Genomic DNA, 66,409 nt, shown 5'->3' with positions numbered 1-66,409 from the left:
GATTAGCATTCCTAGTATCTGTGTTTATACCCAAGAAATTTTCTATACCCTCTAATACCTCTTTAGAAAAAGGGCATTCAAAAAACAAATGCTTCGAATTTTCATTGTTAGTTGTTGTTGCAGAAACAACATTGAGAGTGCTCCAGGACCTTCTTCTGTATTAGCCTATCTTGTGTTTGTAAGCTATTTGAGAATAGCTGCCATGTACAAAATAAGTGCTGAGGATGTACCAGTTTTCCCCATACAAGACTAGCCCATCTAACATGTGGTGCCTCTCTTCTCAGAGCTTGGTATGCCAAACTTGTGGTAAAATTTCCAATATGTGATGGTGTCCTCTTCTAGATTTCCATGGATCTTAGTGTCAAGAATCCGATGTTTCAAATCTTCATCATGCAGTAAATGCACAAGGTGGTTCCACTCGCCATCAGTAATAATAACATCTACTGTAGCTTCCAACCCAATGATAATAGCCCAATCAAACTTAGCTTGATGATTATGATATAGAGGGATGTCACTACACCATAGATCGTGCCAGACCTTAGTTTTCTTCCCATTTGTCAGTCTTTGTCTAATGAACCTTCCTGCAAGTACTTTTGTCTTTAAAGCATTTCTCCAAACCTATGAACAATCTCGAGGGATATCCATATACCAGAAGTGTTTATTTTTTATATGTTGGGAATACACCCATCTGACCCATAGACTATCATCCTTAGTGGCCACTTTAAATACTAAACCACAATATGCAGCCTTGCTCCACTTGTGTATATCCGTAATATTCAGCCCAGCTTGCTCCCGATCGCGAGTTAAGCATATAGTGCTCCAGCTTGCTTGATGCATCTTGTTGGAGAGTTCATGCCCACTCCACAAAAAGTTAGAACAAATATTGACAATGTGATCTAGTATAGCTTTAGGAAGCATGAAAGATCTAGACCAGTACACATGGAACAAAGAGAGAACTGAAATTATCAGATGAAGTCGACCTACATGAGAGAGGAATCTCGCCTTCCAGCTGGTGATTCTTTCAGTAGCCTTCTCCACTAAAGGAAGGTAGTTCTTAATGCCTAATTTGGATGCTACTAAAGGAACTCCCAAGTAAGTAACTGGAGGATATACCAACAGAATTTGCATAGTACTTGCCATAGCTTTTGCACCATCATCACTCATGCCTCCTACCATGATAGTAGTCTTTGTTGTATTGATCATGAGACCTGTTGCAGTAGTAAAAATCTGCAATTTCTTGTTTATAGAGTTAATAGACTCAAAATCACCCTTTGAGAATATCAACAAATCATCAGCAAAACACAGGTGTGTGAGTTGAATCTTCTTGCATTTGGGATGAGGTTTGATAGTCTTAGAATTGATACCATCATGTAAAAGTCTGCTTATAACCTCCATAACCATTACAAAGAGATAAGGGGAGAGAGGATCACCTTGTCTGAGCCTCCTCTTCCATTGAAAGAACTCTTCCAAAGAACCATTCAACAAGATGGAATAATGTGGAGTAGTTATGCAAATCGAAATAAAGTCAATCATCCTTTGAGGGATATTAAATCTCTTTAATATATGAAAAATAGCCTCCCAACTCACTGTATCGTACGCCTTCCTTATATCTACCTTAATAGAGCATCTTGGAGAGATGTGAGCTCTACCATAGCTTCTTAGCACTTCATAAGATAAGAGAAGGTTGTCTTGAATATTGAGCCCATGTATAAAAGCAATTTGGTTGGGTGCAACTAATTCTTCAATGACACTTTTAAGCCTGTTAGTAATTATCTTAGTGATGCATCTGTAGATAATAGTACAACAGGCAATAGGTTTATATTCCTCCACTCTAGTTGGATTACTAGTTTTCGGAATAAGACACAAGGTAGTAGCATTTACCCCTCTAGGAAGGTGACCAGAAGAAAAGACATTAAGAATAACATTAGTAAATGTCTCACCTATTGTTTCCCAGCAAGTCTTAAAGAAAAAAGCATTAAAGCCATCTGGGCTGGTGATTTGTCATCATCCATGGAAAAGAGAGCTTGCTTTACTTTGAGAGGAGTAACATCCACTGCAAGAGAATCAACAACACCAGATGATAGAGAAGTAGAGATATTTAATTCACTGAATAACTCATGCCCCACTGTGATAGCTGAAGAAGTGCCGATAAGATTTTTGAAATAGCCAACCACTTCATTTGTCACCAACTGATGTGTATCCAATTTGACTCCTTCATTCGAGACCAAAGACCATATAGCATGTTTATTCTTCTTTTCTTTTATGCAACTAAAGAAATATGTTGTACCTTGATCACCATCCACAAACCAGTCATTATAATTTTTATGCTTTAATTCCATGAACTCTACTTTGGCCAACTCACCATACTTCTTCATTTCAGTCCTTTCTTTTAGAATAAGAGTTATATCCAAAGGATACAGCTAAAGTTGTTGCATATCATAAAGGCATGTCCTGGTAACCTCCACTTAAGAGTGTAGACTAGAGAAATGCTTCTTTGACCATCCTTTCAACTTGAGCTTAAGAGACTTAAGTTTTTGCATAAGAATATACATAGGGTTAGAATCCACATATTGTAACCAAGAATCCTCCAAAATGTCCTTGAACTCAGTGTGAAACACCCAGTTATTGAAGAATCTAAAAGGACTTGCTTTCCTTTTATAATCAGCCCAAGATATAAGAACTGGGCTGTGGTCTGAGATCCCATGTGGTAGAAATTCAGCTTCTGAAAAACCAAATTCTACAAGCCATTTATCATTAACAACACACCTATCTATTTTAGACATGATTTTGTTCCTGCCTTCAGAGTTGTTAGACCAGGTGTAAAAGAAACCAGATCAAACTTGAGATCCACAAGACCAGTAACTTGTAAACAATGAACAAACGGAATTGTTTCCCTTGGATGAACAAGATGGCCACCAACTCTTTCATGAGCATTTGTAACATTATTAAAGTCACAAAAAGCACACCAAGGAATATGACTAACTTGTAAACTAGTTAAGTCCCTCCATAGCTCAAGCCTAGCACTACCATCATTTATAGCATAAACAGTAGTGAGTATATATGTCAAAGCCGAAGACAATTTAGTTACATGGGAATGTATAAACTGGTCACCTTCACTAATCTTAGTGATAGATACAACGGAAGGATCCCAGCAGAGCCACACTCTCCCTCTTGGATCTTTGCTGTAGTTATCAATACATATCCACCCAGGACAACTCTTCTTTTGAATATATACAACTTTCTCAATGAAAACTTTAGTTTCTACCAACCCCAAAATACAAATATTCTTATGAATCCTCACCTTATTCACCTCCTCTGCCTTGTAAGGATCGTTAATGCCCCTTACATTCCACAACACTCGTTAATTTGTTTTGGTTTGGTTTGGTATATAATTTATTTAAGCCCAACATCCACTTTAACTAAATCAATAGTTTTATAATTTATTTAAGCTAATGTCCGCTTTAATTGAATATCGTTATTCCACTAAAATTGGAAATTATATAATTCATAAATTTAATTGGAATATGTCGTAATTATTGTTGCTGGAATTGTAGTTTTTGAAGTCCTTAACTATGACTAAATGTCTAAATCCCACAGTGGATAACACATCAAATTGATCCAACTTTATTTGTTAGGCCCGTATATATAGTGCATACAATACAATTTTATTTGTTTTGGGTGTACATGACACTACCTCTTTTTGTGTGTTTAGATGGTGTATGGATGATGTAGATAGATGATGATCGTTGAACAAAAGAGAAGCGTATCAAAACCTAATTATCCCTCACTAAGTAAAGGATGAGTAGGGTATCGTTCCACTTTTTAAGTGTATGTTATGTGAAGAACGAATTTGGAAAGGGGTTTGAGGGATTAAAACTAATATTGTAGAGATTGTAGATTCTAATGCTAAACTAAGCTAAATTAACTAAACTATTGAGAATTTATAAGAGAGAGAATTCAAGAGATTAGAATCCACCAATACTTTTAATCTATGACCTTACGCTTCATGGTTGTTCTTACAAGTAGACTACAATTAGGCAATCGAGTCTGCCGATGCCCTTTGGACCTAAACATCGTTAACAATTAACTCTACTTAAGGTTGTTCCTATGTTTATGCTATTAATATCTTCTTTCCTTTTATGTAAGCTCGGGCAGCCATTCAATGTATTACCAAGAGCAACATCAAGGAGTACTTCCTAATAGGGCGCCATTCAATGAATCACCACTTAAGGCAAACACAAAGAATACTTCCCCTAGGCGACCACTCCCCGAGCTACCCCTTCTAAGGCAACACAAAGAATACTTCCCTAACTCTAAAGAACTATACTACTAGAAGAAAAGTAAAGAACACTAGCATGATATTAATATTGCAAAGCATAAACCCTATTTTATACTTCCATCCCCCCGGTGTGGGCAATGGAACTAATAACTACAAACATAAAGAACTAACCCTGGATTGAAGAACACCATGAACCAGAAGAATCATTAAACCTTAAGCACTGGCTTCATCTTCTCCCTTGAAGGAGAAGATTAGCCTTCCATAAAGAAGGAAGAACAAGAAGAAAAAGAGTTGAAGAACATAAGACTAGAAAGACTAATTTATTAAGACTCAGCTAGTTAAAACCGATCTTTTATTATTAATCTCTCTCTGCCTCAAGTTCTGGAGACAAGAATATAAGTGAATTGGAAAATTACATGAGGCACTTAGGTCCTCTATTTATAGGGGTTACAATGAGTTCTAGAAGCATTCCAAACCGTCATTTGTTTCCTAATACAAATAGGTTTCTTTCAGAGTCCGACTTTGTCTTCAAACCGGAAGGAATTGGCTACACGATTAATGTCGATTCATGCGCCTGGACGCATTATCCATGCGTCCCAGACTTAATCAATGCGTCTGGATGCTCGATCTATGCGTCCCAGACGCAATCAATCTTGTCTCGACGCTTTCGATCCATCGTCCCGACGCATAAGCCCGATTTTCTCTCTCGCTTTATCCTTCTATCCTCTTTTGCGGGCTTTGGTCCAAGCAACGAATCCTTTGGCCTTGGGCTTCCAAATAGACTTTAAAATAGGTCCAAATAGCTCCAATTCCTTGGCCTTCTCCATGATTGTCCACGGACCTCCCATGTGATTATTAATGCTCCGAATTGCTTCGTTTTACCCCATTTTCTCTAATATTCTACAAAACTCTCTTTTTCACCTGTAGAATCTTAAAACACAACTTATAAACACTATTAGTCCACTAAGATGGCTAAACAAGAGGCATAATCGAGGGTTAAATAGCACTTTTTGAGCACTTACCACAACTCCCAACTAGCCTTTTGCTAGTCTCTTAGCAAATAAGATAAAAAATAGATAAGTGATCAAAATCACATCCTAATAACAAAAATAAAATCCTAACTCATTTTCGCAGGCATCGCGATTGCATTTACCATATGCAACAAGGCTTTAAACCTTTAAGTTCCCAAAAAGGACGAGTTATAGTCTCGTGAGGGTTTTCAGGTGATATACCCACAAAATCAATCAATAGCATGTTTAAGAATGATAGTATTTTTCAGAGAGAGAAATTCCTTACCTACTTAGTGCTTACCCCAATAGACAGTCTCTATTGCTAACTACATTTCTGCAAAGACTCATAGATTATGATGGGAGATAGTAAAAATTGACAAAATTCTCAATCAAGGCTTATGTGTGTACTTAGTCAATCTCCTATACTCTCCTATCCAAGAAACGGAATCCCTAGTTTACCATAGGTAGATAATCTCGACTTTCAATCCTCACCGGTCATACTCTCAGAAAAGAATCTCTCAGAAGATGGTCTACTATTTTACCTCATGTATGTGGAGAAAAGAATAATGTATACGAACATCCCACATACTACCTTGAAAAATAGACTTCTGAATAAAATTAGTCTCATGGAAAGAATGTCAATCACATATGAAGTGTCGGGTCCTTCACTTTAGCATCCTCTCACCTATTTTAGACTTCGTACCATACTGTAATGATAAGTCATGGGTTGTAACTTGGTTTGGGTATTGGTTTATGAAGGAAAGGTAAAAAGGATTCTAAGGTTGTTTCTGAAAACACTAAGGGTTTTGCTTCTTTCTTTGGAAGATTTCTTCAAATTCTGTATTGCAGAGAAAATTCTTCCTTTATCTTAGCTTTTCCATCCATTATGTTCAACTTTTTTTTTTTTTTTTTTTTTTTTTTTTTTTTATTTTTAACTCAGTGGTATATCCTTGATTAGTACTAGATATGCTTGTTTTCCACTAGCTTCTTTCACTTTGAACAGAATGATGGGATTCATTGTATCTCTCTGGTATTTCCTTGTAATCTTCCTTTTTTTGTCTTTCTTCCTCCTTGTGCCCCTCGTATTCTCGAAACATATGGGTATGGTGATAAAGATTTTGGCTATACTTTTGTCCGGAGTTGGGTGAAGGGTGAATGGTAGAGGGTTTTATGAAAGAAAATGGCTTATTGTAAAGGCTCAAAAGAGTTTAACATGATGGTCCTACTAGGTGGGATAAAGGCTGAATGGGTTCACTACTTGACTTATCGGTATGATACTTGTTTTGAATAGACTACAAGACCTAATGGCTATCCCCCAGTTGATGTCACGTGGTTAACCAAATTAAAGAATAATAAGACTATATTACAACGACATAAAGAACTCGAAAGATGATGAGTCACTAAGACTCGGATTTTTAAGTAAGAACTCTCCAAAAAAATGAGTATAAAGCTCAAGTCTCACGGGCTAAGTCTAAAAATTCTACTTCGGTTTACTAGGGGTTTAAATCTCTCTTCTAGCAAAAGTACACACAAACCTGACCAAGTATTATGGTGGTGCCTTGATAAAAAATTCTATCAATAAGAACTATGTCCGAGCATAATAAATAGTCTAAGCGGTAATGAAATTAATAATATCAACTATCTATCAAACTCAAGACTAACAAAGATAGAATCTATATCCCGGACTCATCATTAAAATTCATTTTTCTCATGCTCTCGATATAGAAACAAAAATATTTTAGTTTTTGAAAACTAATTTTGAAATTCATTTCTCAAGTACACCCTCCCCTACTTATGCATGCATTGACCTCAATGTATAAAGAAGTAAATGAAATGGATGAGAAAAAGGTAGGATATTACCATTGATGCCGAATATCAGAATTAGTTCAAGAAACAAATTTTTAGGTCTTTTTACGTCAGATCCCCAAGACATAATGTGAGTCTTTTAAAGTCAGATCCTCAAGACTAGAATTCCCATTCCAAAACTGATCTCTCAACAACATGCTTACTTCCTATAGACATTTTATATACCGGTCTACTAGAGTTATGAGACTTTGACTCCGGCGCTTGCAACTCCTCTCAGTAAAGGACAAAGTTATGAAAATCTGAGGGCCCGGCTATCAGTGGCACTTATACTAATGAGATCCTAAGGAGTCAAGCTTACGACGCTTGGCTTCCTCATGCAAAAAACTTAAACTAGACAGAGTAACAGGTTCAGCAAGACATAGAATGTAATCTTTAAGGTGTGTAGGTAACTTTACCCCAATTTTCCGCTTCAACAATTGGTCCGATAAACCAGGATCCTTCGAGAAAAATGGCCTCCCACGCCTCCGATGTAGGGTAACTCCAGAAAAGGCTTTAGTCGATGAGCATTGACTTTGAAACGAGTCCTTCTCTTTATGTCTTCTACTTCAATAGCTCCAAAAGGTGTGACATGTCTTACTATAAACGGTCCCGTCCATCTAGATCTCAAACTTTCCAGGAAAATTTCTAGGACGAGAGTTGTAGGAGAGAACCTTCCGTCCTGGTTCAAATTCTCTCTTGAATTCTTCTATCATGTAATGCTTTAGTCTTATCCTTGTAAATCCTCGACTTATCATAAGCATCACTTCTCAATTCCTCTAATTCACCGATCCGAAGCTTCCTCCTTTCTCCTGCTTGATCTAGGTTGAAATTCATCTCTTTCAACTGCCCAATAGGCTTTATGTTCTAACTCATTGGGTAGATGACACGCTTTTCCATATACCAAGCGATAGGCGACATCCCTATGGGTGTTTTGAATGTCGTTCGTATGCCCATAGTGCATCTTGGAGTCTAAGAGACCAGTCTTTCCTAGATGGATTCTTGTTTTCTCCGAATACTCTTGATTTCCCTATTCAAACTTCGCTTGACCATTAGTCCGAGGATGATATGGTAAAGTTAGCTTGTGAATTACTCCATACTTTGCCATAAGATTCCCAAATACACGGTTACTGAAGTGAGAACCGTTATCACTAATGATGGCTCGGTGTTCCAAATCTTGGTAGAATGTTCTTCTTGAGAGAAAAGTCCACGACGACTTTATGATCGGGGTGGTCTTCGTAGGAACTGCTTCAATCCATTTTGAAACATAGTCCACAGCAAGTAGAATGTAGGTGTAACCAAAAGAAGGAGGAAATGGTCCCATGAAATCTATACCCCATACATCAAAGATTTTTGAGATAAGGATCGGTTGTTGAGGCCACTCGAACCTTTTCGAGGTTTTACCCATAAATTGGCATCTCGGACATGCTTTGCAATAAATATTTGCATCTTTAAAAAGAGTAGGCCAATAGAATCCAGCTTGTAATACCTTGTCTGCAGTACGTTGCGGGCCAAAGTGTCCTCCGCAAGGCTGATCATGACAGAATGATAGAATGGATTCCTGTTCCAATTCTGGGATGCATCTTCGAATAATTTGATCTGAACACTTCTTGAATAAGTATGGATCATCCCAAAAATAATATCTGGCCTTTGAGTAGAATAAATCTTTTTCTTGCTTGCTCCAATGTGATGGTACCTTGTCGGTCACAAGATAATTTGCAATGTGGCTGTACCATGGCACTTCTGATATACTGAACAACTGTTCATCAGGAAAAGTCTCACAGATTTGTAAATTGTCTTCCGTATTCTCCACTAGCAATCTAGAAAGGTGATCAGCAACGACATTCTCTGTTCCTTTCTTATCACGTATCTCCAAATTAAATTCTTGTAAAAGTAGTATCCATCGGATCAATCTTGGCTTGGCATCCTGCTTAGCAAGTAAATGACGCAAGGCAGCATGGTCAGTATAGACAATCACCTTTGAACCTATCAGATATTGTCGGAATTTGTCAAAGAAGAAGAGGCGACGGCTAAGAGTTCCTTCCGGTGGTAGAATAATTAATCTGAGCTCCATTTAGAGTCTTGCTAGCATAGTAGATTGCATATGGCACTTTCTTGTCTCTTTGTCCTAGAACGGCTCCTATTGCATAATCAGATGCATCACACATGATTTCAAATGGCTGGCTCCAATCGGGCGCACGAATGATTGGTGCTGAAGTTAGTGCTTCCTTTAACTTCATAAAAGCTTCAACACATGATGTATCAAAATCAAAGACAATATCTTTCCCTAACAGATGTGACAGCGGTCTTGCAATTCTGCTGAAATCTTTGATAAATTGACGGTAGAATCCCGCGTGACCTAGGAAGGCACGGATATCTTTGACAGTTCTTGGTTTGGGTAGATCCTTTATAATATCAATCTTCGCTCGATCTACTAGAATTCCTTCCTTTGAAACTTGGTGACCTAGCACTATCCCTTCCTTTACCATGAAGTGACACTTTTCCCAGTTCAGAACTAAGTTGGTATCGCAACAACGTTTAAGGACTAAGGAGAGATGGTGTAGGCAATCCTCAAAAGATGATCCAAAAACTGAAAAATCGTCCATAAAAACTTCCATGTATTTCTCCACCATGTCGCCAAAAAATACTCATCATCATGCATTTTGAAAAGTGGGCGATTGCATTGCATAGACCAAAATGCATCTGACGGTGGTTAATGTTCGAATGGACATGTGAATGTGGTCTTCTCTTGGTCCTCGTGGTGAATATGGATTTGAAAATATCCCGAGTAACCATCAAGAAAGCAAGAGTAAGCTTGTCCAAATTAATCTTTCTAACATCCGATCGATAAATGGCAATGGAAAATGGTCTTTCCTCGATGCGCTATTCACTTTCTTCATGTCGATGCAAACTCTCCATCCATCCGAATCCCGGTTGGAATCAACTCATTGTTCTCGTTCTCGATCACCGTGGTTGGGACTTCTTTGGCACAACTTGAACCGGACTAACCCATTGACTATCGAAATAGGGTAGATAATGCCGGCCAAGGAGTTTGACGACCTCTTCTCTAACTACTTCCTTCATTTTCGGATTAAGCCTCCTCTGTGGTTGCTTAGAAGTCTTGGAATCATCTTCCAGATGAATCCTATGTTGAACTATCATAGGGCTGATCCCCTTGATATCATCAATTGTCCAACCTATAGGCGACTTATGTTCCTTTTAAAAGTGCTACTAACCCTCGGATTCTTGCTCCTTAGTCAAATCTGATGCAATGACTACTGGGTAGGTTCCCAAATCTCCCAAGAAAACATACTTGAGTGTAGACGGTAAAGGCTTCAATTCTAGCTTAGGTGGCTCCTTCTTAAGCTCTTTAGGTGGTCCATCAAGCATAGGCGATTCAAGTTTTTCTTTGAACTTGATGTCATCCATGACAGGTGATGAATCCAAAATCGCATTGATTGACTCAACACTAAGTTCCTCACAATCTGTAAGTCTGTCAGAGCTTTCAATAACTCGTCAGCAAGGATATGAATGAGTCGATAATCCTGTGCTAACGCTTCAATCATGCATACCTCGTTCACAGCACATACTTCCTGTGGTTGCTGTAACATATGGAAAACATTGGTCTCAACTTTCATATTACCAAAGGATAACGTCATATTACCGTTTCGACAGTTGATGAGTGCATTTGCAGTGGGCCAAGAATGCGCCTAGAATGATTGGTATCGCCTACGGATGTAGGTTCCCTGCGGTCTAGTACTATGAAATCAACCGGATAATAGAAATCTTCGATCTTGACTATGACGTCTTCAATTAGTCCTCTAGGTATCTTCACTGATCTATCTGCCAACTGTAAAGTAACATCAGTCGGTTTTAGATCCTTCAAGCCCAACTTCTCGAGGCGAAATATGGTAGAAGATTCACACTGGCACCCAAATCTAGTAAAGCTTGTTCCTCCAAAGAATCTCCACCTCGCATGTAAGCAGTTTGACTTCCGGGATCTTCGGTTTCAACCGATAGATTACGTAGGTAACGATGAACATCTTTGGCGATAAAAGCTTCTTTCGAATGTTGGTCTTCTTCTTTACTAGATCTTTCGGGAACTTGGCATAAGAGGGAACTTGCTTGATGGGTCGAAATGGGATATTAATCTGCAAATTTCAAATACATCGCAAATCTCCTTAGACCGGTCATCTTTTCGGTATTCACTAGTTTGAAGGAAACGGTCTTTGGCGGATTCTTCAATATCGGTTCTCTTCGCTTCGAGGGCACCAGTTGGTTTTGGTAACAAATAGTGGAGTGACAGGTGGAGTCACTTTCGTGATGGCTTCTTCTTACTTAATTCCACGGTAGTTCCTTCAACTTCTTTTGCAACAGTTTTCTTGTGGGTTGCACAACACTAGATATATCCGGAATATTAGAATGGGTGGGATGGTGGGGACATAAGTTACCTTAGGCTTCGCGCAGATCTTTTCCTCGTTCATAGACAATCTTGTTATCAACTTTCTTGCCCGACCTCGAGAGTGGTGACGAATTAACTTGGGCATTCGACCGAGTAATCTCCGGGTTATCCACTGCGGGACACCTCTTCCTTTCGGATTTGGCTCCTACCGGCTTGGTAATGCTCCTTTTGATCTCTCTCTGTCAAAGCGGCGATTTGCCCTATCCGCCTTGAATGACACTCAAAGTTATTCTCCAACTTCCGGGTTCTTTGATTTGTCCGTTTTATTTCATTGACAATGGTGGTGATAACTTCTTCCGTGATGTGGGATAACCGCTTGCTTTGACCGAGGTAGTAGGGGCAATATATCCACTCATAAGATCCGTACTAACTCTCGTTTTTGTGTTGGCTTGGTATTGCCGGGTTCCGTATATTTGTTGATTTACGTATGGTTGCCGGCGGTTTTGGAACCGATCACTCTTTGGTTATTCGAACTGATTTGACCGATTTTGAAATCCACGGAGAAAAATTCCTCGATTTGTATTTTGGCTTGGCAATAAATAATTCCCCCGATTGAACCGGGTTATTTCTTCCTAAAGAGTTAATACTACATGCCTCTGCATTAGTATCGGATAATCTGAACACTCTTCGATTGGTGTGGCCTTCATCGAACATAGCTCACAAATGGTATAACAAAGGCTTGGATGGTGAGGTTTAGCTTGGAAATTGTTTGGTTTTGGAGGATTCATGGAGAACTGATCAAACTTCTTGTTCAGATTTTCAAGTCCTGATGATAGTTTGCCATAATTGATAGCATTGCTTGATTTGGGTCTTCTTGAATTTGGTTGCCAAATTTCTTGCAGACCCTCCACTCTAGCTACGTCCCGTTGCTAGTACTCCATTGTTGAGTGTCTTCACTAAATTCTCGAGAAAGTTGTAAGCTTCCTCTCCATCCAATGATGTAAACTTACCTTGATGCATTATTTGTATCATCTCGCTTGTTTATAGTAGAAAGTCCTCGAAAAGAAAAATGAGCGGTGTGCTCTTTATCATAACCATGATGTGGACATGAGACTAGCAGATTATTGAATTTCTCCAGAACTTTGATGATATTCTTTAGTCACCTTCCCTTTGAAATTGCTGATGAAAACTGGCTGCGCGATTGCACGATCCTTACGGGGTGGGTAGAACTTGTTCATAAACTTTGTTCTTAACTTCTCCCAGTTGTTGATTGAATTGATCGGTCTGCGGTTAACCATTCGGATGCTTTACCTTTGAGGGAGAGTAGAAAAAGAATTAACTTGATACTCTCATCCTTGATATTCTCGTTCTTGAAAGTTCGAGGATCGATAGAAATTTGTTCATGTGAACATAAAGGTCAACATTATGCGAACCATTGAACTTTGGAAGCATAGTAGATTCTTGATGCTCTAAGTTCAAACCGGTTAGCTAAATCTTTGGAAAAACAATCTTCGCTTTGGTGGGTCTCCAATGATTGGTTAATAGAAATCACTTCGACTTTTCTCCTGTTGTCAGCTTGCATTGGAGGAATAGCTTCAAGATTATTGGTGTCCAAAACACCTCCATCATTGCTTGCGGCCATTGTATCAATCTCGTCTAGTATTCTTGTGAGTCGGTTGTTAAACCTTGTCCACTGTTGTGTTCTTACCGGACGATGATATGGACGACGGGGCATACACTAGAAAATTCTATGCAAAAATAACAAAAACTATCCTACTATGCAACTATTCTAAATTATACTAGAATGTAAAACTACTTTCTTCAATTTGGGTTGGGCTTTTTGCCTAGTATCTCGCCCGTTGTCTAAAGTCGTCTCTTCTAGGGTTATGGTGAATCACTTGGATTGCTTTAAGTACCACTGCCTACGGGACGATAGTCCGCTTGTCAAGATTCGACAAGAAACACTAGAGTTTGATTTTTCACGTGGTTGGCTTACAACTTCAATTGTTGAAAAGATCCTAAATGCAATTATACTAGAAAGCAATAAAACTAAACTATGATGCAACTATACTAAAACAATAAAAAGAATGAAGATTTGACTAACCCGGATGGTAGATCTTGTCTTGAGATGTCCTTCAAGCTTCTTTCTTTCTTAAAAGGATGGATGATGCGGCTAAAATTACCTCAAGATCCAAAATTCTAATCTTGAAAGAAAACGTTAAACATAAACAACTTAAAACGGCAGCGGCGCCATTTGACCAAGCCTCTTTTTTGGGCTACAATTAATTATATCCCCGGCAGCGGCGCCATTTGACACTACCTCTTTTTGTGTGTTTAGATGGTGTATGGATGATGTAGATAGATGATGATGGATTGAACAAAAGAGAAATTATCAAAACCTAATTATCCCTCACTAAGTAAAGGATGAGTAGTGTATCGTTCCACTTTTAAGTGTATGTTTTTGTGAAGAACGGGCTTGGAAAGGGGATTTGGGGGATTAAAACTAATATTGTAGAGATTGTAGATTCTAATGCTAAACTAAGCTAAATTAACTAAACTATTGAGAATTTATAAGAGAGAGAATTCAAGAGATTAGAATCCACCAATACTTTTAATCTATGACCTTCTTCGCTTCATGGTTGTTCTTACAAGTAGACTACAATTAGGCAATCGGCGAGTGTCGATGCCCTCTCGAACTAAAACATCGTTAACAATTAACTCTACTTAAGGTTGTTCCTATGTTTATGCTATTAATATCTTCTTTCCTTTTATGTAAGCTCGGGCAGCCATTCAATGTATTACCAAGAGCAACATCAAGGAGTACTTCCTAATGTATGCCATTCAATGAATCACCACTTAAGGCAAACACAAAGAATACTTCCCTAGGCACCACCGAGCTACCCTTCTAAGGCAACACAAAGAATACTTCCCTAACTCTAAAGAACTATACTACTAGAAGAAAAGTAAAGAACACTAGCATGATATTAATATTGCAAAACATAAACCCTATTTTATACTTCCATCCCCTGGTGTGGGCAATGGAACTAATAACTACAAACATAAAGAACTAACCTGATTGAAGAACACCATGAACCAAAAGAATCATTAAACCTTAAGCACTGGCTTCATCTTCTCCCTTGAAGGAGAAGATTAGCCTTCCATAAAGAAGGAAGAACAAGAAGAAAAAGAGTTGAAGAACATAAGACTAGAAAGACTAATTTATTAAGACTCAAATTTAGTTAAAACCGATCTTTTATTATTAATCTCTCGCCTCAAGTTAGGAGACAATAATATAAGTGAATTGGCAAATTACATGAGGCACTTAGGTCCTCTATTTATAGGGGTTACAATGAGTTCTAGAAGTATTCCAAACCGTCATTTGTTTCCTAATACAAATAGGTTTCTTTTCGTGAGTCCGACCGTCTTCAAAACCGAGAAGGATTGGCTCTACGAAGAAATCGATTCATGCGCCCGGGCGCATTATCCATCGGCCCCGGACTTAATCAATGCGTCACGGATGCTTCGATCTATCGCCCCGTGACGCAATCAATGCGCCTAGGCGCCGATCCATCGTCCCAGGGCACGCATAAGCCGCATTTTCTCTCTCCGCTTCTATCCTTCTATCATCTTTTGCGGGCTTTGGTCCAAACAACGAATCCTTTGGCCTTGGGCTTCCAAATAGACTTTAAAATAGGTCCAAATAGCTCCAATTCCTTGGCCTTCTCCATGATTGTCCACAGACCTCCCATGTGATTATTAATGCTCCGAATTGCTTTGTTTTACCCCATTTTCTCTAATATTCTACAAAACTCTCTTTTTCACCTGTAGAATCTTAAAACACAACTTATAAACACTATTAGTCCACTAAGATGGCTAAACAAGAGGCATAATCGAGGGTTAAATAGCACTTTTTGAGCACTTATCAGTACACCCGTACTGTTACTTATTTTATGATTAGTTTAATTTTTGTTATCTTTTTTCTCATTCACATGTGTGGTTAACAAATGCATAAATTAAATGTTCAAACAACTTAATTTATTTTTTCTTTTGTTCTTTATAGTTTCATTGTCATTTTCTAGAAAAAAAACTTTGTTATGTTAAATTTCACTTGAGATTAGTGTGAAAACTATTCTTTATGGCGTAAGAGTTTTATGAAAATCATTTTTGGCTGAAACTATTGTTTTTAGCAATGGAAAAGTTGAAAGACTCTGTGAAATTCTAGATGAGATTGGTTATTTATTTATATCCTATTTGTTTGTAATTAGTAATAGAGTTTAGAAAAAAATCGGCCTAAAAAATGGATTGATGAGGGTATAACTATAATATATATATATATATACAGCCCGGCTCCTAAAAAGACCTTAAATAAGTACCAAACCTAAACACCCACAACTTCACCTACAAAATGATTTAAATCCTAATCTTTTGTGCATATGATCTACTAACCATAAAGAACATCTCTATAAAAATTCAACTCGTTTGAGATATCTAACTTAGATAAAATTGTTTTCCACTTTTGAATATATATATAAAGGTCTAGAAATGTCTAATTTTTGCATTCATCTTTTTCCAGTGTTAAAAATTGTCAAACGAGTTGAATTTTTGTAGATATGTTCTTTATAGTTAGCAGATCATATGCACAAAATATTAGGGTTTAAATCATTTTGTAGGTGAAGTTGTGGGTGTTTTAGATTTGGTACTTATTTAAGGTCCTTTAATGAGCCGGGCTATATATATATATATATTCGTAATTAGTATTAGAGTTTCCAACAAATTGGAGACTTTGTGAAGTCTTGAAAAATAGAGCTAAGAGGTATAATAATAATATATACTAGCTTGTAGGCTTGTGCATACGCACCGGCTCTTTTGAAAATATTTAGATTTTTTTTAGAAAATTAGCACTATCGTTTTAGTCATTAACCCGTTTTAATTTTATAACAAATTGTTTTAAATACAATTTTAATTAAATTTAAAAAACCCTTTTTTTCAATTGGGAGAGAGATCTTGTTTTAGTATGAGAATAATTTCCGTTTTAATTAGATATGTTAGATTTTCTCTTTTCAATAGGAGATGAATTATCATTTTAATAGGAGCTAGAATGATTCCTGCTTTAATTAGAAGTGTTAGAATTATAATAAAAAAAAAAAAAATTAGGCTTTTCAAATAGGAGAGAAATTATCGTTTTAATAGGAGATGACGTGGAATTTTAATAGAGCTCGAAAAATACCCTTGTGGGAGCTTTAATACTAAGACTAGCTTGTAGGCCCGTGCATACGCACCGACTTTAATTTTTGAAAATATTTATATTTTTTTTAGAAAATTGGGACTACCGTTTTAGTCGCTAACCCGTTTTAATTTTCTAACAAATTATTTTTAATGAAGTTTTAATGAAGTTTTAAAAACCCGTTTTTTCAATTGGGAGAGACATTCTGTTTTAATAGGAGAATGATTCCCGCTTTAATTAAAAGTGCTAAAATTTGTTTTAATAGGAGAAGAATTCACGTTATAATAGAAGAGAAATTCCGTTTTTCAAATATGAGAGAATTTTTCGTTTTAATAGGAGATGCCGTGGAATTTTAATAGAGCTCGAAAAATACCCCTTGTGGGAGCTTTAATATTAAGATACTAGAAAGTAGACATGTGCATACGCACTGGCTCTTTTAAAAATTTGCTTAACAGTCATAACAAATTGTGATTCCTGTTTTCGTCGCTAACCTATTTTAATTTCCTAACAAATTGTTTTAATCAAGTCTTAAAAATCCGTTTTAATTTCTTAACAAATTGTTTTAATTATATTTTAAAACCCCGTGTTTTTTAATTGGGGGAGGGATACCATTTTAACTAGCTTTCGAACCGTCCTATGAACGGTGCCGTTGTATTAAATTATTCTAAAAAATATTTGAACTATGAAAATCTATTTATAAGATATGAATATTATATTGGTCACTCATCAAAATTTCTTGCAACATGAAAACCACACTCAAAAAAAAAAAAATAATAATAACACACTTTTATAAAACCTTTCGACTTTTTTTTATTGTTTAATTATAAAAATTTGATAAAAGTTTTGTGAGAATGCCCAATGAAGCGAAATTCATATTGAATATACTTGAATAGCAAGTTATTTTCAATCATATATTTGTCAAGACATTCCCACTACACATAAAACAATGGTGTTTTGAGGTTAGTTCAATCTTCAATGCATTAACATTTAATTTCTGATTTTCTGTTAAATATTTTTTGAGATTAGTTTATTGTATTTGTATCCAGTTTTTGATTTCCTGTTAATTAATCTTTAAGGTTAGTTCAATGCAGTTACATCTAATTTCTGATTTCCCGTTTTCCAATTTCCATTAATTATTCTTTGAGGTTAGTTTTATGGATTTGCATTTAGTTTTGGATTGATGGTAATAACTCTATGAGGTTAGATCAATACATTTGCATCCAATTTCCAATTTCCCATTAATTATTTTTGAAGTTAGTTCAATGCAATTGCATCTAGTTTTCGATTTCCATCTAATTATTCTTTGACATTAGTTTGATGCATTCGCATCTAGTTTTCGATTACACCTTAATGATTCTTTGAGATTAGTTCCATGCATTGGCATCTTGTTTCCGATTTGTCGTTAATTATTCTTTGGGGTTAGTTCCATTTATTTGCATCCAGTTTCTGATTTCCTGTTAATTATTCTTTAAAGTTAGTTCATTGCAGTTGTATTCAGTTTCTGATTTTTCGTTAATTATTATTTAAGGTTAGTTCAATGCAATGTTGCATCCAGTTTTCAATTTCCAGTTAATTATTCTTTGAGGTTAGTTTGATACAGTTGTATCCACTTTCCGATTTCCTGTTAATTTTTCTTTGGGGTTAGTTTGATGCAGTTTGATGTTGTTTCCGATTACCCATTAATTACTCTTTGAGGTTAGTTTGATGCATTTGTATCCAGTTTCCGAGTTCCCATTAATTATTCTTTGAGGTTTGTTGAATTGCATCCAGTTTCCGATTGGCTATCAATTATTCTTTGAGGTTAGTTCAATGTACTTGCATCCAGTTTCTAGTTTCCCGTTAATTATTCTTTGAGGTTAGTTCATTGCAGTGTTACATCCACTTTTCAATTTTCTGTTAATTATTTTATGAGGTTAATTAGTTCATTGCAGTGTTGCATCTAGTTTCCGATTTATTGTTAATAATTCTTTGAGGTGGATTTACATCCGGCCAGTTTCTAATGTCATGGTAATTATTATTTGGTTCAATGCAGTTGCATCCAACTTCTAATTTCCGTTAATTATTCTTTGAGGTTAGTTAAATTTATTTGGATCCAGTTTCCAATTTCACGTCAATTATTCTTTGAGAATAGGTCGATGCATTTGCATCCAGTTTTTTATTTCCTGTTAATTATTTCTTTGAGGTTAGTTTATGCAGTTGCATCTAGTTTTTGATTTCCCGTTAATTATTCTTTGAGGTTAGTTCAATACATTTTTATCTAGTTTCTGATTTCTCGTTAACTTTTCTTTGAGGTTAGTTCAATCCATTTTTATCCAGTTTCTTATTTCTCGTTAACTTTTCTTTGACGTTAGTTCAATGCAGTTATATCCAGTTTCCGATTTTCCACTAATTATTCTTTGAGGTTAGTTCGATGCATTTGCATCAAGTTTTGATTTCCCATTAATTATTCTTTTAGGTTAGTTCAATACAATGTTGTATCCAATTTCCGATTTTCTGTTAACTATTCTTTGAAGTTTGTTCAGTGCATATCAAGTTTCTGATTTCCCATTAATATTCTTTAACGTTGGTTCAATGCGTTTGCATCCGACTTTCCGATTTTACGTTAATAACTCTTTGAGATTAGTTTGATACATTTGCATCTAATCTCATATTTCCAGTTACCCTTTAATTATTCTTTGAGGTTAGTTCAATTCATTGTAGTGTTGCATCCAGTCTCCGATTTTCTATTAATTATTCTTTGAGATTAGTTCGATGCACCTAGAAAGAAAACTTGTAGAAAGAAAACTTTTGAAATTAGCACAATACTTGTAAATTGAATAACTCGAGTGGATATTCAATAGTAGAAGTTTAAGAAAGAAGCTATAAAGAGATGAGCAATAATTAACAGGAAAATCTCTTATTATTTTTTGTTTCGAAGTGTATAGATTAGGAAACATGAAACATAATTAATTGGGACTCTTAGTTCGGCAGTTTCTTTCTCCTATTTTATCTTAATACCCCTCTTAATGCTATCCTTTCGTGATATCCAACGACACAATATGATCAGTCCTTAGTAGAGGGATCAGTCACTTGCAATCAAGAACCTTATAAAGCCTATGCTAATCACTAAAGGTATTGCTAGTCCCTCTTGTTATTTTCTGAGTTCTAACGATATCCTTAATTTCACAAACTCGATCTTGCAAAACTATCAAGAAGGTGCTGGTCAACTCATAAACAAAAGGCAAGCTACTTATGGGTGGCATAACTACGGGTTGAAGAAGAGCAATATCACTTGAGTTGGGTGTTAAAAGAGGGTAACTCTCTCTAAAGTAACTCTTTGAAGGCAAGCTAGGTTAAGGTGGAATTTGAGCAATGGAGCTCGGCTTGGGCTTGGCTTGTTAAGCTCGGCTCGAGCTCGCTCGTTTACTATATGAGCCGAGAGCTCAAGCTCAAATAAAAGCTCGTGTAACAAATGAGCTTGATGAAGCTCGGCTTGCTTAGTTCAAATAACATATTTATAGTGTAAAATATGAGGGCCTACTTCGGCTTGGGCTTGGCTCGTTTTGGCTCGAGCTCACTCGTTTAACTATATGAGCCGAGCTCGAGCTCAATTAAAGCTCGTGTAATTAGCAAGCCGAGCTTGAGCATGGTAAAGCTCGGCTTGTTTAGCTCGAATTCCACCCTTATTACCAGGGCTGGTGTTTGTGGTCTTCTTGGCAATATAATAATATAGCCTACTATCATTTCGTGGAGAAATATACTAAACAAAGTTGTATTAGTTAGTATACCTGTTCACAATCTTGCTGATTACAAATGGCCACAAAGTCTAATTGAAGAAGTAGAAGGATCCATAAGGAATTTTCTCTGGTCTGACAATAATGAAGAAATAAAGAGAACAATAGGGAGCTGTTATGAAGTCTGAAGTTTAGTAATTGCTACAAACTCTTGGACCAAATGTAGATTTAGTATATAAAGGAAACATAATTAATTGGGAGTCTTGGTTCGGCAGTTTTTTTCTCCTATTTTTTCTTAATCCCCCTGCCGATGTGGATACCCTCACAGCTCTCCAAAAGGGACTGCTATTATATATATATAAAAATTTGGAAATAAAAAGTTTTTATGATACTATTTGAGTTTTGGTTTTAAAAGGAGAGGAGATTCCCGTTTGAAGTTAGATTCTAAAAAGAAAAGAGTTTCCCGTTTTAAGTAAACTATTAAGTTGATGACATGAAATTTAATATTAAGATATAGACTAGATTTTGGACCCATGGCATACGCCCGGGATCTATTAAATATTTTGTATGCTAAAAAAGCTTTACAAAATGTCTCACACAAATTTTCGAATCAGAATATATTTTTATTGATAATAAACTGAAATACGTTAATGAACAGCGATTATGATGCATAAGTACTTAGAAACTAAGAGATCAAATTGAGATTGCCTCTTCACTTTGTGGTTTAGGATATTAATCCATAATTTTCAAATAGAATTATCTTAAACTCGATCTAGCTTGTATAATAGTTTTCTTAGATTTATGATGATTTGGAGGCAAATTTTCGAATCAGAATATATTTTTATTGAAAATAAACCGAAAATCGTTAATGAGCAAAATTATGGTGTATAAGTACTTGGAAACTAAGAGATCAAATTGAGATAGCCTCTTCACTTTGTTGTTTAGGATATTAATCTGTAATTTTCAAATGGAATTATCTTAAACTCGATCTAGCTTGTATAATAGTTTTATTAGATTTATGGTGATTTAGCGGTAAATCATCACCGCTCAGCATACGTACTAATGTGTACAAATCACTAAAACAGATTGATTGTTTCCATATCCTCAAATAATACACTACTCCCACTTGAAAAAATTTATTACATGAACGTGTCCTACAAACGGGTGTCGTTATATTAAATTATTCTAAAAAATATTAGCAACTATGCATAGCTATGAGATATGAAAATTATATTAGTTACTCATTTAAATTTCTTGCACCACTCTCTATAAAAAGGAATCATCAAACCTTGATAAAACTCATCGACTCACTTTTATTGTTAGGTTTAACAATAGAAGTTTGATTGAAGTTTTGTGAAAATGTCCAATGTGGTGAAGATAATATTGAACCTACTTGAATAGCAAGACATTCCCAATCACAATAAAAAAATTATGATAAACACTACTTAAAATGCAAAATTATATTTGTCGAGACATTTATTCCCCTTACATATAATACAAATATGTTTTAGGGTTATCAGTTCAATGCATTTGCATCAAATTTCTGATTTTTTATTAATTATTCTTTGAGGTTAGTTTAATGTAATACGTTGCATCCAGTTTCCAAATTCTCATTAATTATTCATTGAGGTTAGTTCAATGCAGTTGCATCAAGTTTCAAATTTTCCGTTCATTATTATTTGAGGTTAGTTCAGTGCAATTGCATCAACTTTATGATTTCCCGTTAGTTATTCATTAAGATTAATTCAATACAGTTACATCCAGTTTTCCATGTTTCGTTAATTAGTATTTGAGATTAGTTCATTACATTTGCATCCAGGTTTCAATCTCCCGTTAATTACTCTTTGAGGTTAGTTCAATACATTTGCATTCAATTTTTATTTTCCGTTAATTGTTTTTCTAGGTTAGTTCGATAGTTTACAATTTCTATACAATTTGCATATATGTAAGAGTCTATTTTTATAAACTCACTTTTGTTTTGGGTTCCTAATTACTCGTAATTACTCATGTGAGAAGGCTAAAAAAGCGGACATTTATGTTTTGAGGTCAGTGCGATACAGTTACATCCGACTTCCGATTTCCAGTTAACTATTTTTTTTGAGATTATTTCAATGTATTTGCATCAAATTTCTGATTTCCCGTTAATTAATCTCTGATTTTAGTTTAATACAGTTGCATCCAATTTTTGGTTTTCCATTAATTATTCTTTGAGGTTAGTTCAATGTAATTGCATCCAATTTCCGATTTTATGTTAATTGTTCTTTGAGGTTAGTTCAATGCATTTGCATCAAGCTTTCGATTTTTCATTAATTATTTTTTGAGGTTAGTTCAATGCAGTTACATCAAATTTATAATTTCCCGTCAATTATTCATTTAGGTTAGTTCAGTGTAGTTTCATCCACTTTTCAATGTTTGGCTAATTAGTCTTTGAGATTAGTTCACTGCATATGAATCCAGTTTTCGATTTCTCATTAATAACTCTTTAAGATTAGTTCAATACATTTGCATCTTGTTTCTGATTATTTATGCTTTGAGGTTAATTCGTTGCAACTATATCCGGTTTCTTATTTCCCGTTAATTATTCTTTGAGATTATTTCAATGCATTTGCATTTAATTTCTGATTTTCCACCAATTATTCTATGAGGTTATTTCAATGCAGTTGCATCGGTTTTTGATTTTATGTCAATTATTTTTTGAGTTTAGTTCAATGCATTTGCACCCAGTTTTTGGTTTCTCATTAATTATTATCTGAGGTTTGTTTGATGTATTTGCATACTGTTTTCTATTTCTCGTTAAATATTTTTCAAAGATTTGTATCCAATTTCTAATTTCCTCTTAGTTATTATCTGACGTTAGTTTAATGCAATTGCACCCGGCCAGTTTCCAATTTCTAGTTAATTACTTTTTGAGTTTAGTTTATTGCATTTGTATAAAGTTTCCGATTTCCCGTTAATTACTCTTTAAGCTCAGTTATGTATTTGAATCCAATTTCTAATTTCCTTTTAATTATCCATTGTGGTGTGTAATACCAACGTCTACTGATCCATCTGTAGTGTCCTCGCAAACATGACATAAAAAGTAAATTATGTTTGATTTACTATATGTGGGATCATCGAAGATTATCCAGTTCCCGATTTCCTATTAATTATTTTTTAAATTATGCATGACTCACTATGTGGAATCTTCAAAGATTATCTACTATACGAACGGGTGTTGTTATATTAATTATTCTGAAAAATATTTGTAAATATGCAGAACTATTATATATTAATATTATATTAATCACTCAACCAAATTTCTTATAACATGAAAACCTCACTCTCCATTAGAAAAAAAGAACTTACCTTTGATAAAACAATTCAACTTCATTTTGTTGTTTAATAATAGAAGTTTGATTGAAATTTTGTGAGATTGCCTAATAATGTGAAGTTCATATATATATATTGAAGCTACTTGAATAGCAAAGAGTTCCCAATCATACGGAAAGAGATAAGATAAACATCATTTTAAATGCAAAACTATATTTATCGAGATATACCCACAACATATAACCCAACTATATTTTGAGATTAGTTTAATGCATTTGCATCCAGTTTCTGATTTTCCGTTATTTATATTTTGAGGTTAGTTCAATGCAGTTGCATCCAATTTCCAATTCCCGTTATTTTTTTAAGATCAGTTTAATGTATTTGCATCCAGTTTCCGATTTCTCGTTTATTATTTGATAAAGTTGCATTTGCATCTAGTTTCAGATTTCCCGTTAATTATTGTTTGAAATTAGTTCAATAAATTTGCATCCAGTTTTCAATTTCCCGTTAATTATTTTTTGAGGTTAGTTCAATGCATTTGCATCCATTTTATTTTGTGAGATTAGTTCAGTACAGTTGCATCCGGTTTTCAATTTCCCGTTAATTATTTTTTAAGATTAGTTCCACGCATTTGCATCGTGTTTCCAATTTATAATTAATTTTTCTTTGAGGTTAGTTCAATGAATTTGCGTCCAGTTTCCGATTTTCCGTTAATTATTTATTGAGGTTAGTTCAATACATTTGCATCTATTTTATTTTTTGATATTAGTTTAGTGCAGTTGCATTCGGTTTTCGATCTCCCGTTAATTATTTTTTAAAATTAGTTCCACGCATTTGCATCGTGTTTCAAATTTATAATTAATTTTTCTTTGAGGTTAGCTCAATGCATTTGCATCCAGTTTCCGATTTTCCGACAATTATTTTTTTATGTTAGTTTGATGTATTTGCATCCAAGTTTAGATTTTTCATTAATTATTATTTGAGGTTAGTTTAATGCAATTGTATCCATATTCTAATTTTCTATTAATTACTTTTTAAGATTAGTTTAATGCTTGCATTTGCATCCAGTTTCTGATTTCCCGTTAAATATTATTTGAGGTTAGTTCGATGCATTTGCATCCAGTTTTCAGTTCCATATTAATTGTTTTTTGACGTTAGTTTCATTCAGTATTATATTTTTTTTAAAATATTTGTCATTATTGCTTTGCCATTATTTTTATTTTTTCATTTTCTATTATATATTTTGTGAGGTTGTTTTTTGTATAATTGTTTTTAACTATGTTTTGAGGCCGTGTTAAGGATATATTCAAAATAAGTCTGTATTTTATTATAAACACTAAAATTGTATGATTTGTAATAGGGAATTAGTTTATACAAATCACTTATTTTTTAGTATTTTTTTTTTATTTGATCAAATATATAAGAATTGGAACACTAAAAGTGTTTGATTCGTAATAGGAAATTATGTTTTATATATCACCTATTTTTTAATAATTTTTTTTATTTGATCAAATATATAAGAATTAGAAATACACTCATACTCTCTAAATATAAGAATTATAAATACACTCATACTCTCTAAATATAAGAATTAGGTTCCAGGTTATGCGTGGGATTGTAGGCTATTAGAAAATATTATCTTTTATATTATAGTGCCACATAGGAGAAAAAAAAACTAACTCATATTAGAGTGCCACATAGGAGAGAGAAAATCCTTCATTAGAGGTCTCTGTTTTAGTATATAGACTAGATTTTGGACCCGGGCATACGCCCGGAATATATTAAATATTTTGTGTGCTAAAAAGGCTTTACAAAATGTCTCACACAAAAGTGAATAGACTATCTCAATTTGATCCCTTAGTTTCCAAGTACTTATGCACCATAATCGCTGGTCATTAACGTATTTCAGTTTATTTTCAATAAAAATATATTATGATTCAAAAATTTGCCGCCGTAATTTTCAAATAAAATTATTTTCAACTCGATCTAGCTTGTACAATAGTTTTATTAGATTTATGGTGATTTAGCAACAATTTTTTAAATCAGAATATATTTTTATTGAAAATAAACCAAAATACATTAATGAGCAGCGATTATGGTGCATAAGTACTTGGAAACTAAGGGATCAAATTGAGATAGTCTCTTCACTTTGTGGTTTAGAATATTAATCCGTAATTTTCAAATGAAATTATCTTAAACTCAATCTAGCTTGTATAATAGTTTTATTAGATTTATGGTGATTTAGCGGTAAATCATCACCGTTCGGCTTACATACTAATGTGTACAAATCACTAAAATATATTGATTGTTTCCATATCCTCAAAGAATACACTACTCTCACTTAAAAAGATTTATCACATGACCGTGTCCTACGAATGGGTGTTGTTATATTAAATTATTCTAAAAAATATTAGTAACTATGCATAGCTATGAGATATGAAAATTATATTAATTACTCATTTAAATTTCTTGCACCTCTCTCTATAAAAATGAAGCATCAAACCTTGATAAAATTCATCAACTTCTTTTTATTGTTAGGTTTAATAATAGAAGTTTGATTGAAGTTTTGTGAGAATGCCCAATGTGGCAAAGATAATATTGAAGCTACTTGAATAGCAAGGCATTCCCAATCACAATAAAAGAATTATAATAAACACTACTTGAAATGCAAAACTATATTTGTCGAAACATTTATTCCCCTATATATAATACAAATATGTTTTAGGGTTATTAGTTCAATGCATTTGCATCAAGTTTCTGGATTTTTCATTAATTATTCTTTGAGGTTAGTTTAATGTATTACGTTGCATCCAGTTTCCAATTTCTCATTAATTATTCTTTGAGGTTAGTTCAATGCAGTTTCATCAAGTTTCCAATTTTCTATTAATTATCATTTGAGGTTAGTTAAGTGCAATTGCATCCACTTTATGATTTTCCGTTAGTTATTCATTAAAATGTTAATTCAGTATAGTTGCATCTAATTTTCGATGTTTCGTTAATTAGTGTTTGAGATTAGTTCATTGCATTTGCATCCAAGTTCCAATCTCCCGTTAATTGCTCTTTGAGGTTTGTTTAATACATCTGCATCCAGTTTCTGATTTCCCGTTAATTGTTTTTCGAGGTTAGTTCGATAGTTTACAATTTCTATATAGTTTGCATATATGTAAAAGTCTGTTTTTATAAACTCACTCTTGTTTTGGGTTCCTAATTACTCGTAATTACTCATGTGAGGAGGCTAAAAAAGTGAACATTTATGCTTTGAGGTCGATCTTGATCGATTACATCCGACTTTTCGATTTCTAGTTAACTATTTGTTTAGGTTATTTCAATGCATTTGCATCCAATTTTGGATTTCCCGTTAGTTAATCTCTGATTTTACTTTAATGCAGTTGTATCCATTTTTTAGTTCAATGCAGTTGCATCCAATTTTCGATTTTATGTTAATTGTTCTTTGAAATTAGTTCAATGTATTTGCATCAAGTTTTCGATTTCCCGTTAATTATTTTTTGAGGTTAGTTCAATGCAGTTACATCAAATTTATAATTTTCCGTTAATTATTCATTTAGGTTAGTTCAGTACAGTTTCATCCATTTTTTAATGTTTCGTTAATTAGTATATGAGATTAGTTTATTGCATTTGGATCCAGTTTTCGATTTTCCATTAATAACTCTTTAAGGTTAGTTCAATACATCTGCATCTAGTTTTTGATTATTTATACTTTTCGGTTAGTTTTATACAATTATATCCGGTTTCTGATTTCCCGTTAACTATTCTTTGAGGTTATTTCAATGCATTTGCATTTAGTTTCCGATTTCCCACAAATTATTCTATGTGGTTAGTTCAATGCAGTTGCATTCGATTTTTGATTTTCTGTTAATTATTTTTTGAGTTAAGTTCAATGCATTTGCATCCAGTTTCCGGTTTCCCATTAATTATTATTTGAGGTTTCTTTGATGTATTTGCATATCGTTTCTGATTTTCTATTAGATATTTTTCAAGGATTTGCATCTAATTTCTAATTTCCCGTTAGTTACTCTCTGTCGTTAGTTTAATGCAATTTGCATAAAGTTTCTAATTTCTCATTAATTACTCTTTGAGCTCAGTTATGTATTTGAATCCAGTTTCCGATTTCCTTATAATTATCTAATGTGGTGTATAATACCAACTTCTACTAATTCATATGTAGTGTCCTTGCAAACATGACATAAAAAGTAAATTATGCTTAATTTACTATGTGCATGGGATCATCAAGATTATCACGGTTCGATTTCTCGTTAATTATTATTTAAATTATGCATGACTCACTACATTGGAATCTTCAAAGATTATCTACTTAACGGGTGTTGTTATATTAATTATTCTGAAAAAAAATATTTGCAAATATGCATAACTATTATATATTAATATTATATTAATTACTCAACCAAATTTCTTATAGCGTGAAAACCTCACTCTCCATTAAAAAAAAACTCACCTTTGATAAAATCCTTCAACTTCATTTTGTTGTTTTTAATAATAGAAGTTTGATTGAAGTTTTGTGAGATTGCCTAATAAAGTAAGTTCATATATATTGAAGTTACTTGAATAGCAAGGAGTTCACAATCATCTGGAAAGAGATAAGATAAATACCACTTTTAAATGCAAAACTATACTTATCGAGACATTCCCACAACATATAACCCAACTATGTTTTTTGAGGTTAGTTCAATGTATTTGCATTCAGGTTTGATTTTTCATTTATTTATATTTTGAGGTTAGTTCAATGCGGTTTGCATCCAAATTCCAATTCATTTATTTATTTTTGAGATCGGTTCAATGCGGTTGCATCTAGTTTCGATTTATCGTTAATTATTTTTTTAGGTTAGTTAGGTTAGTTCAATACATTTGCATCAATTTCCAATTTTTTGTTGTTAATTGTTATATTATTTGAGGTTAGTTCAATGCATTTGCATCTAGTTTCGATTTCCGTTAATTATTTTGTAAGATTAGTTTAATGCATTTACATCCATTTTTTCGATTTCTCATTTATTATTTAATAAAGTTGCATTTTCATCTAGTTTCCGATTTCCCGTTAATTATTGTTTGAGGTTAGTTCAATGAGTTTGCATTCGGTTTCGATTTTCCGTTAATTTTTCTCGGAGGTTTTGCATCCAGTTTATTTTTTTAGATTAGTTTAGTGCAGTTGCATCCGGTTTTCGATTTCCCGTTAATTATTTTTTAAGATTAGTTCCATGCATTTGCATTATGTTTCCAATTTATAATTAATTTTTTTGTTTGAAATTAGTTCAATGCAACTGCATCTAGTTTCTGATTCTCTGTTAATTTAATCTTTGAGGGTTAACTCAATGCATTTGCATCCAATTTGCGATTTTCCGACAATTTTTTTTTTATGTTAATTTGATATATTTGCATCCAAGTTTTAATTTTTCGTTAATTATTCTTTGAGGTTAGTTTAATGCGATTCTATCCATATTCTGATTTTATATTATTTACTTTTTAAGATTAGTTTAATGCTTGCATTTGCATCCAGTTTCCGATTTCCCGTTAAATATTAGTTACGTTGAGGTCAGTTTGATGCATTTGCATCCAGTTTTCAGTTCCCCATTAATTGTTTTTTTTACATTAGTTTCAATCAATATTATATATATTTTAAAATATTTGTCATTATTGTTTTGCCGTTATTTTTTTTTTCATTTTCTATTATATATTTTGTGATGTTATTTTTTGTATAATTGTTTTTAACTATGTTTTGAAGCCATATTAAGGATATATTTGAAAATAAGTCGGTGTTTTATCATAGACACTAAAATTGTATGATTTGTAATAGGGAATTAGTTTTTATAAATCACCTATTTTTTTGCAATTTTTTTTATTTGATCAAATATATAATAATTGGAACACTAAAAGTGTTAGATTCGTAATAGGAGATTACTTTCTACACATCACCTATTTTTTTAGCAATTTTTTTTATTTGATCAAATATATAAGAATTGGAAATACACTCAAACTTTCTAAATACAAGAATTAGAAATACACTCAAACTGTCTAAAGAGGTTCAATATACGTGGGATTATAGGCTATTAGAAAATATTATATTTCATACTAAAGTGCCACATAGGATAGAGAAAAAGCTAACTCTCATATTAGAGTGCCACATAGGAGAGAGAAAATCCTCCTTTAAAGGTCTATGCTTTAGTATATAGACTAGGTATTATACCCGGGCATATGCCCGGGTTATGCCCGGGTTCTTTTATGAAATTTTCATTTCCAGCATTGTGTAATAGGAGTAAGGGTATTATCATGTAATTTAACTAATTGAGAAATTTCATTTCCAACATTGTGTAATAGGAGTAAGGGTATTATCATGTAATTTAACTAATTGAGAAATTTCATTTCCAACATTGTGTAATAGGAGTAAGGGTATTATCATGTAATTTAACTAATTGAGAAATTTCATTTCCAACATTGTGTAATAGGAGTAAGTGTATTATCATGTAATTTAACTAATTGAGAAATTATTGCGTAATAAATCACAAACATGTAATAAATTTAAGCATATATTTGCGTGCTTGATAAGCTTAAAACTTGGCACAATCTATAACCTAATTATTACTCCTACAATAAGTAATAGTTCCATTAAAATTTATTCTACTGATCATCATCATCACTAATGTTGATTATCTTAACAACTTCATCACTCGTCATGTCAACATTAGCAAATGATGTTCGTAATTATCTATTTTCTTGCCCAACGTGCATAATATCAACATGCAGTTTTTGATTTATTTCATGAAACTGTTCATTGGCTTCTTGAAGTTGTATGATTTCATTTGTAGCTTCTTCATAAATCTGACGCAGATGATTGATTTCGCTCTTTGCTTCTGTTACAACTCTTTTTATGTTACAAGACCTGACCCCTTAATCCCCTGACACTTGCTTTGATCCACTCCACCCTTGTTACAGATTCCTTCCCTTTCTTCTCTTCTTTCTCCTTTGGACCCTATCCCCTCTTTCTCTCTTGATGGCCTCCCCTTCCCTTCCCCTCACTTTCTCTTTATATCCTTCTCCTTTTTTCCATCCGAGCCTCCACCTGTCCCCCCATTAAGCGGTCCCATTCTCTACGCGTGTAGGGTTTGGCTAAGTTCTTTGAAGTTGTAAATCTAACTCGGGTGCATCCTCTCCTTGACTCTTTGGGGATACTAACTTGCTTCTTTTAAGTTGTTGTCGTATATGGCTAAGTTCTTTGAAGTTGAAATCTCTAACGTCGAATTGGTACAATTTGATTTTCACTTGATTTTATATATTTTGTGTTTCTTCTAGAGTTCCATAACATGTTTGCAATGTTGACAAATTATCATAGTCGTCACAATATTCTTTAAATATTCCTTGTAAAATAGGAACAGTCACATTAGATCCAAACCTATCGCCTATAATTTCCGTTTTGTAAACTGGTGGTGTATAAATTTCGTTATGCATTAGTATCTGATTCAATATTGCTTTCCTTGAAATAGGAAATATTTTATCATCATCCATTTTGCTGCACAAAAAATTAAACATAATTAGTACGTTAAATTGTGAATAAGTTCATATACATGTTGGCATAATATCTACTATCGTGCCGATGCAATATTCCGGATATGGCATTTACCAATACATTTGTTAATTATATTTGCTAAAGTAATATGCCAAGAAATATCGTGAGTTCCACATAGCGATATTTCTTTAATATTCAACAATGATAATAATTAGTATGCGAATTTCATGTACGTGTAATCCAAATTCCAACTAATTAGAAACACGTACACGATATTAAATAAATATCGTGAGTTCCACATAGCGATATTTATTTACTATTCAACAATTAAAAAACACTCGCCATTGGCACTCTGGCGATCTTGCTATTTCGGGTTTGGTTGATCATTATTGATAATTTCATCAAGCAATGCTACGACTTTGAGTATGATAAATATACTCAAAATTTGGAAAGGAAGCATTGAAGAATTGTAAATTCAAGGTAATTTTTCTAGTTATCCATGTTTATTTTTTTTTTTTTTTTATCTTACGGTCTACTCTAGAAGGTAGAACTAATCTTTTCCAACCTGAAGTTGGTGTTGTGTCTCCGACAACAAGCGTATCTTGGAGACCTTGGTACAATTCTAATATGATCTTTTTATGGTTATCATATCCAGCGTGGGGCGGAGTTCCACCACGCTTGTTTTCGCATCAACAACTAAGCGGCTCAAAAGGCGTCCACCTCTCATCGATTAATGCGTCCTTCATTTTTTTTCTATGTTGAAGCCTGTAAGCATAGAATTCTCTAATGCTTAATGTATTGCGTTTTGTCAGCTTACCTCCACGTACATTATTTTTTAAAATCTGCAAATGGAAACCGTCTTCTCCAAATGGAAAAAGAATAGGATACTGCATAGCCATAAAGCTTGGTTGTAACTCATTCATCCATTTTAAGCCTTCTGATCTTTTCTCGACAATTACGTCTCTACCGTTATTATTTTCATGTCCGTCTCCAACAATTAATCTAGCAACTTTTGTTGCCTCTGGTATGTTGTACTGCCTTGCATCCTTGTTTCGTGTTCCGATGATTCTCAAGCGCACGTGGATCAAATCAGACTCTCGGAATCTTTCTCTTGTTGTTCTAAAAGATTTTATTAGATTATTCTCAACATTGAACATTTTTATCAATCCATCAACAATTTCTTTATCTATGTTTTTCGGATCTTCCTTTTCTTTTCTTTTCAAAAAATCCACTCGGTTTTGAACTTCGTTTTCTGTGTCATGTATATATAACTGAGCAAATCTTGGCTTCTAGCCTGACATTGGCAGTAAAGAACCTATCTTATGATGCTTTTGCCCAGTCAATTTGAAAACATAGGGTCCACAACCTTTTTTGTTTATATCTTTGTCTATTTTTCCACCCATAGACGTCATAGCAAACATCGTATTGTATGATCGTATGTTTTCTCTGAATTTTCTTGATCTAGGTCTCCCATTGTAGTCCATGAGCTGCTTTAGAAAACTCGGAGGTTCTTTTAGTAATGGCAATTTTACCTTCCCTTGTTGGCAACAGATGGTGAACTTTGGATTCTTAGGTCTCTTATATTTTGTGTTCCTCTCCTCATACCAAAGTATAACACCACAGTGAGAGTAGACACTTGAAGGTCCTCTGAAATTCCACGGCGTAGAGAATTTTCCTGAAAATGAAAATGCACACATGTTAATAATATAAATTAATTTATCAAAACAATAATACAATTAGAACTTACTATTGGTGACAACTTTGTCTTGATTGTTCTATTGATCCGTAAACATCTCGTCTGCTAAATTGTCATCGTCTGTAGCATTAATAAGGTGTTAACAAATGATTTTGTGATATACATTAAGAAATGCATTAATAAGGTATTACCAATTGTATCATAATCAATTTCCATATGATCATCGCTTGCCAAGGTTGTGGCATTTGTGTATACAGTCGAAACCTCTTGTGACCTTTGTGTATTGCAAGAGCCAATATCTGGACATATAGATGAGAAAAGTAAGAATCCTAAAAGTTTTATTTCATAAATATATTATCATATTTTCAATATTGTACTTGATTGATATTGAGGAAGATTTGCATATTGAGTCTGCTTTGGAATAATGATTGTGAGATTGGATGTGATGGCTGCACATTGTTATATCCAATTTGCTGCACACATAATGATGTAATTAACTTCTCATAAACGTATATATATAAATATAATATAAATATGAATTTTTTTACGGTGAATGTTGAACATAAGGAAAGTCTTGGTATTGTGAATGTGAAATCATAGGTGATGATTACGCTCCTATTCTATTATCTTGAAAAGATAATGGATATGAAGGAAAGAATTCATGTGATTGTGTTGTTGAATGTTGAACATAAGGAAATTATTGATTGTGAATGTGAAATCACGGGGGATGATTGCACGTTGCTATTATACGGAAAAAATAATGGATATGAAGAAAAGTATCCATGTGCTTGTGTTGTTGAGATAAAGATATGTTAGTTCATGTGCTTGTACGTGCTTGTGCTGTTGAGATAAATGAATGTGATAAGAATTACCAAATGCTTGACCGACGGGTGAGTTTTGTCTTGGTGTGTTATGCATTCTTCTTATGTGTGTATGGTTTCCCTTTGCTCTCAACTTAAACATTCTTTCGATGCGTGCTTGTTTTGCCTTCAGTTTTTTGGAGATATCCATTTAGTTCTGCACTGTAAAATAAATTAGTCAATAAAATAAATATATACAAACTAATATGGCATGCTCTCTGCAGGATGGCTGACTCCTCGTGCTACTATGAATGTTATTGTGCTATGAATAATGGAGATCAGCTTATGAAGGCCTCACAATCTAATATATAAGGAATAAGCAACGAAAACTCATCAGATGAAGCATTCGAGAGGGGAGGAAGCTTTGTGGATTTGTTATGAATCGTTAGCGTAGGTTTCACTGCCAATCTTTCCAAATGTTATGAAGCTCAGGCTATGTGTCAAACCAATCAGGTTGTTATATTTCCTACCTTGTCTCGTTTGTAAAATTTGTGCATGTTTATTTTTTCTTCTCCGGAACTTTATCTACAGAAGTTACTTTAATTTTTTCTTATGACGTGACAATCAAATTTGGATTCTCTAATTGTTTGAACAAAAAATCAATGTGAGTTGGGGTTCGGAATGGAATTTTTATTCAAGTGTAATTGAGGATATAGGTCTATCTATTTATTTCTAGTTCGAGGACTTGTAGTTCTAGGAGTTAACTCAGTTCTAGGACTATTATTTCCATTAATAAGGGTACGGTAATTGGTCATACTACAATAAAAACACTTATTAGCTTCCTTGATCTAATCCATAACGTCTATTATACAGGATGGACGTAGAAGAACCGGAAATAAACGGTTAAAGTTCAATAAGATAGAAATGAAATTGAGATTAATATTGTTCCATTTTTTATTTTTTCACAGGTAAGTCAGTTCCATTCTTTATTTTTCATGCTCAAAGTAAGAATTGAGATGAAAGAGGAGAAAGAGTAAACCCCCCTTTCAGGGCTTGGTATCAACTATGTCGTAAGGTTATCGAGCCTCCACCGACTTCGAAGCCTACCTCAGTGAGGCAGCCTTGAAGGAAGGCTAGAAGAGCCCAAGCATTTCAAAGTGGAATACCCGTTGTGCACTAATGTGACTGTACTAATGTGCAGTCAGTTGGAGCAAGATGTTCGTCTGCATATGTAAAGGCCTACATGGGTATTCAGTGGAATATAGGGGGCAATGGATGGTGCCAAGGGAATGATAAGAGAAGCGATTGGAGAGAAGCTTCATGTTTCTTCTTCCTCTCCATCAGGCACAATTATTTATATTGCAAACTTGGGATGTTCAGGAGGACAGAATACATTCCTTGCAATCTGAGGACCATAGTAGAAGCCATATAATGCATATTTCAATCGCAAGGCCTTGGCCCTCAAAACCTAGCGTTTCAAGTATTCTTTAGTGATCAAGTCGGATGACTTCAACAAACTCTTCACTTCCCTTTCTCCCAAAAGACAATATTTTGCAGCAGCAGTACCCAGTTATTTTTACTCTTGCCTTTTTCCCGAGTCTCTCCATTTTATTTACTGTTCATATTCACTTCAATGGCTCTCGAAAGTACCAAAAGAAATCTAATGAAACAAATCAAGGACGTTTTTATGATTAGTGCTCTTTGGATTCTTACAATGTTGAATGTGCCCAATCTAATTGCATATGTTGACGCATTGCGAGGTATGGTTTCAGACTAAAGTTTTCTTTTGAAGTTGGTGGTGAGGTTTTGTTGGGGATTTTTCTGGTCATTTTATGTGTGTTTCTTGTTGTTTGGTTTGCTAGTATTGGGATTCGTTATAGGTGGTGTTACAATGCACTACCTTGATGAAGAACAGATTCACATATCAGATAACCTTAACTTCGATTATACCAAGAGTATTATTTCCATCATCGTGTCTTGCCCAAGCGTGTCATGTGGCTTGAATTGTAAAGAGAATATTGAACTTGAAAAATATGTAGGATCGCGTGTTATTGCTCCTAATCAGAATTTGAATCTTGCTATTTTGTTGAAGTTGTCGGAGTCAGATTACAATAAGAAGCTTGGAGATTCCAGGTATATACATTTGAATCACTTTAAAAAATGTTAGATGTTTTACGTTATGTGTAGTGATTTTGTTGTTTGCCTGTAGATCTAAGTTTTACGTGTTTTTCGTGCTTATGCTAGTTTCGTTGTCTTGTTGCATTCCATCATGTTGGGAACAACTTTCCTTGGAAAGACTACAAAGGACCTTTATCAAAACTTTGGTTCTTTGATTCTTAATTGTACACCATGGTTATTTATTATATATCGTAATTCCGACTTAATGACTTATCGACCAATGTTGTGTGTATAGGTTAAGGTGAACCTCTTATTGGTGATGGTGAAGTTTCTTGCCAGGTCAAGCTATCCATGTTGATCTACATGGGGGTGTTAGCAACTATTTTTATCTATTAAACACGGTGGCATATATTAAACATGGTGGGTGTTCCATTATTTATTTTCAAGTTTAACAAAAGAATTGAGATTAAGGCAAATACTTTCGGGTGGACTCGAAGCTGCAGATAGATCAGCAGATAACTTGGGTAGATGAACAAATTATTGTTAATATATAGAAGATGAAGCTGACAATTCGATTGCTAATAGAATTTGTTATCTATTTGTAAATGACGGATTCGATTGCTAATAGAATTTGTTCTAATAATATTTAATAGATTGTGATGTTATCTATCTACAGAGTTTTAGTGGAGAGATGAATCTACGTGGGAGTCTATAGAGTTTTAGTGGAGAGATGAGTCTACGTGGGAGAGCACTGTTATAAGAAATTGCCACCTAGGATTGTGATTGCCACCTCAGATAGACTCTGCTTTAATATAGAGAGACGTGATAGTAGATAATAGATAATAGATAATAGATAGATATAGATCTAAGGACAGCTGAGATGTGTCTGATTCTGTATATTCCTGTAGTCACAGTAGTTGGGTAGGCGTCACTGAAACAGTCTCTCAATGAACATAGATCTCGAGGCATAACATTTAATTGAATGGGCCGAAGCCCAAAGCGCATGGAAAAAGATAGAGATTGGTTTTTTTGGTGGGAAATTTGTTCTAGCCAAAAATAAAATATTGCAATTTGATCGAATGGAAGCAGATAAAAAAAATTCTTCACGCTCAAATCTGAAACGTCCTTTACCACTATCCGAAGACGACAACAGCAACAAGTAATTTTAAATTCACTCTTTTCTCCTCTCCCTTTAAAACCCTAATTATATATTTTTTTTATTGCAGGCAGAAAAAGGCGAGGTTTCCTAAAGGAAAGAAAGTGAAAGATGATGATGATGAATTGGGTCCTGTTGTTGCTGTTCCAATTGGACCGACTGTTGATTTGTCGGACCCACAAGAAGCTGCCAAGGAGCGTGCTAGGAGGCGTAGTGGGATGACTACCGAGTTGTTTATTGAACAAGGTGCCAAGGGAATTTTGAAGGATGTTTCTGCTGCTGAAGTTACTTACAAGGTTTCTTCAATTATTTCTTTTATACCCAGAGGTAATTCTAAGTTTCATCTATATATAATGGAGATTACTTTTGGCAGGATAATGCTGATTTCGGTGATCATGGAATCCAAATAGAACCTTTCAATCTCGAACAAGAGAGGGAGGAGGGCTATTTTGATGATGATGGAAACTTTGTTGAATATGTTAGAGAGAACGAAATCAAGGTATTGCAATCATTTTACTTGTCTATAACCTTTCGGTCAACACGATTATTTATATTCGTTCTTGACTTCTTGTATTTAATGCAGGACGCATGGTTGGATAGTGTTGTAGTTGATTCAAGATATGTTGGGAACAAAATTGTTGCACCTAAAACTGAGGAGGAAACCCCTGATCTTTCACCAGACGACATTGGAAAGATGAAAAGACGTATCGCTGATCTGCTTGAGCCTGAGGAAACGGTAAAGCACCTTATCTAGTTTTGGCTTTGATTACGATTTAGAGAAAACTGTAATGTGTTTTGGTTGCTAATCTGATATGTGGTCACTGAATCTATGAGATTTTTACTAGCTATCTGTTTATGTCTGTTGTGAACTTTTGCAATTGTACCATCTGGGAGCTTGTTTCTGTCCATTGTTAATTATCACTGTGGTACTAACTGGGAGCTACAACATTCACTTATTATATAGTGGGATATATACTGGGAGAGTGGGAGCTGCTTTAATGCCTTTACTAAAAACTAAAGAGGGTATTAAGACTGGAGGACCATCTGGTTTGAAATTAATTTAATTGGGAGCTACAACATGCACTTAAAAAGAAACATGAGAAAATGGAAAAAGTGCATTTGTCTTCATAATATTAAGCTTTATTCAATCGTAGTTATCTACCAAAGCTTTCTGTTTTTAATTGGAAAGCAATGAGGAAATAATGGCATGCATTACGAGGCTGAGAACTAAATCAATTCAGGAATAGTATCTCGTAAAATCCCCAAACCATTATCTCTGGAATGCGAAGTCTGAATTTCTAGTAAGGAAGGCAAAGAATGGAGGAATACCAATCAAAAGGGTAAAAGAGAGAATTAGGGTTTCCTCGTTTAGTATCATGACGATATGCAATATAAAATTTCCAAGGTATTTTCTCCTATTCTGCCTTCATAAGATCCACATCCAGCCATTCCAGCCTTAAGCATAAAGCTTGTGGTGTTTATTGTTATTTGTTAGAGTCCTAATGGATTTGTGACTATCTTGTCGCATATTTCTCTTCATATATTGTGTAGGATAAATTCTTCTTTATTCGAATAAATTTGTAAGTATTTTATTTACAGAGATATGATTTTTCATGTTTAGATTCCACCATGTTCTATTCTAGTTGAATTCTTTGATGCACACTTCTTTATGTATACATATTTCAATTCAAAGTCTCTCTTGGACTACTTTGATTTCACAGTCATAAGCTAAAATGACTATGTTTGTCTAGATTTTAATACTGGATGGTGATTTACATGTTCTTGCAGGTTCTACAAGCTTTGAGAAGGTTGAAAGGGACATCAACTGACAGGAAGGAGAAAATGCCTGAAGACATAAAACAGATGTTTGACCAGCTTACAGAAGATTCAGTGAAGCTGATGGAGAATGGCGATTACAGTTAAGTTCGTTAACTGATAGTAGGTTGTAGCGTATAGTACTGCCTAGCTCATTTTAGAGAAATCTGTTGACCTCCCTTGTTCTTTTGAAATATGTGGCTTTATATACTAATGTGTCTGGAACAAGGATCAAAGTATTCAGAAATTGAAATTGGCCTATCCATAATTTGTTAAAATAAAAAATCGTAAATGTACCATTATCGACATTTCTACGAATTTGTGAATTTGTGATGATTATTAGATAATAACAAAATGGATATATATACATAATGATATTTTTTTTGACATGTGAATAGGAATTATAAATCACTGTCGTGCTATAGATATTTCCAATCTTGTATTGAAGTACATATTTCTTGCCTCTAACTTGGGTTGTATTGAAAATGGGCATCCAATTTACAACCAATTGGTATAAGTGGAGAGGCCCCAGGATATATATATATATATTATATTGCAAGGCTTTAGACATCCGATATGGGATTATAATCTCAACACACTCCCTCACGTGTGGCGTAATCTTAAGCCTAACACGTGGACAATTTTTTAAACGGGAGACGTGGAGTAACATGGGCCTTTTGGGCTGGAGAAACTAAAAGTAAATTCTTGAATATTTGGTTATGCTATGTACTTTTTTTTATATGAATTTCCATCTTGCAGATGTCTACCATGAAAAACGAGAGGTCTTCGTACGTGAAGCAGGTATGTATAATGTTTGTTCTCTTTTCCAACTTTCCATTCATTCCCCATGATTCTTTTCCTATAGTTATCAAAGGAATATATGAACATTGCTACAATACTAAGGTTCAATTAAAATGTATTGAAATGTAAATGTAAATGATGTCTATGCATTTGAAATTTTGAGATAGAAATGTAGTATATGGAACCTCTGGGTTGTTTCAGACAATAAGATTATCAATATGTAATTTTTGGGGCTACCTTGGAGAGTAACATGTTACAATCCAGCTAGTGCTTGTTGTACATGCATAAAATAATCACAGTTTTTATAGGTCATTATCTAAATTAACAGAGCCTTAGTGAATTTATTTCCTTAGTTCTTATATATTAGTGGTTCAACTGTTGTTTAAAAGGTGAAGTTAAGATTCTCTAAAATCAAAGTTACATATGCGTAGAGCAAAGGATATACTCATCTTTTGAGAAGGAAATTGGTGTGGGTTGACACATGAGGCCAAAAAATCTCAAAGTATGTAAAATATATGAGTATAAGTTTAATATTTTTTTTGGGCCTTGAACTGTTTTGGCCTTTTGGGTTTTATGCCCAATGAATTGTTAGGCCTCATAGTGTTTAAAACCTGGGTAGTGGTGTAACTTATTCTAGAGAAAGATGGGGGTAGTTATTGATGTGGGTATAATAATGGTTATCTTTTTAGTATTCTCTTTCCATCAAACTAAATAAGAAAAACGGGAAGGACTTCTTGGGTTTGGGGTCTGCTAGCTTTGGAGAAGAAGAATATCACACATCCTAATATTTCTATTTTTGCTTTGGACTCAAGGCAACTGATTTTCACTTGCTTTTCTAAGTTGGATTATTTTAGTTTGAATGGATTCATATTTAATCTTATCTTGTATTTCACTGTGCATGCATGTGATTTTTCAGACTCATATTTAGATGTATACCCTCAATCATACTTTGTTTTATTGATTAATACACATGTATCTTCAAAGGTCACATGCTGATATGCCATGTTAGATTGCCATGATACATTTACATACTTGGCTTGTACAGATTAACATATAATTGAGTTTGCTTGCATATGTATAAGTTATGTATAGTGAACATGGTGAAGTTATGGTAGTATGTTTGATATGTGAAAATGAACCGCTTATTAGCCACGTATACTTTCATGGTTCTACTGTTGTAGTCCACTTTGTAGTTTATAGGTACGTCGATATTGACTACCTTATGTTAAGGTTGGCATCTCTGTGTACTCATTAATAATTAGTATGGGTCAGTGCTGTCTAATGACTATATATATTTTTGACGGTGGTGTTTCCGTACTATTTCTAAGGTATGTATACTAAGCTATGGTGGTGTATTAATACAAAGCATTGTATTAAAAGAGTTAATTAGCACAAAGTAAAAATTGAAGTAACTACGTTTTACAGTTTGTAGTTTAGGTAACGAAAAGCAATGTTGTAGAATCGTAACTCGTATCTTAAACCGTAGAGGTTAAGAGTCAGATTTAATCTTAAACCGTATCGTAAATCGTAAGATTTTTTTTAGACTTCAAATAATAAAAATCCAAATTACAATTTTACATAACCAATAATAAAAATACTCAAAATCCAAATTAAAATCCTAAAACATTACTAAACTACTAAATTACTAATAACTAATGATTAAAATCTAGTCTAGTGATCTCCATTCTCCAAAAAGTTATGACTCCACTCGTTCTTCAATTGGAACTACTTCATTTTCACGAACATTGCCATCAATGACAGCCATGTCAACTTCTTCCATCCCACCGTTGTCATCTTCCAGCATAATATCACCTATAATTTCTTCTTCCTCGTCTTCAATGACCTTGTTCTTTCCTTTAGTAGATTTTGTAAAATCTATTGGTCTTATCAATTGTTAACATGAAAAGTTAGTGATTTGGTATTACTTAGCTAACACAAATTACTTATTCTATTTCAGCGTTATGCCTTTATCACTTACGGCGACGTTTTCGGCTTGGCTCTCCTTGTGCAACAAAGCAATTGACAATGTCCATCCATGTGGTGTCTTGAGGAAGCACGGGTTGTTCACTCCCCACAATCCACTCATTGTCATCATCTAATTCGCCCAAACAGATTGGATCGGTTCCTTAAACCTGGTGAACTTGACGTTGTTCAAGTGCAAGATTGTACTTGACAAAAACAAGTGCATTCAATCGTTTCTGTTCCAATCTATTTCTCTTCTTTGTGTGTATCTACAATCATAACATTATGGTTTTGGTTTACGAGTATAATTTGATAATTTCAGCAAAACAAACAAACTAGAATTGTTAATTAGTAATGCCCAGTAACTCAATAAGCATACTATTGACTTACTTGAATAGTATGCTTATTGAACTAGCAATCGGGCATTCAAAATAACAAAGCTACCTAGTTTTTTGCCTTTTTGTTGCAAATTAGCAAATTATTACTCATAAACCAAAACCATAATGTTATGATTGTAAGAACAGTCAAAAGAAAGAAATAGATTGGGAACGCTAAAACATTGAATGCTCTTTTTTTTGTCAAGTACAATCTTGCACTTGAACTGAACGTCAAAAATCGGGTTCAAGGAACCGATCCAATCTGTTTGGGCGAGTTAGATGATGACAATGAGTGGATTGTGGAGAGTGAACAACCCGTGCTTCCTCAAGACACCACATGGATGGACATTGTCGATTGCTTTGTTGCACAAGAAGGAGAACCATGCCGAAAACGTCGCCGTAAGTAATAAAGGCATAATGCTGAAATAGAATAAGTAATTTGTGTTAGCCAAGTAATACCAAATCACTGACTTTTCATGTTAACAATTGATAGGATCAAGAGATTTTACAAAATCTACTAAAGGAAAGAACAAGGTCATTGAAGACGAGGAAGAAGAAATTGTAGGTGATATTATGTTGGAAGATGACAACGGTGGGATGGAAGAAGTTGACATGGCCGTCATTGATGGCAATGTTCGTGAAAATGAAGTAGTTCCAACTTCCAATTGAAGAATGAGTGGAGCTTGAGTCATAACTTTTTGGAGAATGGAGATCACTAGACTAGATTTTAATCATTAGTTATTAGTAGTTTAGTAATGTTTTAGGATTTTGAGTATTTTTATTATTGGTTATGTAAAAAATTGTAATTTGGATTTTTATTATCTTTATTATTTGAAGTCTAAAAAAATCTTATGATTTACGATACGAGTTATGATTCTACAACATTGGTTATGATTCTATTTCTTTTAAAATGTACTCCATGTTATCCTAATTATTCAGACCGGCTGGCTGAATGTAAGTTGGATTTTTGGGGCATTACAAAGTATCAACTATATTGGTTGTTACTCACAGTTTTCCATTTGCATATGTTTGGTTACTATAATTGTGTAGCAGAGGTCAAAATGTTCATTGTCCTTACTGTGAGCTGCGTATTATGTACTAATTAAAAGTGAAACGAATGGGAAACCAAAAATGAATGCCTCATTTTAGTATGTGGTTGCAGACCACTGTCTGTTATTTTCATAGTGCTCTAGGATAAAATGTACCTTTTGGAACATAATTAGCTCTTCTGCCTTGGTCAGTCATTTTTAAAAATAGTTTATTAGAAGGGCTTTAAGGATCAAACACTATGTAATTGGGATTTGGTGAAGGAATATTATATATCAGTTACTGTCAGCGTGTTTTCTCTTTTTAGCTGATGGTCTAGGCCTCTAGGGTGTCCAGATCCTGTTGTACAATATTATTGTCTTCACGTGCATCATCTATTTTGGCTAGCTTCCTTGTTTGGATTTCTTCTTACGAATAGTCTTTTTCTTTCTTAATAACTAATATTTTTTCTAATTTCAGAGGGATATGAGCGGATTGCTAAAGCAAAAGAGGGTACTAGCCGAGGTGATGACTGGGATATGTTTGCTGATGATGATGAAAATCCATCTGCTAATGACAATGGTTTGGTTGTTGGCTCTACTCCCGACTCTCACACTCAACCTTCATCTGATGTCGTGCATACAAGTTTAGAAAGTAAACATCCCTTTTTTTATACTCAGACCTATTTTATGTTGAGTTTCATGTGGATTGTTGAAAGCATAGTTGTAACTCACATCTTGTGTTTGCTGAATCTGCAGGCGGAGATGCTGAAAATGATTATGTATACGATGAATCTTCAGGGTAAGTTGTTTTGTTGATCATGCTACACATGATTATGTCCTCATTGATTAGAATGTAACAACAGGAGCATATTGCTGAAGGAAATACCTGAAACTTGTATTTTTTTGATAAAAAAACGAGTTATAGTGTTAGTCGTTTTACTTGTCATTGCTAAGTACACCTTTTTGTTATTGTTTCAATAAGATAGTAAATGTAACCACTTGTTCATTTGATGGGTGTCTTGGATGTTGTGTTGTAGTATTTAATCACCTTTTCTTATGATTGGTAAAACAAGACCTTTAATTGAAATACGTCAATGCATAGCAATTGAAGTAAGGGTTGCGAATCTGCAATTCTTGTCCCATTGGGAAGATGCTGAGGAATCTAACCCCAAATTCAATTACCTAGCAGTGATATCCAATCTCATTATATAAAATTGCATATTGGATCCAGATGATAAAAACATCAGCCAATCTGAATGGAAGGCCTCAAAGGGATAGCTTCTCTGTCTCTGATAACATCCTAATTTTTACCCTTAAACCCCTTCCCCTCACAGGCCCAATTTCTTACACTGAGAGATTAAGAAGAGAAAGGCTTTTGAAAAGGCCTTTATATGTTAAAGGAATCCTAAGACCTCCCAAATATGTAAATAGATATTAGCAGATATCTACGTCAGTTCAGAGCTCCAGATATGTGTTACTTATTAGAATTTTCTAAAGGATGCTTAAGCACACACACAGGAAAAAGAGGGAAACAATATAGTAGGTGAGTTACTTTCTCTACACAAAGTTTTAAATCGCATCTCATGTATATAATCTTGTGACGGATAAGGACAATGCTAGAATAGTTTGTAGCTTTCTACCTAGAAGAATTGGTCACAGCGAAATATTGTCATCCTTTTCTATATTGGTCATGATTTAACTTCTCATTGTGCATTGTTTAATTAACAGGTATACTAGATTCTAGTGGTGATTTTCGAGTTTGTCAACTCTGTACCTTATTTATTGATTTAATTCCAGCCTTTAAACTTACCTTACATTTTGCCTTCTTTCAGTTACTATTATAGCAGTACTCTTGGATACTATTATGACCCAACATCAGGACTGTACTGTTCTGCAAATTCAGGAACATGGTAATTAACTCGTGTTTTTTATTTTTATTGTATGAAATGTATTTTGGTGTGGCTTGGTCTGTCTATTTATCGTTTTAGATATTGTTTGTCCTTTTGGAACTTGTGTGGCTGCACCTGCAAGTGCTTATAGCATTTCAAGGTTCATGATATGTACTGCTAGTTTCTATCCCCATCAGCAATATAGATCGGGATATGCTAGTATGGATTCGTGAATCACAATTTGGTATCACCATGATATATACCAATTCTATTCTGATCCCCCACTTGCCTTTTCCTACGTACGTATTTATATGAAATCAGATTATCATACTTCGCAGAACAGTTTCAAATAGAAAGACTTGAGCTCGTCATTAACTCAGTCCCAAGGCAGTTGAAAATGTTAATTGAAAATTGATGCTTCTTAGTTAGGTTAATTCTCATTTCCGAGCATATTAATTAAATGAAACTTCATGTCTTGATATCCCACTCTCACTTAATTTCTGTGTTAAAACTCAGTTTTCGAGTTATATCTTAAAGAGTATCTGGTTTCTTTGCCTTAAGAGCGTTTCTCAAACTTATTGTCTTCTTATCAGTTAGCATCACAAAAACTTCCCAGACTTTGCGACCTATATTCTCTGGGTGCATGGTATGGAGGCTCTTTAATTATCTAATTTATTTTGTAGGTTTGCATTCAATGAGCAGACAGGCACATATGAGGAAGTCCAAGGTGAGGCTGAAAACCCTACAAGCTAACAAGTGAAAATCTGATGTATTTCGGCCTTTGTGCATATTTTAGTCAACAGTGTGAAATTAGTTTGCTGCTTTTCTTTTTCATTTCAAGAGGCATAGAAATGGATAGTTGCTCCACAAATTGTTAATCAATTGTAACTTGTATTGTTCAACGGAATACACTGGAAGTTGTTTTGGTTGGGTTATAGGAAATAAAGGGAGAACACTTTGATTTGATTTTCTTATCTATTATTATTCTGTTGGTATAGGTCTTACTGTACTGTTGCTGCTATATTTGTTCAATGTCTATTGATTATTGTTGCTGTCATGATGATTCATATGCTGCTGATCGGGAAAAAAAAAGTTTCTTGTTCTTTCCAAAATGTCAAGTTAAGTGTAAGCCAAACACTGCAACTGGACAACTAGAGCATCCAATAGATAGTTTATAGGTACAAACTATATTACAGAGTTTAGGTGGGTTATGGAGGAAAAAGTTGTGTGGGTGTCCAAGTAGCATCAATGGTAGCATTGCTGTGATGATGTTGAGGGTGTTGCAGTTTTGGTCTAATGTCAGCAGGGTAATGTATGGTTGATCTCTTCTCTGGTTCTTCATGCATTTATTGCCAGGGCTTTGCACCTCTATTTGTGGGCCGTGATAACCTTAAATCTGCTGATACCTGAACTTGTATTGTTGTTGCTATTGTCCCGCATTGCCTTCTTTGTTTAGGTTCAAAATGTAAGCCAGACCAAGCCGATTTTTTTCATTTTCATGGTTAAGACTTCAGTTGAAAAGCTGCTAACGTCCGATTCTTGTGTTTTTGGTGTGAGTTCAAGGTTTGTCTTTTAGGTGATGGAATGTAGGGTGTGAATGTGGTGGAATTGGTACAGGTTGACTGTTATCATAATAAGGAATAATTAGTAGATGGTCCTCTCCAAATAGAGGTGTTAAATAGTTGAGGAACATTTTAAGACTCCAACAATGTAGTTACTGCAAAAAACCATATCACCTGATGCTGATTTACAGAGACAGTTTAGTTGTCAAAATCAGGTTAAGTGGTCTACTGTTAGGCACAATCAAACCGGAGATGACATCTTTCTTGTTTGGGTGCAGAGACTCAACCCTTTTTTCTTGTCTGTTATTGTATTACACCACGAAGCACAACCTGTTAATATGATCCAAATGGTGCCATGACATCATTTGATATTGAAAAGTGTCAAATTTTCTTCATACTGATCATGGAAATTGTTCTAGTGGGGGTGCATTTAGAAACTTTGTTGAGAAAAAATGCGCTTGGATGCCAACGTGAGAAGACATTTCACCTTATGTAAGCTATCATGTCGAAGATTCGGCATATAGATGAAAGTATTCAATGTGACTAATGGACTGTCATAATAAAAGTAGGATCCATAGACTAATCTAACATAATCGAGTGAACGATCTTGGCAGAAAGGGGGTATGCGGACAAAAATCAAATTGGTTGGTTTCTGTCTGTCTGCCTTTAATTTCTCTCTCATTTTTTTTTGCCCCAATACCTCTTTCTCCTTCACCCAACTCTCTCTCTCCCAACAGCTCAACTCCAAAACAAAATGCGATGCAAATCTCAAGTAAATGATAATATTGCGTTTAGCCTTCAGCTAATATTGGACTATTGGGCCTCCATATTCTATGGGCCCAAAATCTTTTCCGTCCAAGTATAAATTATATATGGGTCCAACTTCTTCGGTATCAACACTGAGAAGTAGTAGGAAGCGCAAACCCTAAAAATTTTGTATAGAATAGAATGAGGACGATATGCGGGTCGGTAATATCATCGAAGGTAGTGACTCTACTCGAAGCAACATCAATCCTAAAAGATTTCATCTCTACAAAACCCACAGTTTCAGATGCTCAATCACAATATCTAAGACACTCCATCTCCTCCTTTCAACAACTACTTAATACTAATACTGCTCCCCACAGAGACAAACAAAGGCATATCAAGATTAAAAAGAAGATTCAGAAGAAGAAGAATAAGAAGATGACGCTCGGGATGCTTTCTGAGAAGAAGAAGACATAATTTTTGTAATTCAGTGTTGGCTGGTTTATTAAATTTTATAATTGAAATCTTCAATGTTGGTTTATGTTTGCTTTGATTACTAGAGAACATTTATATGTAATATATATAGATGGAGAATAGTTACGGTTTTTCCATGAACATTTGGAATAGGGATTGGAACTTGTCCATTTCCTCGTGTGGTAGAGTGACTAGAATATTTGCTCTACCATCACACTTATTCTCTCGGAACAGTATGATAATATCGTTCCAATCGCTTAGAACCAAAGGACACACACACTTGGGTTTACCCCATGGATATTCCACATCCTCAAAACCCAAATTCATCCAGGATGATACAATTACGTCACCATGTGGAAAGCCTGAAAGCCACTCCCCTGAATCAATGATTCGCTTAATGTACTCTTCTGTGATTTCTGATGATGCATTTGAGACCATTTCCACTAGCTCTGGGAATGGTTTCTCTTCAAGTTCTCGACAAGTGGCTTTCCAGTTTACGTCGATGGTAGCATTGCCTGTGTATGAAGGTGGAAGTTGAGGGCATTTTAGTCTTGGTCTAATGTCCACAGGGTAGTGTATAGCTGATTTCTTCTCTGGATCTTTTCCGGCATTTCTTGCCAGAGCCTTGCACCTCCAAGTATGAGCTGTAATGACTTTGAATCTGCTGATGCCGGCACCACCTGTATAGTCCTTACTTCCATCCTTCACTGCCTTCTCTTTAAGGTTGATAATGTCGTTTGGCTCAAACCGAAAGATTTTGGTCTCTAGCTCCAGTGATTTAACTTGAAAAGACGTCAGGTCGGACTCGTGTCCTTTTGGTGCGAGCTCAAGGTCTAGGTCTTTCAGGTGGGGGAATGTAAGATGTGAAGGAGATGGAATAGATAAAGGCTGACGGTCATTGTAAGGACTTATTAACAGATTATCGTTTGCGAACAAATAGGTTAGATCATGGAGGAACATTTTAAGGCTCCAACCATCAAATGTTACATGATTCATGCATGTAGTTATAGCAAAGCCACCACATTGGAACAGTATCACCTGATATAGAAACATTCTACGTGTTAGACACTTAAACTAGATAGTTGTTACAAATCAGACAAATAAACTTGATATAGTTGTTACAAATCAGACAAAATCAAGACAATACTGTTAGAGATAGTTGCACTAGAGCTTGCAACATTTGACCTTGGGAGGACTACGAAGTAATGGGGCAAGACGCTAAACACTGACATATTTTGCTTACAGAAATCTTTGGCATGTCAAAGGATGATCACCTCATAAAAGCATTTGTAGTGAAGGTTTAAAATAAACTCTTAACCTCATAAATCTATAACGTCTCATAATTGTTATAATGGACTTTATAAGGGGTGTTCAATAAACTGGAGGTTGAAGACTCTCCCTGCATATGGCATCTAAACCCTTCATTGCCTTCCCGTTTCTCTTCATAGAAGCTCATTGTTGCTGTAGTCCATGTGCTGCACTCTGGGGACGTCCCCAAAAGATAAAGCTGACTTGGATGCTGACAATTCTACGTTTGGCTCTAATTACTTCAAACAATATACAAACATCAGGAAAAAGCCCGGATACGATCAGATCAGGACATACTTTTAGATTTTTCTTTCATTAACTATTGTATTTTAACGGAACAAATATTCTTTATCAGTCACATTGTTCCTTATCCTTGTTATATCAGTAAACAACTAGATTGAGGTTGATATCGGATAATTTTTGGAAAAACAATGATGAAGAAATATCCCGGGTAGTTTGACGCATATTCAGTCTTTAAACATCACACAAAATACTGCAGCCTGAAACAAGACATATTTGAAGGCTCAACGAGAATGTTTGTTTACTGCTAGTATACTTTTCGCTCAATTTAGCATCCTAGAACAATTTATCTACTATATAAATTTTAATATGGATGAGAAATGACAGCACCAGGTAAGCATAACGATTAGAAATGAGATATCGTCCATTCTATACCAAAATACCTGGATAACAAAGAGACACTTCTCAGGGCGCATGGTTTCAAGTTGCAGAAAGGCTGGAATTGAACTGACCAGATCTCCTAATTCAGCTAGTGCCAGTTCACTTGAAATCACCACAAAACCCGCACCAGCTGAGTTACAATCAATTTCTAGTCTCCCTTGTTGAGTGTTAATCTTCAGCCTTCCGGCCAAATAATCGTAGTACACAAGTGCTTTTCTATAAGCCTTTTCCAGTTTCGCCAAGACTGTTTCAGGTGGAAAGTTGGAACTAGCAGAGAAAAAAGAAATAGTGCCGATATTGAAATTCAGATATTGTTCCAAGTCTGAAAGAAACATGGTCCTTCTTTCGGTATCATTCCACGGGATCAAGGTTGAACACCGTTTCATTGTGAGTTTGAGGTCCATAGTACCAGACGGTAAAGGGTGCATGGAAACAGAGTGGAAAATGTGTGTGTGAACTCGTGAAGATGTTGAAATGGCACTCTGAAATGTCCCAAGACTTGGAAACTGGTTCTACATTAAGAAAGTTCTCCCCATTGTCAGGTTTGTTATTTGGTTAGAGCATTATGAAGGTAGATTTATAAAGGCCATGCCGATAATCTCTATGCCGATAATCTCTATGCTGGAAAACTTAGCAGGCTTTGTATATGTCCACCTGACTCATCTCCTCTTCGGACCAAGTAACCCAGTTTCCTAATACCAACAAATGACAAACTGACAGTTTTTAATGGATAAGATTTGAGTAATACACTAATACTCAGGTGATAGTCCCTTCACTTATCGTGATGTCACGATGTATAAGAAATTAATTCAACTTTGAGATATAAAAGAGAAGATTTTGATTAAATAAATAAATAAAAACTTTGAGATATATGCTGCTGTTCATGCATAATGAAAACCTACGCTCAACCTGCAAAAACCAATCTGGTCGAGCAATATAAGGGAAGACGAAGATTACTGATTTAACTCTCAAACTTAAGAGCTTTGTTGTAAGTTGTGTCTACAATACTACCCTAATAATGCAAGATAATCTAAAAACATGAATCATAAACTACGTTTTGAAGCTAATCAATTAATACTGAGCGATGACACATCAAACCTCGAACTCATTTTTTGTGCCTGCAGTCTGTAGAAATACTATTATACACATGTACAAGTAGAAGCCAAAACAACAAACCAGAATATTTCAACATAGTTGTGAATTTGTGGCAGCGGCTGAGAGTTTCTCAACACTACTCAGTGATCAGCTACTTCACACCAACCACCCCCAGCAACATCTTTCTGACAAAACATTTCCTTTGTCACCACAAGCTGACTAGTAGGAGTCCTACAAATCTGTTGCTTCACTATCATAGAACTAGGCTGAGCAAAATCAATGCCAACCCTCACTCAATTATAAAGTTCGGGTCCTGATGACATGTCTTTTAACTTACTGGTGTGATATGGGACTCAAAGTACATCCTTCCATTTGGCCGGTGAAAGAGTAAATGTGCTAAATGTGCTATGGAACGATCAATGGGGTTGGTATCAGTTTCCATATCCATGAACCTGCATAAGTTCAAAATTAGGAAGGAATAAAAAACGAAAAATAATAAATCTAATTAGTAACTTTTCACTTTATTTGAATTTAGTTGAAGTACAGATTGAACAGTGGGGAAATCCATACGCTATTCCTTATGATTCAATGACAAAGAAGAAAACAGTGAACCATATAATACATGAGTAAGAGCACTATTTAGGCTACCAACGATGATCAATGAGAAAAAAGATAACAATGTCAAGAAAGAATATGACTACGCTCAACGCTCATACCTAATTGATTCTTCAGTTGCCATTATCCCACTTTTATCTATTCCATCTCCGATGATGCCACTTGGATGTCCCATAACTTGCCTTTGTTCAACACTCTTAGCCAAGCGATATAAGCTATCTCTTATACATAGCTTTGTTCTCATATCCAACTGAAACAAAGCAAGTTCAGCTAAGTACTGTGAAGCCATGGTTGATTCTGAAGTACAGATACACATTATGATTGCAGGATTTCCCAATTTCTTTTCCATGAAAACAGTTTTTAACCGTCTTTTCCAATCTGTGTTTGTCAAAAGTGTAGCTTTGCTAATAATTTCACTCCTGTTCAATTTTCATGATACATATTCCTTGCAGCCTTGCTGATTGTAATTATCTAGTAGCAAGCTCTTACAGACAACAAGTACTTATCTCTGCTGGCTGTCATAATTTGAAAAACCATGTGTTTCTTTTTTTCAAGAAATTTTTCAAGAGCAGTGTATATCATCAATGAGGTAGAGCCAAATCCACGGTTCTGTCTGAACCTTTTGTGTGCTATCAGATCATACAAGCAAACTTTTACTTCTGTATCAGTCCACCACATCTTCAGGGAAGGAAACAGAGCAGCTGACCATATGGCAAGAAACTGTAATGTGAGTGAAGAGAGAGTTTATTATAGTATATGACCTATGGATGAGAGACTAAGTGTTATAGTACAGAAAGATGCTGAAGGCTACGTACACACGAGTTTAAATTAATGCAGGTTTGGGTCTGCCTAACCCATAAAAATTTCAAAAAAAAATAAAAAATAAAATAAAGGGCTACAGATATATTTTGGAGGGTGAACAAAATCACCCGGCAGGATAGTTACAGGTCCAATACGAGTTCCATTCATGGATGATGATATTTATAAGATTGACCTCTACTAGGTTATACCTGTTCCAGGACATGGTGAAGCTTCCGAAAGCTGGTTTCCTCCGCTGAGAGTTTGGTTGATCCTGCTGAGCTGATTACAGAACAATCAAGAATAACTGAAGAATCTGTATCAAGATTTGGATGTTCTGTGATTACTTTTTCAACTCTACAGTGACCTTTAACTCCATCTTGAGTTTGATGCAGCTGCGTATGGAGAGGAACTTGTTCAGTAAACGCAGAATGGTTCACCAAACCCTCCTGTTGAAATTTGTTACTCGAAAAATCTTGCATTTGACAATTCCACTGAAGTTTATCTGTGTTTTGTTCGGTTGTCAGAGTGATAACATTTTGTGAAGAATGAGAAGACCTTTCCGTAGGCTGCACATATTATGAACCATAAAAAGAATTCAACGAAAGGGAACAGTGGTCATTCTTTCAAGATGTTAAACAGATAACAAAATTTGAAAATGTAACTTGAAAATCAGGTCCTAAGGGGTTCAAAACAAAAGAGGTTGAGAAAGAAATTGGGTGATTGGGGGCGTTGAGGAGGAAAGATTTACGTTTGCAAACTGTTGTGCTGTAACAGGAATGAGAAATGATCCACCACTTGCATATTTTGAAGTCTGGTCCTCTCTTTTCCCATCTGTTTGTTCATGGTTCTTCAGCAGCTTTCGTCTCAATCTATCAGGCTGCATGGAAGTGCATTTCAGTAAGACAACTTAAGAGCAGATTAAATTGCAATATAAAGACCGTAAACCAAAATCTCATGAGAGTCATATGTAGACAATAAAAAAAACCAACGGCAGTTGAAAATCACTCATGAATGGCTAAATGGCTAAATGGCATTCAGTAAACGATCCAAGAATCACCATGGTGCATGGAAATATAGAAACAACTAATAAATACCAGATGAAATGGAACAAAATTCATAAAAGCTTAGAAATCCAGAGTACTATATGGCTCAACAATATAATTTAGGAAATTCTGAATCTTTGATTGGTCAACAATCTAAAATTTTCAAAATCCATTGATTGTAAGAAAGTTGTTGGTCAGCTCAATCGCTTCTATTTGCAGGAAGAAAGCCACAAACCTAATGCCTTCAACTCTTTTATAATGTGTTGTCTCCCAGCTTTGGCCTCATATACCAAATGAATGACAAAGTCAAATTAAATTCTCATACCGAAAAATTCAACATTTTTATTCAATTTCCATTTATGACTTAGTAAATTGTTATAATAAAAAGTAATACAAGAATGCTGAAGTTGGACAAACAGTCTGAAATTTTTATTGCGTCCTTATTCCATCTACACTGCAACTATGAACCTCTTACAAGTTACAACAAAGCAAAAAAAAGTTTTTTCTCCACTTCTCCCCCATGACATTCCAATATTTCTCAAGTTTAGGTCCCCCTTCTCTCTCAAGTTTGAGTTCCTATAATCTTATCCTTTCGTTCCAGGATTGAGTCAAGAAACTTTCTATGAGACTCATGCAATACGAATAAAAAAGTCATGCATATACAAATATTTAAAAAATATTGAGCTGACTACTTACGTTATAAGTGATAAGCGGTTAGTTAGGAGTTTGCTAAATGCTAATGGACTTATACTTGGATACCCCAATCGGTTTCCAGACAAATCAGCTCACTAGTTCCACATTCAGTTTTGATGACAGGTATAACTTATTCCCAACCCCTCCACTTACGCTGAGCACTGATATTAAGTGCTGGATGGAGCATTCACTTAATGAACTTGTGTGTGTGTGTGTGTGTGTGCCAAAACAATCATGGTTAAGCTCATATAATTGTAAACAAACCATAAGACATGCCTTCGGTTGTGCTAATTGCTAACCTGCATTCCTGAGATAAATTGTGGTTTTCTTTCACAGTTAGTATAGGACGAGTGATCCAGAGTGGAATAATATTTTGATGAGAATGAGGAAGGAGACTGTTGAAGGCTGATTCTGAAGATGAAAACCAATTAGTGGAATTTCCTTTCCCAAATCTGCACAGATGAAACAGTAAAATTTAGTAAGGACAGGCAATTGCATAAACATAAAATAATGGGCATAGATTACCTAAAAAATTCCCCAGTGTAGCTACTAGTATCAGGCCATCCTTGATAAGATAGATAGCTGCTCTCATGTCCGTTGCCAAATAAATCAAAATCCCCGTCCGTGAGAGTTACATCATCAATCGGAAAATGGTACAAGCTGGTGTTAATATCCATGGATGCTAAATTTGACATTCTAGATCAATCTTTCTTTTGGTTTTTTATTTTAATTGATTTTGGTTTTTTATTTAAAAGATGAAGAGTACAGAGAGTGACACGTGGCGTAGAGAATGTGGGAGAGAAGAGAAAAAAAATCGAGTATGAGAAGGTAGTGGACGATAGATAAGTAGTAGATCACGATCAGTTCCTTTGTTTCTATTGGTTATGGCTTCTGACTGGACTAACTTGTTTGTTTTTTTGACACTTGTCACCTGTGGTGGAGAATGCTCATGATGCCACGTTTACTGGCTTTGCTTATTTTATACCTTCCATCCCATGTCGGCATCACTGTTTCGTCTATTCTCTTTTGAGAGGAACTAAGGCGCTAAGCAAACCATTTTAGAATGTATTTGTTGGACCCAAAATCTAGGGATGTTGAAATGGTACCCGACCCGGCTCGAACTCGATTTTTCGGGTTTTGAACAGGTATCGGGTTATTCAAACTCGGACTGGTTTTTAGCGGGTCGGGTTCGGAGTCGGGTATTTTGTTGAGAAGTGTGACCAAACCCTATTCTAACCCTATATTTCGGGTATCCATTGGATTCGGTTCAGATTTCGTAAAATAAAACCGGTATAAATTAGGAAATAAGACAATAAAAAATCTTATTTAAAATATATATTTACATTTTATTCCATCTTCGACTATCTACAAATCCTTCAAACAAAATAAAACTTTCATATGAATTTGGAATTAATTATCACTTATACTCAGACATAATTCTTTCATATGATTTAAAAATAGATGGACTCGAAAGAAATTATAGATACATGATCACGTCCAATTACTGAAAAAATTGGAAATTCCGACATAATTTTTTTCATAATCTAATATATTAAATAATTCATCATTGTAAAGTGTAAACATGAATGAGATCATAATCCAAAATATTTATCTAACTAATTCTTTTATATGAGATTAGTAGTATGTAATTGAAACTGAATTTGAATTTTTCCATAATTCAATATATTAAATAACTCATCATTATGAATGAGATCATAATTCAAATATTTATCTAATTAATTATTTTATATGAGCTTAGTAGTATGTAATTGAAACCGGATTGGGTTCGATTTCGAGTTGTTTAGCCCTTTTAATGGGTTTATGGCTAAATTATTGGGTCGGGTCGGATTTAGAAAGTATGACCATACCCTACCTTATGTATTTTGATTTGGGTTTGGGTTTGGGTTTTGTCTGGTTGGACAGGGTTCGGTGCGGGTTTTGGGCAAGATGGACATCCCTACCAAAATATGTGATGTCACACGCATGTTTGAAATTTTGGTAAAATTTGAAAACAGGTAAAGATATATACATTGCAAATTCCAATCCAGTGTTGGGTTCTTGAGAATTGCTGATATTAATGCAGACAAAACAAAAATTTATATGGCGAGGGACCGGTGATTATTATCTATGAGTTGAATACATGCTCGTCACATATTGTTAAAAACAACAAGGACTAAAAGTGTCTTTCGATGGAGAGTATTATGCACAAATGCTCCTCTTCACAACATATCTTATACGAAGTAACGACCATATAATGTTAGACAGCATTTGCATCAAGTTGACCCTCATAGTTTTACATTTTAAGTTGCTACCAAAACTTTTACATCAAAATGCTTTCATTTCTTATTAGTTTTCACAAAACCAACATACATGAACGACTCTGTGGCCCAATGGACAAGGCGCTGGTCTACGAAACCAGAGATTCTGGGTTCGATCCCCAGCAGAGTCGTTTAAAAAACTGTTTTGTTTTTTATCAAGCTATATAAGCATGACGTCTCAACATGACGTGGAGCAATAAATAATAGGGACCCACCGATGTACCTGTTACCTTATCCAATTTTCCTCGAGATCTACAAACGCTTACAGTCCCACGACGTTTATGTCAATAATGCCACGTGGGGTAAATATGTTTCCCGCTACCCCCTGATTTGGAAGATTACCAGACAAATAGAAAATGACATCTGGGGTATTTAATATGTTAAATAATTGAGCGATTGATTTTGATTGACAATAAAAGACAGTTAGCTGTCCTTATATACCTCTTCAAACTCAAACACACACTCACTTGACACAGAGAAAGAAAAGAAAAAAAATATATTATGTCTACCATCACAGTGCCTGCTTCTATCCCTCATGTCACCCAAGACATAGAGCAACTCAAAAAAGCTTTTGATGGTCTCTTTCTTTATCGAATCTATGTTTTTTTTTTTTTAAGATTTCTGTATGATCAATTATGTTGAACAAGTAAAATAATTTTGTTTTATGTTTGTGTTATGTTCCGATCTGATTAAAGAATTATGGTTGATGGGATTTGCAGGGTGGGGAACGGATGAGAAGTTGATCATATCCATATTGGCACATAGGAATGCAGCACAGCGTAAAATTATTAGGGATACTTATGCTGGAACTTATGGGAGGATCTCCTTAAATCACTCAAAAATGAACTTTCAAGTGACTTTGAGGTCAGTGCTGTTGTGTAATACTCACAAAAATCCCATATTTTTAATATTTTATTTTCTAAATTGCAATTATTTGTAGGATATCTTAAGATATAACAAGACTTTACATATATATATTTGCAAATTTTGAGTTTGATATATGCTCCAAGTAACCCTGACATGGTGCACAATCACACAATGCATACTATTTTATGTTTTAATTATTTATGGTTTTCCTGATTTTTTTAACGAATTTGTACGACCTAACGATGATTTGATGCTGAATTCCGAAGTTGTGACTGTGTGTTTGAAATGCATTTTTTCGATTATTCGACATGGCAATTAGGCAAGTTTTCTATGCATATGGCTTTTACTTACTCAAATTTTTGGTGCATCAAAAAGAGGGCAGTGCTGCTATGGACACTGGATCCTGCTGAACGTGATGCTTTCCTGGCTAATGAAGCTACAAAGAGGTTTACTTCAAACAATCAGGTTCTTTTGGAAATTGCTACTACAAGGTCTTCGCATGATTTATTGTTGCTGAGGCAAGCTTATCATGCTCGCTTTAAGAAATCCCTTGAAGAAGATGTTGCTGCTCACACCACTGGGGATTTCCGCAAGGTAGAGCTTTTCATTTTGCCAGCTTATTTATGAGATTATGCTTTATTTGTGCTTTAATTTCACAATTTTATTCATTACACAATGACATGTTCATCCACATTTGTGTGTTCTTTTATCTCCCGCACTACTCACTGGTTGTTTCAAAGGAGAGTAGTTCAATGCTTTTTGTCAAAACATCTTTCCTAGAAAAATAACTTTTACAGAGTCCTATACCTTGGTACAATGTGAGACAAATTCCTTGTGTGATTTTAGAGAAACACGAAGATAAAATTGATTATACATGACTAGAATCAACTAAACTACCTTGTTAGGAGTCATTTGGTGCAAGCTGGAGGTTTAAAGGGCTGAGGGGAAGGTAGGAGACAAAATCTTAAAACAACATCCTTGAGCCTTGACTGATTTCCCAAAAGGATATCTTATCACAGATAATATATCCAAACTAATGAGTATGATTCGAGTCTAATATTCCTTTATGTAACGGACATATGGGGATATATGAAACAATTCTTATATCCCTTTCAAGGGCAGGCGATATGTTCACTTCTCCAAAGACCAGATATTGAAGTACACAAAAGGTTTGGATACTTCTACTCCCTGTGTGACTTCAATGCATTGTATGTGTTATCTGGCCTTGCCGAATAGTGGCATATTTACTTCATCTAGTAATCTGAATCTCACTCTTCGTTTTTTTTTATGACTGTGAAACATGTACTGAGTGGTTATTTTGTCATTTCTATTCAATCAGCTTTTGGTGCCTCTTGTGAGTTCATACCGCTACGAGGGACCAGAGGTGAACATGATACTGGCTAAATCGGAAGCTAAGATACTCCATAATAATATTTCTGAGAAGGCTTACAATCATGATGAAGTTATAAGGATTCTTACGACAAGGAGCAAAGCACAGCTCAATGCAACACTTAATCACTACAACAATGAATTTGGGAATGCTATCAACAAGGTATACCCGTACACACCTTTTTTTTTTTCAATTTGTATTTGATAGGTATACCCCTGTTGTAATCTTTTTATTTGCGGTAGACAATTTCCACGAGTCTAATTTGTACATTTTTCTAAACACTTGGTCCGTTTGCAGGATCTGAAAGCTGATCCCAAAGATGATTTCCTTGCTGCAGTGAGATCCACAGTAAAGTGTTTGACCACTCCTGAAAAGTACTTTGAGAAGCTTCTCAGGATGGCAATTAACAAAACGGGGACTGATGAATGGGCTCTCACTAGGGTTGTTACTACCCGTGCTGAAGTGGACATGAAATCCATTATGGAAGAATACTACAGAAGGAACAGTGTTCCTCTGGATAAAGCCATTGGTAAAGATACATCAGGGGATTATGAAGGAATGCTTCTTGCTTTAATAGGTCATGGTGATGCTTGAGGCAGGCTTCATCTGTTATCACTGATGTTTCTGTTGGTTTGGTATGTGTCCTACCATACAAAAGTACTAAAACGTATCCTGGTATCTGTAAACCTTGTGTGCAATTGCTGTTTGTGTGCTGCTGGTTTGATGGAAGACTTCGGAGTGTAGCAAATTTGGTTTCAATAAATGGTAGTAATTGGTATCCTGTTATCTTATTACTTTGCGATATTTTGAGTTATTCATGTCATACATGAGCGATAGCATCGCGTTTCCAATTGTCCATGCAATACATAACACAATCCAGAGCTACCAGAGGTGCAGAACAGAAATGTGTCATCTTTCGAGACTCGTCTATCAAGAAAAATAATAGCTAGATTGACATTTTGAGAGTGAGATCCAATGGTCCTCTGTTACCCCTTCGTACCAGGCAGATGAAACTAGATTGCTTACCCCGGAAGTTTGTGTTGCCTGTAGTTTAATATTTATCAAAGAGGATTTCAAATTGGCGACAAAATCTAATTGATAAGCGCATGGCTGCGGGCGGTAGACGATCTGGTCTACATCACTGTCTACTGAAAGAGGTACCCAGTGAATCTCAGTCTTCACCAACATGTACCAAACTTAATACATGAATTATCGGAAATCATGTTTACAAATGATATTTGATATGATAGAGGATTTTCCCGTCGGCCTAACAGTATTTGACATTTATATATATTTTTTCCTTCATGTATGAGTTTGTTTTAAATTTCCCAAAGAAAAACCTCACTGTCCAATTAAGTTCACTAAACCTCCCTACATAGTATCATCACTTTCGACCAAAATGAAATCACTGCAGCAGAAACATTAGCAAATCAGCCAAAGAAAATGAAACCTACAGCAAGAACATAGATCCATAGCTTGTGTTAGTGCATTATTGTGAAAAACTTAAAAGGGTTATGGGTTAACCAATAATCCAATATTACCCCCACTAGATGAATCAATTAGGATTCCCCCACTAGATGGGAAATTATGGTCTCCCCCCTAAATACACACAAAAAATATTTAGGGGGAGACCCTAATTTCCCATCTAGTGGAAGAAATCCTAATTGGCTCATCCAGTGGGGTAACAGTAGTTCACCCAAACTTAAAATGTTGGCACTTTCCTTGATCTGGTCTTAATAGTTACTGCATGAACGTCATACACTTAGCAAGGCCCCTAGCTGTAGCGTAAGTTTTAGCAGTGACCATCCGATCCTGGAGGTTACAGTTAACCAGCCTTTAAAGGTTAACTTTTGACTATATGCATGACAATGCACTGGACTACATACATCACTGCACAAATACAAGCGACATTCAACACTCGTCATGTGAAGTTATTTGCATCTGAAAACAGAATATAGGAGAAGCCGATATAGCTAAAAGGAAGAGACATGTTTCAATATCTGGAGGCAAAATGTACATGGTCACAGTATACAAACTCTTACAATACCGATCCAGTCTAGTATTTGAAATCTATATCAAGGAGATATCAAAATAATACATACAACATCCACATTCCAGTAACTGGAGCAAAATTGCTGATTTTTACACTCTACAGAGCTTGTGATGGCAAATCCGTGAAGAAAACATACAGTTGGAGAGTAAGACCTGTAACTACAACATGACCAATAATCATGGTATAGGCTATACTAATAATCATATTGGACAACATGACCAATATACAAAAGCAAGAATTACATCACTTTTTTGAGCACGTCCATGAGAAAATCTTCTTGCAGTATGGATTGGTTTTCAGAACTTCTTCGTGTTGGCGGATGGCTTCAACCAATGCAGCATTGAGAGGACCCTGATTTGACTGTATGGATTAGTAAAAAGCGGTGTTTCTCGAGAAAACAATTTAAGGTGAAATGGTCTACAAACCTTGGTAATTCTAAGAGCAGACTGAATGACATAGTTTGCATACGGGTCTTGAAGCAACTTTTCAAGCTGAGAAGATGAGAGGAACTCATGGATGATTACTGATCGGCCATCTTCTCCAAATACCTTAAGACATTTTTCAACAACATTGCTACTGAATTTCTGCATAGAGAGCAGTACATAATTCCTTTCAAACTGGGACATCAAGGTTGCATTGGCAGATGGTATCTTCAATTCTAATACAAATTGAATCACATAATTCCTGCAATATAGATGGGAAACTATAAGAAACTAGCAATTGTTGTCAAATAAAGTGGAACAGTGTCTTCCCCAATGGAGGAAATATATGACAATTGTTTCAAATAGATATTGAGTTTGAAGAACTCTGAATGTCAATAACATAATGCCCTCTAAAAGTTATCTACATCCATTTATATTACTATATGGAAATACAAACATATGAAACACTCTAAACGTTCAACATTACGAACCTAAAACTATAAACACAAGGAAAAAAAGTTGAACAAAGGAAATTTAAGCACCAAAAGTTGAAAATAGTCGAACTATAAGATAATACTTAAGTTACTTGAATGCTATACAACCTTCAGGTAAAGGTGACTCTTAAAGGTATTTACTGAAAGAGATTCCTCAAAAATACTACCAAATTATGAACCCACAATTTCAACTGCAATTTAGGAAGTTAAAACAAACGAAAAAGTTGAAGAGAATAAATCTAAGCAACGTGAAAAGCTGAAAATGGACCGGTTATGAATCAACCGGTGAGTTACTATCAAAAGTGTTTACTGAGAGATTCTTGATGAAAACGAATTAGTTTACACCAAATGGCATTGACACCGGTGCATGGTCAGATATCCAACACAGCGAAGTACCGAAAATTGATTGGATATAACCTTCAAGATGTCAATGTGCCGTATCCAACACGGATACGTGGATACATATCTGACACATTTACGTGTCATATAAGAAAAAATGACTTGCACTGTTTCTTTTAAATAATTACCCAAAAGCATCCTGTGCAAGGCGAAGTCCGTTAGAGGATACTTTTGAAAGCAAAATTTCTCGATCTTTTCCTGTAGCATAAGTGATGCAACGTTGCAACACACAGCAGCCATGTCGATGTGTTGCTATTTCAAAGCAGAACTTTGCAGCAGACTTGTAAATGAACTGTCAAAACAAAAAAAGAAAAACAGAGCACAACTATATTTAAAAAGCATAGAACTGAGCAGAACTAAAAATGAAATTAAAAACATTCCACAGAGACTAACAACATATGAAAGGAAAGTCTCATCTTCACTTGGGGAGGAGGAATGGGGTTGATTGAAGGGTTTAGGAGTCAACTTATGAACAGTTCTGGTAATCTAGTGTTCTACCAGTGAAAAAAAATATATAAGGTTAAAAATATTTGTTTCCCAAAATAAGTTTAATTACAAGCTTCAGTTCAATTTTGATTACCCACCTTACAACAGGCAATCAAACCTAATAAAGAGAATGATAAGAAACGAAAACATGAAAAGTTTATGACTTTGTTATAATCACTGGTGGATCAGTACATCTAGGACAAGTGGATACCCTTTGTTTACTATTGAAACTCGAAAACAACCATATAGTGGTTATGTCCATCTCCCCCTCTCATACTCTATTGAGTTGAATCCCCCATGATGCAGCACAAAAAGCCAAATGTCGTTAAACACTACACCATTTCCATCTCGTGGCCTAATTAGAATGTTTTTATTTACTCATTAGATGTGTCAACGCAATAAGAAACATCTCAGTCATTGCACGTATATACTTGAAAGTTCAAATTTCCTTCAAGGGATAATTCTTATTATAGTAAAGCTCTTGAATTCATGTGTTTGCTTCAAAGAAAGTAACTAAACGATTTCAAACTTAGGATGAAAACTAATTCATGCTAGAAGTGAAAGGCACATTCCAGCTCCTTCTCGGAAATAATAAGATGAGTTGGTGTTTCCAACCAAAATCTTGAAGGTGTTAGGATGCCTCAAAGAAAATCTACTTGTGCTCACAGACAGAAATTTAATTTTCCAACAAGCATTAGAGGTTTCTTTCCTAAACTCAGTGGACAAAAATCATACGCTCTAAGCAAGGCTATGGGTGAATAACCAGGCCATTTTCATCGCTAGAGTTATAACATATAGAATAGGAAAACCATAAGTCCATTTTTGTGCATTTCATACAACATTAGATGAATTTCACTTTTCCTTTCGGTCCAGGTGTCCAGCAAAAGAGAATAGGATTCATCAGACCCAAATCGTTAACCGATCCATTTCCCACCCTTCTTTTTGGGAGGATGTTTGAATGGATTATCATTCTTATACGGGTCTTTTACTAGGACCTGGTACAGATTATAAGTTACTAAAGCATCTGGGACGTGATCACAAAAACAACATTAAAGATAAGGTATCTAAAAGCTTGAGCAAATCCAATTTAAAGATACTCTAAGAGCAGTTGTGTACATGAAAATCAAATGAACTTGTAACCATGTACATAATATGCCAAAAATGAGAAGAGACATGTCAACATTTTCAAAGGGACAGCATGGAAAGAGTGCAATCTAATAAGAAAAAAGGACACAAGGAAAAGAGAGATTGGTATACATGTTAGAAACATTCTTATATGAAGCATAATCACAATATGCAATCTGTACTCAAATATATTACCGATCTGCATGATCAATATAGCCATATGTAACACCCAAGTGTGAGTTAAGATTTCTCTTAGACCCAAAAGTAAGGTCCACAAATGTAAGACCGAAAAATAAAGTTTGAGAAGCTATACCTTGTTCTCTTCATTCTCTAGGTTTTGCAAGCAATACTGGAGTACATGATTCCCGTTTAAGTCCTTGATGAGATCAAGGAATCCAGGTTCAAGGGCTGAGATAACAATCAACTTTTCCTGCTGCGTCTTGAGAGTACTGATTAGCTTCTGTACCGCGCGAGTACTGATACAATAACCTCATTAGAGCAGGAAAAAATGGACTTACTGGAACAAAAACGAACATACAAGATATGCTAGTTTTACCCGTGCATGTTTAAAGAGATTCTGACAAGCTCGCCGGGCGTCTTTGTTACCATGAGCAAAATCTTCATTCTTTGTTCAGCATTGCACTTCTCCAACAACTTCTGTACAAGGTAATTCCCAAACTGGTTCGTCATGAGTTCAACAACATGATCAATTAACTCTTGAAATATCATTTGCTTATCTTGTGGAGAGCCCTCATCAAATTTTTGTTGTAATAACCTACACCCCTGTTGATCCTTTGCTAGGTAGTATATATAATCTTGGACATTCAACAAAGAATCATATGTCAATGGCGGAGACAAAGGACTATACATCATATCACTTCCACTATCAGAATTCACAAAAGAAGTTCTTGTAGAGCAAATGGGATAAGCCAACTCAGAACTCCTCTGCTTCAGGTGAGTTCTACCAATCTCATTTCTAGCTTCCTTGGCACAACCACGTCTCTTTTTGATGACATAATTTAGACCTTTGCCCTGAATTATTAGGCTATCTTCACAATCGAAAACTTCAAAATCCTGTGAACCTCTCACAGGGGTAGGAGTTTGAGGCATCAATTCTGTTGTTGCTCCTAGTCTTCCATTAGGCATTGGAAGATTACATTGCATTAGACTTTCCATGCCCAAAGGTACATTTCGTTCTGTCATGTGAGAAGAACTTAGCAAATTAGATACACCTGCCTGCCCAATAGAATACATAGGATTTTGCTGCTGATACAACATAGCACCACTCATGGAAGGCCTAGTTATGGAAGAGGCATTATAGGGGACTGGAATTTTCCTGTCGTACAAATTACCACGCAAAACAGCATCTGCTTGAAGCCGAAGATTACTTATAGTCTCTTCCATGGAAGGCCTAGCTACGGAAGAGCCAGTATAAGGAACTGGAACTCCCCTGCCATAATAATTTCCACCCAAAGACGCATCAGCTTGAAGCTGAAGATTACTTAAAGTTTGGTCCATAAATTGTTTCTGTGAGGTATTAACATTATCAGCATATTGATCTTGTCCAAAAAACAGTGGAGTATATCTACCAGGAGTCGAAAAATTACCCTTTTGTAAGTTTTGCTGCAATCCCAACAATGCCGAGCTCCTATCCTCATTAAAACTAGTTGGACTCAAGGGAATGCGTCGCAAATCTGAAACACCATTCCCAAAGGCCCCATTCTTCTCCACATTACCATTATAATTCCTATCAAACCCATACAAGTCACTCCCAAGTCGTCTATTCATCGAAGCCTCCTCAATACCTTCTTTAATATACATTCTACCCAAATCATTCACCAAATTTTCGACAGAACTCCTCCCCAAAGGAGAATCATAATGGGCATTTCTAAAAGGGGTTTGGGGTTTAATATCTTCTAACATAGTTGGTGTTTGGGATCCATCTTCATCAGAAGAAAACCAACCAGATAATAAACTCGACGTCGATCCTTCAGACTGTAGATTAAATCCACTTACAGGGGATGAAACAGGTTTATACTTAAACTGGTCATCATCAAACATACCATACATCCCATAACTTCTATCTACATTACTACTAGTACCGTGGGTACCATGACCATGCACATAACTATTATGTTGTTGTTGTTGATGAAGATTGAAAGATGTTGAATGGGTTTGAGGGATTTCATTCAACAACATTTCAAACTCTTTATCATTCTTCATCTTCTTTTCACCTTTTTTCTATATATCAAAAAATAATAAAGGACTAAATCACAAAACGCTTAAACCCCAAATCTTTTTTTTTAAAAAGGACTAAAAGTGAAATACCGAAAAAGATTACCAGGGTTTTTGATGTTTTTGATGATGAAGAAGGATGAAAAGTTGTCAAATGGATTAAAGTGACATTTTGAGGCCTGGGGTGTTTGAAGAAAGTTGGTGAAGCATGCAAAGATGAAGAAGATGGGTTTGTTTTAGTATTGGTACATTTTATTTATATGTATACGGTTTTTTTGTAGTGTTGAGTGTAGAGATACGGTTTGAGTACTGTATACGTTCACGCCATTAAAACTAGACAAAGGGTCACTGGGAGAGAGAAAGACAGAGACACACACAAAATACTTCTCTGCTGTCACTAGAGTATATAAAGACTGACTCTTTTTTCCATTGAATCAGCTACTCCTGACACCAAAACTAGAATTTCGACCTTGTTATATGTGGGGCCAAATGGACTTTGCATCAAAAAAATACCTTGCCTCTTATTAGTTGAATGGCTTTGGTTTCTTAAACACTAAGAAACCACGACTTTCTTGAGTGCACAAGGAGAGTGCAAACAGTGTGAGGGACTAGGAAAAGATGTAATGGTGAAAGAAACATCTTGTCA

The 66,409-nt window shown here is 35.0% G+C and overlaps 5 protein-coding genes and 1 non-coding gene across 9 annotated transcripts; 3 read left to right on the top strand and 3 right to left on the bottom strand.

The window, feature by feature from the left end:
- Positions 1-36,758: 36,758 nt before the first annotated feature.
- Positions 36,759-45,921, top strand: LOC147524169 (CD2-binding protein-like protein). The gene is made up of 10 exons (XM_086602254.1): positions 36,759-37,086; positions 37,154-37,379; positions 37,457-37,582; positions 37,667-37,819; positions 38,872-39,001; positions 39,658-39,699; positions 43,545-43,718; positions 43,823-43,865; positions 44,899-44,976; positions 45,639-45,921. The coding sequence occupies exons 1-10, from the start codon at positions 37,007-37,009 to the stop codon at positions 45,706-45,708; spliced, it is 1,122 nt and encodes a 373-aa protein (XP_086458380.1). The 5' UTR covers positions 36,759-37,006; the 3' UTR covers positions 45,709-45,921.
- A 1,488-nt stretch (positions 45,922-47,409) lies between these two features.
- On the bottom strand, positions 47,410-50,475 carry LOC147524168 (acyltransferase GLAUCE-like). Its single transcript, XM_086602216.1, has 2 exons — positions 49,730-50,475; positions 47,410-48,776 (listed from the first exon to the last, which is right to left on the bottom strand). Exons 1-2 carry the CDS (start codon positions 50,153-50,155, stop codon positions 47,862-47,864), a joined length of 1,341 nt encoding a protein of 446 aa, XP_086458342.1. The 5' UTR covers positions 50,156-50,475; the 3' UTR covers positions 47,410-47,861.
- Positions 50,476-50,664: 189 nt separating this feature from the next.
- LOC147524167 (protein LNK2-like) lies at positions 50,665-54,794 on the bottom strand. Of its 4 annotated transcripts, none has more exons than XM_086602235.1 (6): positions 54,500-54,794; positions 54,274-54,426; positions 52,987-53,115; positions 52,448-52,804; positions 51,539-51,687; positions 50,665-51,274 (listed from the first exon to the last, which is right to left on the bottom strand). In XM_086602235.1, the coding sequence occupies exons 2-6, from the start codon at positions 54,277-54,279 to the stop codon at positions 51,151-51,153; spliced, it is 765 nt and encodes a 254-aa protein (XP_086458361.1). In that variant the 5' UTR covers positions 54,280-54,426; positions 54,500-54,794; the 3' UTR covers positions 50,665-51,150. The 4 variants fall into 4 exon arrangements, 2 of the variants coding, with proteins under 2 accessions (XP_086458361.1, XP_086458352.1); XR_015218770.1 differs by having other exon boundaries at positions 50,756-51,274; positions 51,539-52,157; positions 54,500-54,787; XM_086602226.1 differs by lacking the exons at positions 54,274-54,426; positions 54,500-54,794 and adding an exon at positions 53,333-53,475.
- A 1,556-nt stretch (positions 54,795-56,350) lies between these two features.
- On the top strand, positions 56,351-56,423 carry TRNAR-ACG (transfer RNA arginine (anticodon ACG)). Its single transcript has one exon. It is a non-coding gene; the product is annotated as a tRNA-Arg (tRNA).
- Positions 56,424-56,628: 205 nt separating this feature from the next.
- LOC147524165 (annexin D2-like) lies at positions 56,629-59,327 on the top strand. The gene is made up of 5 exons (XM_086602206.1): positions 56,629-56,869; positions 57,012-57,156; positions 57,535-57,753; positions 58,499-58,711; positions 58,847-59,327. The coding sequence occupies exons 4-5, from the start codon at positions 58,550-58,552 to the stop codon at positions 59,141-59,143; spliced, it is 459 nt and encodes a 152-aa protein (XP_086458332.1). The 5' UTR covers positions 56,629-56,869; positions 57,012-57,156; positions 57,535-57,753; positions 58,499-58,549; the 3' UTR covers positions 59,144-59,327.
- A 1,192-nt stretch (positions 59,328-60,519) lies between these two features.
- On the bottom strand, positions 60,520-66,140 carry LOC147524164 (uncharacterized). Its single transcript, XM_086602190.1, has 5 exons — positions 64,085-66,140; positions 63,842-64,004; positions 62,046-62,209; positions 61,028-61,286; positions 60,520-60,953 (listed from the first exon to the last, which is right to left on the bottom strand). Exons 1-5 carry the CDS (start codon positions 65,749-65,751, stop codon positions 60,846-60,848), a joined length of 2,361 nt encoding a protein of 786 aa, XP_086458316.1. The 5' UTR covers positions 65,752-66,140; the 3' UTR covers positions 60,520-60,845.
- Positions 66,141-66,409: the final 269 nt, after the last annotated feature.

This window comes from Coptis chinensis, chromosome 1, assembly GCF_015680905.1.
Source record: "Coptis chinensis isolate HL-2020 chromosome 1, ASM1568090v1, whole genome shotgun sequence".
Classification (NCBI taxonomy): Eukaryota; Viridiplantae; Streptophyta; class Magnoliopsida; order Ranunculales; family Ranunculaceae; genus Coptis; species Coptis chinensis.
Note: the sequence above shows the minus strand (reverse complement) of the source record. Positions and strands in the feature narration are given on the sequence as shown.

Bases quoted from the DNA above. Each gene is read 5' to 3' on its own strand.
- LOC147524169 (XM_086602254.1), top strand. From the start codon at position 37,007: ATGGAAGCAGATAAAAAAAATTCTTCACGCTCAAATCTGAAACGTCCT. The intron at 37,380-37,456 runs GTTTCTTCAATT...TACTTTTGGCAG, and splicing joins CTGCTGAAGTTACTTACAAG to GATAATGCTGATTTCGGTGA. The intron at 39,002-39,657 runs GTTAAGTTCGTT...TCCATCTTGCAG, and splicing joins GATGGAGAATGGCGATTACA to ATGTCTACCATGAAAAACGA.
- LOC147524168 (XM_086602216.1), bottom strand. From the start codon at position 50,155: ATGCACCCTTTACCGTCTGGTACTATGGACCTCAAACTCACAATGAAA. The intron at 48,777-49,729 runs GTATTTTGGTAT...TTTCTATATCAG, and splicing joins AGTGTCTCTTTGTTATCCAG to GTGATACTGTTCCAATGTGG.
- LOC147524167 (XM_086602226.1), bottom strand. From the start codon at position 53,356: ATGAATTTTGTTCCATTTCATCTG. The intron at 51,688-52,447 runs GTATAACCTAGT...GCTTTGTTTCAG, and splicing joins TTCACCATGTCCTGGAACAG to TTGGATATGAGAACAAAGCT. The intron at 51,275-51,538 runs GTATGAGCGTTG...GAACTTATGCAG, and splicing joins GCAACTGAAGAATCAATTAG to GTTCATGGATATGGAAACTG.
- LOC147524165 (XM_086602206.1), top strand. From the start codon at position 58,550: ATGATACTGGCTAAATCGGAAGCTAAGATACTCCATAATAATATTTCT. The intron at 58,712-58,846 runs GTATACCCGTAC...GTCCGTTTGCAG, and splicing joins TTGGGAATGCTATCAACAAG to GATCTGAAAGCTGATCCCAA.
- LOC147524164 (XM_086602190.1), bottom strand. From the start codon at position 65,751: ATGAAGAATGATAAAGAGTTTGAAATGTTGTTGAATGAAATCCCTCAA. The intron at 64,005-64,084 runs GTAAAACTAGCA...TTATTGTATCAG, and splicing joins ATCTCTTTAAACATGCACGG to TACTCGCGCGGTACAGAAGC. The intron at 60,954-61,027 runs GTTTGTAGACCA...CAGTCAAATCAG, and splicing joins CTGCTCTTAGAATTACCAAG to GGTCCTCTCAATGCTGCATT.